Below are 70456 nucleotides of genomic sequence, written 5' to 3'. Positions count from 1 at the left end.
TCACTATTCACATACGCAAAGAGCGGAAAAGCTGCTCTGGGCTGCAAACCCTACACAGTGACACACTGGGATACTCTACACAAAGCTGAGGCCAGAGAGGGATAGAGGAGAACCCAAAAGATGTCAAAACAAAACCCACTGATGCAGTACACAGCAAATGGGTTAGAAATTAAAACATAAATCAGAAGCTGACAATTATTTCTGTTAAAGCAAACAAAACCCAAGAGAGGTGCTTTGCATTAGCTCCAGTTTGTGGGGTCTCATGGTTATGTGAGACACAGAGACTCAGCCTCCTCTTGCAGAACAAGGCCTGAAAACAGGTGCCAGACACAACCATCACACAGCTCAGAGCAGGCTTAGGGAGCTTTGAGCAGGGTCAGCAGAGCACCTCCTTGGATGCCCTGTGAGGAGCAGGAACATGGCAGCATCACCTGGACCACAAAACACAGAATGAGCTGGTCCTCACTTCATGGCACAAGGCACAGCCTGTGTCCTCTTGGGTGCTGTTTGAATTGTGTCCTGATCAGAAAGCACAGCAGCAAACGGCTTGTGAAGAAATGGTTTGGTTTTAACCACAGGAAGGAATCCACTTGCTAAGGGAAGAGCTGTACTTCCCTCCTTCTCACCACTGGTACAAAACACAGGTTTAATGTGCTCTTGCGAGTGCTGGGCAGAAAAAGGAGGGATGTGTTCACACCACAGGAGAGGGGCTGCTGCTTGTTCTCAGGCTGGTGGGGAGGGTGTTGGTGGGAATATGCTATTCTGTCCTGGCTCTTTTCAAAGGTGCAATTCACCAAGTAACCAGCTTAGAGACCTGCTCACAGACAGATAATTACAGCTGTAGGTTTCACACATACTGGTTTGCCAGCTGGGTGTCAGACACCGTGCTGGGAGGTAACAAAAGGTAAAGCTGGGTTTGGCCTTTTTCACATCCTCCCTTTGTTCCCCTTCAGTTCATCTGCAGCTCCAGCTAAACCAAAATCCCAAACAGCAAAAATGATTGTCCAGTGATCTCTGAAGAAGGCATTTCAAACCACCCAGCAGATCCCATGCAGCTGGGGATCTGTCATTGGTATCAGTCTGACCCCTGCCTCTGAGCAGCCCATGTCACTGGAGCTTAGCCTCGTCTCATGAAGCAAGAAGCGCTGCTTCTTATCATCAATGTGATCGAAAGAGGAAGGTATTGAACCTTATTTGTGTCAATAGAAGCACTAAAGAGCAGCCGCTGCATCACACGTGCTGTCATGAGGTTACAAATCACTGCTCAGAGGCAGCTGGGTGGGGGGAATAATTATGTACTGCACAAGTGATGCTCAGCACAGGCCATGGAGCCGCTGCTGAGCCCCTGTAAACACATCATTGATTTTCTGCTTCCTCCAGATGGTGCAATTCAGAAGAATTGGTTTTAAACGATGCCTCGCAGACACAAGGAGCAGCACAGCCAATAACGGGCATATTTCAGGTGAGCGCTGACCTCCTTTCCTCCCCCATCAGGCTAAAGCACCCAAAGCACTGCAAGCACTTTGTATCAATTACCTGCAGGCTGGGAGCACGAGCAGGAGGCACTCTAATTGGGACTACAGCCTCTTACCTACGGCTCAGATGCTTCCAGCAGCAGCGAGAGATGGCCACACAAAACAACGCGGATTAATTGCGATGTTCTGCACAATTCTTCTCCTTCCTTTTAAAAGCAAGCAACGAAGCGCACCCAGGAAAAATTAACTTGAGGGATGAACCCAGCTTGCTTCTGCTTTAGAATGGTCAGAGAGAGTTCAGCAAACAAGGAAGAGCAACCAGGAGCTGATGGCCAGAGCCCTGCAGCATCCGCTGGGCTCTGCAGCAGCCCCCTCACAACCAGAGGGGCCAGAGGGCAGCAGTGGGAAGCGCTGAGCTTTGTTACCAGAATTGAATTCAAAACCAACTGGTGGGAAACCTGGAAAAGCTCTGGGGAGCCCAGGATGGGGGCGCTGGGAATGGAGGGGCTCAACCAGCATGGGAAATTGCACTGAAATAATACTAATTATACCAGCATCCCCATGCTGTGCTGCAGTGCCCACCTCCGTGCAGACTCACTCTCTCACAGCCACCATAATGTGACCCAAGCCCCATCCAGCCTGGCCTTGAACACTGCCAGGGATGGGGCAGCCACAGCTTCTCTGGGCACCCTGTGCCAGCGCCTCAGCACCCTCACAGGGAAGAGCTTCTGCCTAAGAGCTCATCTCAGTCTCTCCTCTGGCAGGTTCAAGCCATTCCCCTTGGCCTGTCCCTGCAGGCCCTTGTCCAAAGCCCCTCTCCAGGTTTCCTGTGTCCTGTAAATCGCCTCCTCCCAGAAGAACTGACCACATAACTCCTGTGCCCAGCTCTCAGTGCATCCAGCTGGACCGGCACAGGAAAGAGGGATGCACTGTAAAGCTGCAGCTCCTCAACCAGAACATCCCCAGGAGCCCTCTGCAGCCTGCAGAGACGGGCACAGGCTCCTGGGGCAGCCTCAGGGAAATGAAGACTTCACTTTCTGGCAGTTTTCCCAGTACTTAAAGACCCATCTGTAAAGTAGGTCATTGCACAGCATGGAATTTCCCAGATATTTGCACCTTCAAGTATAAAGCTGAACACTGGAGGGGAGGGATTGAAACTGTGGGTGAAAAACAGGCTTGGGGCCATCTTAAACCATAACAACTTCCCACCAAACACCCCCAAGCCTCTTCTCTTAATGCCCAGATTTATGATCCTGCTTCCTTCATTTTATAAAATAAAGGAAACTGCTGGAGGGGTTTTTATAACACAACAAAGGCAAAAATACAAGAGGAGGTCAAAGCCTAAAGAAAAAGTTACATAAAATCCACAATCTATTGGTTAACAGTGACAGTCAGCAGCGGGCTGCTGTGCTTTGGGTACAGTCACAAAACTCTCTCCCAGTGGCTCAAACCAAGTTGATGCAGTAGGAAGAACTTGTACCTACACGCACTTTTCTCCCTGGTAGAAGACCTTCCGTTGTGTTGGATTGTTCCTAATCTCTGTCCTGGCTTACTTCACATTTTCTTGTGGGGAGAGGCAACTTGTGGGTCTCTGCATTGCCCCAAACACAGCTGCAGCCTTGCTCCCAACAGGGAGAGGGGGATTCATGGGGCATTCAGATGCAAAGCCGTTACATTTACTTGTTAGCAAGATTTATTGTAATGACTTGGTTTATTCTCCATGCTCTGACTCAGCTCCTGGGCAGCCCTCACAGAACAGGTCCTGTGTGACCAGTTTTGAGTATTTTAAAACTCTTCTTGAAACTGTTAAGGTGGCAAAAACTAAATGGGGGAACTGGGGGGAGAGAAAGTAAAGTTTCCTTATAAACCTCATGCAGAAAGTTGATTTAAGTCAGCTTCATTTCAAGCAGGAATTAGTCTACTCAGGGATTCTCTCATCTCCAGAGCAACACTTCCCTTTACAGTACACACTAGTGAGCACATGCTGGGGGTGTACATATATATATATATTTGTGCTCAAGTCAGTCATGACGTGATTTGCAGCAGCTATAAATTGTCCCCCCTAAATAGAAGGCTTTAAAAGCTCAAGCCCAACTAACTCCTGGTGTAGAGAGCTGGCAGCTCACAGGGTGGTGGGAAACTCCAGCTCACATGGATTATAACAATGTACCTTCACTGCAGCCAGAGCTGTAACCTCACTTGGAACCCTACCATGGTTTGGGAAGAACCTTAAAGATCATCTTGCTTCCTCCATTCCTTCCCATTCCCAGGCCAAGAGAGGCACAGCCTTCATTCCCCCAAGGTACCCAGCCTCCACACTCACCCAGGGGCTGGCAGGGAACACCCCAAGCACAGTGTGCCACAGAACACACCTATCCCCTTCACCACAAGAGCAGAGTCCTACCTGCAATGGCTGCCAGGGACTCCAGGAGAATGAGTGAGCAGAGACACACCAGCACCTTCTGACCCAAGAAGAATCAAGAGCCTGCTGCCCCTTAAGCAATAAACCCACTTAATGCAGAGGCCTAAATAGATGGGTGGGTGGGTACCTGGTGATGCTCTCAGGTGTCTCCATTGCAGCCATCAGTATCACCCTGACCCTGCACAGCTGCCCTGCTCCAAGAGCTCCCTGCAGCCCCAGGCCTGCATCCTGGGGGGCAGCACGGGATCCTCTTCCCTTTGCCCTTGCTGCTGCCTCTGGACAAGCGTGTCAGTGGGTAACCCCTAAACCAACTCCATCTGCCCCTTCTTGGATCAGCTGTCAGAGCTACAACCACACAAACACAGTTGAAAGTGAGATTATCGCTTGATCAACCTGCCGTGCATACACCTTTGCATGGATGGAACATGGCAGGAGCCCCCAAAGGAGGTACCCAGCTGATGCCCACACACTCTCCTCCCTCAGACTGCAAACAATGAAACGAATCCTTTGGGGCTTGAAATGAGATCTTTGGCTTTATTTGTTTTCATTTGTTTTCACAGAATCATGGAATTATGGAATCCCAGACTGATTTGGGTTGGAAGGGACCTTAAAGCTCATTCAGTTCAAACCCCCTGCCATGGGACACCTTCCACTAAAGCAGGTTGCTCCAAGCCCTGTCCAACTGCTCTGCCTGTCCTACCTTCACATACACCAGTTTGGTTTTTCTTCTCCTAATGAAGCAGGTGCTCATAGGAGCCCATCAGGGAAGCCAGGACACACAAGTTTAGCAGGGGAACAGATTTGTCCTTTGTGTTGTTGAAGCAAACTGCTCATCCCCACTGTGGTGCCTATCACCTTGGGCTGTTCGTTACCTCTCCCTGTACCCTGGAGGAGGCCATGGGTGTTCCGCATCATCAGTCAGATCCACATGTCACCCAAGGGACAAGGGTCGCCCTCTGCCTTGGGAGGTTAAAAGCTTTTCCATTAGCAACTTCGTCAGAGGCATTTTGTCAGAAAGACAAAGCACTGTGAGAAAATACAGCTTTGTAATTTACCTCCGCAAATAATTCAGGGCTGATAATGAGAGCGAATCAATCAAGGCAGAGCCATTGGATTGCGAGGTCCTTCCAAGCCACATCAATGGGAAAAGCTGATAAAACCCTAGCACTTTAACAGCCTCTGCATCGCTGCAGGAGCCCGGGGCTGCTGCAGGAGCCCAGTCACCCCGTGGCTGGAGGCTCGCTGGTGCTTAAAGCAAAAGAGAACCAAAGTAAAGTAAGTGAAGAGAGGTGTGAAGGAACCACCATCACCAAACAGAGTTTGTGCTCCAAGACAGAGCCCTGCAGGCACAGGGAGAGCTCAGCTCCAAGCAGAGGGCCCTGGGCAGGACCTGAGCACAGGGGCAATGCAGAGCTGAGAAAGCTGCTGTAGGACTGGAGCTGGAGGTGAGGGGCTGCCCATGGCCACTTGTGCTCCAGTCCCAGCAGCCGGCTGAGCCCTCTGCTCCTGGGCTTGGCCCCAGAACTGAACCTCTGCAGCTTCAGGGATGCTCTTGAGCATCTGCTTCCCAACCAAGGAACTGCCATCCCAGGGAGGAGGAGATGCACACAAGATCCAGCCACACTGCACCTGGGAACATGCCTGAGGAGCAGAACATCCGATTCCTGTACAAAGCAGAGCTAAATCCTGGCATTTGGAGCAATCTGTGGGTTTTGTAACTGTGTCTGGCAGTTAAAATAAACCCCAGTGGATATGTACTGCCTCTTCCCCCAAAGACAGTGTTAGTGACCCAAGATTGCAGTGATGGCCCTTCAAATGTCAGAGACATTTAACATGCCTCCTGCTTATGAGGCAACAGCCAAGGTGGCAGGTTTGCAGTGCTCTGAGCACATCCTGCCTCCCAATGGCAACATCCCTTTTCCCGAGCCTTTCCTCACTGATCTTTGGAGCAAATGTCGTTGTTTTCTCTTTGAAAGGATCGGACAGCGGGCATCCTTTATTTCCTTTGAAAATACAATGGGATTTTGTTTTTCAGAAGGCAAACACTGTCCATTCAGCACGTTTAAAACTCCATTTCTAAAGAGTACAAAAGCTGAGTCTCAGTCCCCAGGCCTGTTTATCCGGACGCTTTGTTTCCCCAGCTAATGCAAACCGGAGCATAATGGCATCAGTGGATTTAGAGTGTTCTGTTCTTAATTGGCCTCTTGTCTCCCAGCTCCCTCCTGCCGGTGCCGATGTGCTGGGCTCCAACCAATCCCTGTTTCCCAGCAGAGGCTGAGGTGAGTGGTTTGTTCACTGAGAATAAGCAGAACACAAAACAAAGCTCCAGTGAAATTCAGCAAAGGGATGTTGGCAGCAGAAACAAGCATGAGCACAATGCTGAGACTCCATCTACTGATGATACGATCTTCTGTAATAGCACAACAGCACTATCACATAGGATAGTGATAGTGACAGGACAAGGGGAATGGTTTTAACCTGCCAGAGGGGAGACTGAGATGAGCTCTTAGGCAGAAGCTGTTTCCTGGGAGGGTGCTGAGGCGCTGGCACAGGGTGCCCAGAGAAGCTGTGGCTGCCCCATCCCTGGCAGTGTTCAAGGCCAGGTTGGACACAGGGGCTTGGAGCAAGCTGCTCCAGTGGAAGGTGTCCTTGCCCGTGGCAGGGGTTGGAGCTGGAGGAGCTTTAAGGTCCCTCCCAGCTGCATCGAGCTCTCACCCTGCCCCACTCTCCCCCCACCAAATCCACTCATCACTTTCTTCACATTTTCCCTTTCCTCTTAAGCAGGATTCCCATAAACCGCTTTCATGACCTGCTGCCTTCCCATGCTTTGGGGCACTGCTCTGCAGCAGGACAGAGCTCGATCTTCCACTGGAACCAAGACTTTTCCTGGGAAAACATCTCTTGTACCAGCCCCACTGCTGGGGCTGCAGCAGGATCTGCCCCTGAGGAAAGGGACCAAAGGACCGTGCAGTGTGAACCATGGCCTGGGCTCTGCCATCCCTGCAGCAGTGTCCCAGCTGGGTCCCACATGTCACAGATTGGAGGACACGAGTTGTGCCCTGGGCTCCTTCCCTGGAGCAAGCGGCTTCCAGTGTAAAGGTAACTACAAACATGCTTTTCCCCAAGGCCTCGTTACCTCTCCCAGCTGATTAATATTAAAGCAGATAAGTGCTCTAAATCTCGCCCCTCTCATGGCAATGTCTGTGCCATCAGCAAGACAAACATGAAACAGAATTCACCAAATGAGAAATAAACACAGCAAAAACCGAGGCGGGCCTGAGAGCCAGAACAAAGTGTTTGAAATGATGGGTTAGAGCACGGCAAAACTATCCTGAACGTCATTAATCCTTGTGTTCTGAGCTGGCAGGAGGGGAATGAGCATCACAGTGTCAAGGGTCCCTATGACAAGTCTCCCAGTTACTGCTGTGCACACACCACACGATATTTGTGCTTTCTGGCCAAACACTGTGAGGATTTTGCTCAGGAATCTTATTCTTTTATTGGGGGGAGAGAACCAAAGTCCCCTCTATCAAGAAATGTCACTTTGCAGACACACATGGACAGCTCCGAGCTCTTCCATAGACACAGCATGGCCGCTTCCCCCGCACGGAGCTGCCTCGGGTTTTGAGCAGTTAAAGGGACGCTGCTCATGCCTGGAGGTCAGTGCAATGGGACACAGCATCCTACAGATGGCCTGAGAGGAGACATCAGGATGCTCAGTTTACTTTCTGCAGCTGTAAATGTTTGCTTCCAGCTCAGCATGAAAACACACATCAGGGAGAAGCAGACACACAGGGCTCTTTCTGAATGAAATCAGACGGGTGAAGGTAACTGCCCACCGGCATTGACCAGGTGCTCGGTACCATGACACCACTCACTGGGGAATGCATCCATCACATCCCCGTGTCCCCATCACCCTGTGACAAGAGCTCCTCAGACCTCCCCTGAGCAGTGACTTCCACTCCTCACAGACTGCTTCTGCCCTGGGGGTGGGGGGAATGCAAATCCTTTCTACCCCAATTCCAATCCACAGTGATGTGAGAATGAAAGTGCTGGTCCTAAATCTGTGCACAGCAGTTCAAACAGATGCAATGCGATCATTTCCTCAGGCCCACAAAGCAGCCACTCAATAAAAATAAACATGCTAATGAATGTGTTTAGTCTTGGCCATTACATTTCATAAATATTGACTGCTCAGCATTCAGTCCAAACTCCCAGGAATCAGTTAACAACAGAAACAGAAAAGATGAAGGGAAGTGTTCTGTTCTGCTGTGACAATACAAAATAGGGTCATTTCCTGAGGACCACGTGGCGGCTCTTCCACCATAGGATGGCACTTGCCATGGCAAACCTGCACAAAGAACAGACACGGAGTGTAACAGGGCTACTTGTCAAGTGTGGTATTACCCAGAGCCAGTGACAGGTGTCAAACACAGCTTGTGCTCATCTGAATTTTAAATGAAAATTTAAGATAAAACTGTCCTGATGCAGAGTGTGCAGCAAGAGGAGGAGAAGCAGGAGATGGGCACACTCTGTCAGGGTCTTCGCTTGCACTCCATCAGTTCACCTCCAGGTTTCTTCTTCTGCTGCTCAGAAGCAACGTGAGATAAATGCTTTCTGAAAGACCTCAAATATATGCAAGGCTTGTGCTGAGGCATGTCCTTACAGCTGAAAATAACCCTGCAGGCAGGGGTTCAGCAACCAGAGATCTGCACAGAGCCAGGACAACCAAAGGAAAGGGGGCTCATGGGAGCAGTGACCCTGCCCCACGGCTGCAGCTGAGCCTCGGCTCTCCAGGACAAAGCCTCTGCCCCACAGGATGATGACATGGACAGTGCCGGGGGTGCTGGCACCTCCTCCGTGCTGACAGGCAAGGGGGACTTCCAGGTTCCCTCACCCAGTTCTGAGTCCCTGGGGATCACAGCAGCAGTTCACAGGGAGATGCTGTTTCCAAGCTTACACTTGTTCCTCAGTGATGTTCATGATCAGCATTCCCTCAAGCAATACAATTCCTGAATCCTTTGTGAAAGGTTTGCAGTCTGTGGTCTTCTTCCCTCACAGCTGTGCATATTAAACTCTCTTCCCTCAATAAAATGGTACCAGTTAAGTGCACACAACAGCCATAGAATTCCAGTGGCAATGACAATCCACGGTTCCAAGGAAACTCTTCACAGCTACATTTTCTCCTGCAGAAGCAGAGAAAATAGGTTTTAGAAGAAATTTATTAGGAGGTAATCAATAGCCATTTGCTCTTGTTCTGAAGCTAATTTAAGAGTTGACCAGATCTTCCCTCACAGATAAACCCTGACAATACTACTGCCCAGGAAAAGCCCTTAGAACCAGCATCTTATTACCCAGACTATCACACTCATGAGGAGAGGATGAAACACAGGGTGCAGAAGTCATCTTCACCAGCACAATGCTGAGCAGCTCTGGAGCGGTTGGGCCTAATGCTGCTGTAGGGCACTGGTTTTCTTGATAATTCCTCAAAAGCTGCACATTATTTCTAATGGACAACCCCCTACATTTATCTGTAGGACCACAAGGAGCAAACATGCAGGGGTATCCCAGACTCCAAACAACTTTTCCTATCTGTAGAGGGATGCTGCACTTCCAGCTGCTTCCAGCTCTTGTCCACATCTCTACAGAAATGCAGAAAGGACAAGATTTGTTACAGCTATGGAAAGCAGCTCCTCTTCCAAGCCTGCTCTGTGGAGAAGGCAGCAACCTGAGTTCATCAGCCTGAATTGGGCATGCCACTGTTTACAGACCAAGGCACTAATTGACACAAGGGAAGACTCGAGGTTTGCCAAGGGAATTCAAGTGTTACTTATTCATCGATTATGCTCACAGTGTGACAACTGCTTTTTCTTTCCTTTTCCTCATAGCACCGCAGACTTTTAGACAAAATGGTGTTGAGGAGAAGGGGAGTGAGAGAGGACTCCATTAAATGAATAAAATACAAAAGGGCAGGTACAAGTCATTGCCCAGTATCTCTTCAGCAAGAAACAACTAAATCAAAGCCTAATCAATATATTCCCTTCAACTAAAGTTCAAACACATAAATCTCAGCCCCAGGAGATCAGGCTTGAAGGAGCTAAATTTACACTGTTAGAGTGCAATGATGCACTTGGAATGCAGAGCAAACATCACCTTCCCATTCCACTCTGCACCTCTGTACCTGCAGCTGAAAACCTTCTCTGATGGACCAGCCATAAAACAGCTTAATTTTTCAGATGTGGAGGCACTGCTCCAGGAGCAAGTATCCCCCAGGCTTTGCTGGAAGACTATGGAGCATCCTGGCCCCTCTCCAAAGGAAGCCAGGCTCTCACCAGCAGACACAGCCCAGGCTGTGCTGGGAGCTGGGATTTACCCATGCATCTGTTCAACTGCTGAGTTATTCCAGAGGGAAGTGCTGTGGGCAATAACGTGGGTGCACCTCATTCAGTAATGGCTTTTCTGAACAGGTAAGAAAAAGATAGTTATAAATGCTGCAGTCTCCATCCAAATGCACTGACTGCTACAAACAAAAGGGCAGGAGAACTTTATCTCCACTATTTTCATGCAGAGTTTGAATAAAGTAAGATAAACATGACAAATATGAGAAACCATAAAATGTCACTGTTGCTCTGTTAGGCATTAAAATCATCCTAGCCACAGAATAGGCTCATCCCTCAGTTACAAAAATAATGATTAAAAAGATCAGTGCCTCTCATGTCCATGAATGTTTTCATGAATAGTAAATTTTCCCCCTCGTTCTATTAAAGATATTTAATATTGCCTGTGTGAATACATGAGCTTTATTGTTGTTATTCACCAAATTTCATATTCATAGAGTATTTTCTCCTGCTTTTCATGTAGCTCATCCCCTACCCTGTTTTCTCTGCCCCCTCATATTGCTGCCTCCCAAGGTTTCCTTACTCCCTTATCTCCTCTGAGCCTCTCCCAAGGGATGGATGGAGAAGTGCACTGCTGTCAGTGTTGAGGAGATACAGCAGGAATAAGTAATATCCTTCTGTATTCCAACCAATTACTCCAGGTGCAAGAAAAGCAGTGCCTTGCTGATCAGGCCATTAGGAAGGATGCAGACCAGGCACTGGAAAGTAAGAAGGAAATGGAAACTTGGAAGCATTGTCCTTCATCCAACATATGTTTGAAAACTTTAAGTACCACCTTTGTACTGCCGTTTAGTGCATTTGGGTAAAACGTGCCCCAGATCACTCCATGGCCAAGCCACAGCAGGAACTCATCTAACAGCTTAGAAGACATGAAACGCATCGCTAGAGCTGCTGCCCTGCAGAGACGGGTGTTTCGGAGGCAGGGGGAGAAACCAGGCAAGACTGTGTGGTTATACCAGACCTGGTGTGCTTGTATTTCCTTTTCCCAGCTCTGCAGACACAGCCAGAATCACTAAGGGATTTCTAATGTAGTTTTGTGGAGATACTGTGAGCTGGTTTGTTCTATCTGCTAGCTCTGCACTGTCATGAGCTGCAAGACGCGCTTCCCTCTCACGGTCACTGCTCACAGTGGCAGAGCTGTCTGCTGCTGTCTGCTTTGTTCTTTCAAAGCCACAACAAAAAGTCATCAAGAATAAGCAAATGAATAAACCACAGAACACGTCTCCTCCTGCAGCTCCTGGGCACGGCTTCCCAAATGAGTGCCTGAAGCAGGGGCTGTTGGCCCTGTGCCAGTGGAGAGAAGAGTGTCCAAAGGGACTGTGGGGCTGCCCAGGCACTGCAGGGGGAGAAGAGACAGGGCACTGCTAATGCCACTGAGAAACCAAACCAACTTCACCTGTATTCACCACCCATGAATAACTGAAACTGGCACAAGGCATGATCTGAACTGTGGACATCCAAATTGATCTGAAAAATTAATCTCTCCATTAGATAATTAAAAAATGATCTGGCAGCATCGACACCCTCAGCAGGCCACGATCATTTGTTATCTGCCAATGCAACTGGGTAAGAATACGGACATGTGGAGATCAGGTGCAGGAGCTGGAGAACATGAGCAGTTCTCCCAGATCTCAAACACCCACCACTGGCCTCAGCTGGGGGTAGTTCTTCATTTTGCAGATTCACCATTGCAGGGGACAAAAAAAGGGAAGCTCAAGGAAAGCATTGATCTCTGATTGATTTCTGTAGCACGCAGCTGGCAATGCAGCACCACTACAACAGTCACAGGGAGAAGTCTATTAATGGGAGCCAACTACTAAATTATTGGCCAGTTAAGTACAGCAAATTTGCTCTAATTGTCTTCATGATGGGAGTTTAATTAAACTGTCTTCCATATAAAAAGTCCAGCAACATTCTTGTTCAGATAGTGTCAGGGAGAGTATCCAGAGCCTGCATGGCTTTCAAAGCTAAATTAAAAGTTACATCCAATGCAAAGCTCTTCAAAAGAGGGAGCTATTGTAGGGGAGACCTTTTCCATTCCCACCTGAAGCCGATTACACTGCTCATGCATCATGCACATGTCTCCAGATCAGGAGACATCTTCTCCCCCTGCAACCACTGCTGCTGGATCCAGTTCCCAGTGTTTTTAGTGGCTGCGGAGCCTGGGCTTTCACAGAAATACCATCCACCACACAAAGCCCGTGTGCCTCGGCAGCAAGAAGGTTACTGCCCTCAGATGGGGAATAGCTGCACTCCCACTACAGCCCAGGTAACACTTCAAAACAGCTTTACTTTCTCCAGGTCCAAAACTGAAAAGCCCATCACTGTGTGTAACCACCACCAGTTACATCCCAGCGTGCTCTAGGCTACAATCTCGGCCATTCCAGTGTAAAATCAGCACCTTGAGAATTTTTTTCTCTTGACTTCTCTTTAAAAGTCACTTTTACAAATGTTAACAGAAGTCTTTAGGAAATGTGATCCTAGCAAACGAGATCAACCACAGTGAGGCACTGGGGTTGCACAGCCCAATAAACTTCTCTGAGCAGTTTTTTACCTTTCTTAAAAACTTCAGGAATCACATTGTGGCACGTTGCGATTCTCCTCCAGTAAATAATCCCTGCAGACAAATCTGATGATCAAAGCAAACCAGAAGGGAGAGCTACAGCAGCAACTATTGCCATTTCTTACATAAAACCAAAGTAGTGGTAAGGCTTCAGAGCAATGGCGCAAGCAGAAACGGTGGCACCTTAACAGAGCACTGGGGGGAGGCTTTTTTTCGGGAGATTTAAAGTATAACCCGGTTCTGCTGCTGCTTTCCCAGGCCGAGGGCTGTAAGACCACTACGGGCACTGTGCGCTCTGCTTCAGGAGGGCATCTGCATCCATCACTGCAACCCAGAAGCCCCTTCTCCAGCCTGTGGTACAAACACCTCCCTGGCTGTTGCAGTGGTGCTCTGGGTGGCAAAGCACCACAGGCAGTGCCAGAGCCAGAGCCAGGCTACAGGCAAGTGCAGGGCTCCCTCCTGCAGCACGGGTGGCACCGGTGCACCATGGTGGGGGCAGAGAAGCTTGAGGAATCGAGCTCCCAGACCAGCACATGGGCTGCAGCTTTAGTTTCCTTCTGTCCTCAGCCCAATTTATATTCTCAAGCTCATGCTCTGGGCAAACACGCTGCGTATGGGCTTTACAGAACAGTCCTGGCTCATCGCACATCTATTTTTGCATTGAGCTGGGCCCAGTGACGAGGACAAAACTATCTATTAGGAAACAAATTACAGTTATTGAGTATCTCTGGGAGAAAAAAAAAAAAAAAAAAAAAAAAAAGGTCGTCTTTTAGCACCACTTTGCCTTTTAATATTTAATGACCCAGATCAAGAACAGGACGCTACTGAACACAAAGCCAATTGGCAGGCAGCCCAGGTTAAGGACTTCTCCGGGATAAAAGAGCACCTTCTCGAACAGTGGTGGGATCTCTGCAGTGAAAACTTCAGGAGGCTTGGTTTTCAGAACTCTGACAGACACATCACATTAATAATATGAAGCATCTCCATGAAAGAGAGCAGAAAAGCACTCTCTGGGAAGAGTGGCTTACTGCACTTGAAGAAAACGGCAACGGCAGCACTAATGCTTCCCTGGATTTCAGGGCAGCATCACTAACAACTAAAGAGAGCACAAGTGTGGAATTAAGAGCCACCATTAAACCTCAGCTGCAAGACAGAAGACCTCTTTAAAAGTATTATAAAGAGTTTATGGACTAAAACTTTAGGGATTAAAGCATTTGGGTCTAAGCATTTAAAGCCTGTAAGTTTTTACTTCATCCCAAATGAGTGCTTGATGACAGTTCCCATGTCAGGAAGAAAGGTGGTTATTCCAACACAAATCCTATGGTACCCAATTCCCACATGGTGTTATAACTCTTTAATACATCCTCTGCACAGGCACATTACTGTAAGTGCCTAATTGCAATCACCTCCTGCAAGCTCAGCACTGGAAAACAAAACCCCATGTGGTCACAGCAGACCTGATCTGACCTGAGCAGATCCATCATCATTATGACTGGAACTTCGGGAATCCTGACTCGTAAAGCAAGAGACTGAGGATCTGTGACCACTTTCTGACTGTCAGCATCCTGCAAGGCCACCCTGCAAGTCTCTCACTCCTAGAACTACAGAACTACCTCCTCATCTGGAAGTGAAACAGCAAGTGATCCCTCCAAAGGCAGGGACCATGAAAGCTAAGTAGTGCAACGCCTGTGGAGTGCCCGAGGCTCGACCCACACAGCTCGCTGCACTTCCTTCCAGAGGCCTTACATCTGATCCAGAGAGCACTGCAGATGGAAATGATCACAGAAACAGCAAGAACCATACAACAGAAGAATGTACTACAGAGAAACCAGGAGCAACACATCTAACAGCCCTGGAATAAGCTGAAAATTCAAATGCTTAATGCAGTTAAAATACTTAAAGTAGATTTCCTTGGTATTGCCTATACAAAGTCCAGCAGGCAGGAATCCCAGGCAGGTCTGCAGTGCCCAGCTTCTCCTGAGATACAACTATTACATAGTTAATCTTAAATGTTATGAAAGGTTTTACTCAGCTCTGCAAGAAAAAACAGGCAGTTACCTGTTTTACCTGTTTTTTCTTGCATTGTTTCCACAGTCATGACGTGTTTCTCATGGGACTGGGATACTGGGATAAAAATGCATAGGGTAAAGATTACTGCTGCTCACATGGGTGAAAGAGAATTGCTGTCACTTGTCAAGTCAGAAGCATTTTCATAGTTTCTCTCAACAGGTATGAGCTCCAGATGTTAACACTTTGCATTCTCCATTCAAGTTAGCAGAAAGGAAGAATTTAGTAAGATTAGCTTAGTAGGATTAGAAAACAAAGGAGAAACCCTGCATAATGAACTCCGAATTGTAAAGTACAAGGTAATTCATTGGACTCAAATAATACTCCAAAGTTACTGTAACCTCCATGCTAATACAAATGCCAGACTGAAGAAACAATGATGACCACCAGACTGACATATGTACAATGAAGTTGTAGGGAAGTTGGGAAGTTTTAGGGAAGGTGGGAAAATTGCATTTTAAGGCTCAGAACAGGCTGCTCTATAATCCAGCTCCACTAGTCTTTCTGGCTGCAGAATACAAGTTGATTTTAAAAGCACAAGGTTTTCAAGTCCTATTCTACACAGAAATTGGAGGCTTCTCCACGACGTGCTGCTTTGAAATGGCAGTAGTGGCATAATTACATTATCGATGTAACTTACACTCTCTAAGGCCCAATCGTGTGAAACAAAGAGCCATTTACATAAATCTTTCACTAAATAGTAGGTTCTATTACCCCAGTATTTAAACAGAAATAGACTCAATTTTCTACACAGCACAGCAAAAGAAATAACATTACAAGTCAAGCAGATGTAATGGCCATGAGAGTCTAACATCGCAAAACCAGCGTTTCAAGCCCGACACAGCCTCCCTGCAAGGTTTCTGCTCCCTGGGGGATGCCAAAGCTAACAGCAGCAGAGAATAAAGAGATCTCAGCCTGGCTGGTCCTTCAGCCCGCAGTAACCCAGTCCCAGAGCCCTCCTCTGCCGCACCAGGGGCACAGGAGTCCCGTCCCTGTCCCAACAGCTTCAGTCCTGCTGTCCCGTGACCGGCGCACACACGGATAATGCCCTGTCCCGCTGGGCAGGCGCACACGGGCACTGGCTCCAGCACCCTCATCCCCCGCTCCTTGCCCTGGGCACAGGACAGGGCACAGGGCTTCCAGTCTGGAGCCGCTCCAGGAGCGGTGGCTGCATCCCACTGCTGACCGCGGCCGAGCCCGACCGCCGCAGCTCCCACCATGCGCCGTTCCCACGCTGCAGCCCGGACAGAAGCCCCGGTGCCGGGAGCGGTCAGGCTGCGCCCCGGAGCCTCAAGGCACCGCTCCCGTGCCCTGTACACCAGGCCCGGGGGTGCTGCGCTGCGCGGCGGAGGCTCGGACGGAGGCTCGGGGCGCAGCGCAGGCAGCGCGCATCTCCGGCGGACGGGCGCTCCGGCCGGCGGGCGAGGACGCGACGCCACCTCGTGGGCGAGCAGCGGTCGGGCCCGTCCGGGCTGAGGCCCCGCACGGCCCCGCGGGGCTGCGCTGCCCCTGCACAAGCGCCGGCCTCAGGCCGCTCCGCTGCGGCGCCACTGGGGCTGGCTCTGGACGCCCCGAGCGCTGGACCCTTGCGGAATGAAACAGCTCTCGGAGTGCGCGTGCTTTAACGGTTAGGCAGTCCCGATGAGGTCCTGCAGGGGGTTTCTCTCCAGATTTGCTAATTTTAAAGGCATTTCTCCTCACACGAAGAGGACTCCAGACAAACCGGTGACGGCGGCAGGCACGAAGCTGACTTTGCTTTTGAGCTATCCACCACTTCAGATGACTGTTTTCTATCCCGGCTGCCAGGCACGAGTGTGCCCTGAAGGTGCCAGAGCCCCTTGCACAGGTACAAGCAAACAGCAGTTTGGAAGTACCCAGACCCCTTGCCACGGGGGTACCCAGGTGGTTACACAGTCCCCACTCCTTTCACTCCTAGTAGAACTGAAGCACTCCATTCTCCACTTGCAAAAAACAATTAAAATGAGATAAAGTATTCCCGTGCTCCCGTTTGGTCTCCTGCAGGTGTATTGATTGTTTTCTACAAACAATAACGAGCAGAATTGATGTATTACTCATTTTTCTGAATCCAGAGAATTAAGACCCCCACATACCTTTCCTAACTGGAAAGTGCACGATCATTTATCAAAAGCAGCAGTTCCTAACCACAGTGATGTTTCTTAGAAGTTATTTGAGGGAAACAGCAAGTCTCTAAAAGCAGCACAGTGTTCAGCAGCACAGAGAAATCACTGCAGGTTACAGATAATGATTTGTATAAAAATGAATTATTCCAAAGCAATGAAGGGCTGGTTTTACACGCAAGATCAAATGCAACCAACATAAATCAAAATGACAGCCTCAAAGATTTGCAAAAATAACAATATTTCAATTCATAAATATTGCCCCTTTGTTTGGGTTTAACTGCAAGGAAATGAAGCAGTGATGCTGCAGCATCAGTGGGACCTTTCCAGAGCCCTCTGCTTGGCCCCTGGTTTGGAAGGGTGGCAGTTGTGAATAAACAGAAACAAATGAATCTGCCCTTACACAGATCACCCCTGTGCTGAAGAACAATGAATACAAACCCTTTCCCATGCAGACGCACTGATTTCAAACACAAACCAGTTTGTCACACCTGCACCATGCATTTGACGTACAGTTCACGGGCTCACTTTGAAGCGACACCTGCATTAAGCCTGGGGAAGGTGCTGTGCCAGAGCATGTGCTCCACAGCCACCACGAGCGGCTGTGTTCACCAGAAACACGTGGCAAATGCGGGATGTTTTCCCGCGTATTTCTGAACTGACACACAAAGATACAAACCCCAGCACCTGACGTGCAGGCTGTCCATCAGGGTACCACTCAGCTCTGACCCATTCCATGTAACAAAAGCAGAGCACGCATCTCTGTGGTGAAGAGGATGTTTCTAGAGGAGCTGGGTGTAATTCTGCTGCAGTGCAGGGATACTTTAAACCAAACCTGGACATGCACCAGGGGAGAGGGGTCCAGAACAGTACAGAGAAGTAAGAAAGCCTACGCTAATGCATTCCACAGTGCAAGTGACTTCCATGCTCCATCCTCAGAGATCATAAATTGCAGCCCACATGCAAAACACTCCAGTGGAGGCAATATGTGGAGATGTCCTGGCACAAACATGCCCTTGAAACATCCCAGCTGCTTTGGTTTGGTGTCACCTTCCCATCCTGTTTTGCAACATAACAACATTCAAAGGTTCAACCTGCAAAGTGGCAACAGCAAGAACAAGAGCAGGAGCCCTGAAGTCAACTTTAACTGTGGCATTTATGAGTAACTAGGGCAATTATTTCTTCAATCGTATCAAGTTCCTGGTTAAAAGCATGCAATGCACTTTGCTGCCACATACAAACGAGGATTATTTTAACCTTTCCGCTCTGTGCCGCTGGCTGTCGGAATTAGCTTCACTGTTCACCTCCAACTGCCCTTCTCAACTCATATGGACTCGTATATACTACAGAATACAAGTTCCATTTGCATTTGTGCCCTGGTTCAGCTCTTTCACAATCAAAAGCACTGACTCCACTCCTCATCTCACCTCTAACAGCTTCTAACGCTCAAGGAAATGAGCCAAAGGTGCTCTGCTTCCTCTGCTGAGTCTCTCCAGAGCTTTCAAACGAGTCTTTCAGCGCACATCCGTGGGTTTGCCATCGTGTGGCAGTCTAAGCCACACGGTCAGCAGAGCTGGCTGCCCGAAGCTGCCAGACACAGCTCGGGATTCCTGCCGCAGGGACACAGGGAAAAGAGTTTGCTTTTCTACCTTTCTTTTCTTTCAGAAAACGGGAACGGGTCTTTGCACAGTCCTGTTCTAAGGCAAAAGAGAAAAAGGGTACCTGTAGATGGCTGACAGAAACAGAAGAGAACCAGAAAGACTCCAGAGTAAGCATCTTTGCCTGCATTTACTGTTCAAAGCTCTGGCACATCAGCTTGTGAGGATATTTGGGGTTCTTCCTTCGGAAGTGAGTTTCACAGGCCTGACAGTTTGGGTTCCAATCACAAGGCAGGATACCACTGCAGGGATCCAATTCTGTTCTGTATTGAGCCGTCAACCACCAGGAGAAAATTAGGCAGCCAATTAAAACAAACCCACATCAGCACATCTTGTAGCGATTTGGGTATCTCATCAGTCATCCCCTCACAGGATGGACACTGAGGACCAGGAGCTGACCCACTGAGATCATGTGCAGGAGCCTGGTGACTCTGGCAAGCCCAGTATTGTCTTGACAGGCTTCCAGCAAACAGGAAAAACTTGTTATTTCTTGGTACAAGCACAATATACCATCTTCCACTCCTGCTCTAACCCATAGAACCAAGCCAGGTTTAGGATCTGACCATTCTTAGGAAAAGGTTACTTATCAGAGGCACTCTCTGCCTCCCAGCACCCAGATGGCATCACTGGGAGCTGCTAACCACAGGTCACCACAGCACTGCCCATGAACTGGAGCTCTGCTCTGCAGCAGTCACCCAGCACTCGGGTGGCAGAGCTGGCTGCTCACCTTGCTCTGGGTTCCTCTGGGCACTGCCTCTGTCAAAGCCAGACCTCTGCTAACAGCAGGCCAAGAACAGGCAGTGGCTGAGGCAAAAATCCTTCCTTGTGTTTCAAGCTGGCTGCATCAAGGCTGAACTGGCTCAAAGTCAACACTGGTTTAAACATCTTGTCCTGCAGAGAACATTCACAAGCCCAGGGATTCATCCCAGGGAAATGCCCTGCTCTATGCAGCTGCTCCCTTCTATCCTTAGTGTTTAAACACACGTGGCCAAAACAAATACAGTGGAGCCCGTGCTGCTTTTCACCTTGGTATTTGCAAACACCAGTCACAGCTAGAGGGCAAAAGCCCAGCACCAGCTTTAATAAGGATTAGAATTCATCCCTATTTGTGTTCTGCTGTTCAAAGGGAAACACCAGCAGAAAGGACAGTGTTGAGGCAGTTTGGAGCTCAGGTCTGAAAGACAGCTGTGCTCAGAAGGAAAATTCAGCAGGATGCTGTTTTGCCTGGAGCAGATGACACACGGAAAAGCTGTGTACCTGCCGTTAACACAGTTCACTGCCACTGCAAAACGTTTCCAATTCAGAGCCCCCTGAACAGTCTAACAACTGCTGCACTACCAGGCCAAAAACCGCACTGCACCGAGCAGCGACACAGGGGTCCGCACCTCGCAAGGGCAGGAAAACAGAAGTCGTTCTTTTACCCAAGCATGAAGCAAAAGCTCTGACCAACGCGAGCCCAAGCTCTGAGCTGCAGGAAGGGCCCGGCACCCGCACGGCCCCAAAGCGGGGCCCGCAAGAGAGCTCGGCAGCGCCCGCCGCCCGCGCCGCTTTGCGCTCCCTGCACTGCAGGACAGGAGCCGGGGCAGAGCCACCGGTGACGCTGCCGTGAGGAGCTCCCGCCGCTGACCGCCTCGGCAGCGGGTGCCGGTACCCGCACTGCCGGCCCCGCTCCTCCGCCACCATCTTGTGCGCGGCCGCGGGGAGCCGCGGAACGGGGCTGCTCCTCGCCCCACGCCGAGCACCGCTGGCTGCAGCGGGACCGAACCCAGCAACGCTTCCACCCATTGGCTCAACGTCGCCCCCCCCCCCCCCCCCCCCCCCAATGCTCAGAGCTTCTTTTCCTGTAAAATAAGAGCGTTTATTGGGTGAATGGAGTCAGGCGTTAAACCGAGTGTGCTGGACGGGCTGGGAGCACCGCTCTGACCGTGCCGCTGTAACCCGGCGCTGGGCACGGACAAGCCTTGCCTTCCCTTGTACACTGCGGGATCCGGGATGGATAAGGGAATAGCTAGGCTGCGAGCATCGCCCCGGTGACGTGTTGGGATGAATGGGAATAGCTGACACAGCCAGGAGGAGTTACAGTGGTTGAGAAACATCGTGATTACCGAAGAACAATAAATACTGATTTTGTAAATGCGTGTTTGCATCTGGGTCATTGTAAACAGTAAAACTACCGGGCAACAATTTCGTCTGCTTGCTTTTCTCGTATCCTGCTAGCACGCTCTTAGGCCCAGCAAACTGAGATCAAACCGGTCAAATTGGAGGGAGGAGATCCACTTGACTATTTGCGAGGTCTCCTCCGCTCAGTGAATACCCCAAGGACCACATGTGTTTGTGTTGCAGATCCTGCTATGATAAATGAAGCCAATCAAGTACCTGCTGTAGATTTATGCACTTTTCTGGAAATTAAACCCTTGGTACTCACTGAACAGCTGCAGGAGGAGACACGTGGAAGTCCAGGAGCTAAACCAGCATAATTCCTAACCACTGAAGTATTGCAGAGAAATCTTATAACCTACCATAGGAAAATAGAAACTTGGCCATAAATTTCCCTGTCTAGGCTTGCAACCTCAGCACGAAGTACATGTGAGCAGGCTCTTAACTCATCAGTCTCAGAGGCAGTACACAAGTTAAGGCTGCATTAACATTACTTGTGAATGTATAACGTAATAAGTCAATGCTCTGGGGAAAAAATACTGTTTTCCCTGTTTGCCTCAGCCTGGTGAAGCCCCTGTGCTCCATGCCACCAGTGGCAGCCTGCAGAGTACCCCACATCGTTGCTTCACCTCACCTAATTAGAGTTTACCTTCTGCAGATTACAACATGGGATTAATATTAGGCAACAGAAGTGCTGCTCATCATCATCCTGATCCTGAAAAGTGCTGAGCATCGTGCAGGGAATTCTGGTTCAGCACTTCCGCATAAGTAGGCTAAAAACTTAATTTTGTATTAATAAAGTATCGTACATTTTTATAGCTCCAGGTTTGAAAAGGGTTTTCAATTCCTTCCCACAAATCAAACCCCAAAGTTAGCACTGTGCCCACTAAAGCAAATGTAAGGAAAGAAAGTCTTTGGGAAATGCTTGTGACAGTGTAGGGCAGGGACAGAGTTAACTACAAAAGCCAGTGTAATTCTAAATCATTCAGCAAGTTAAACCCAGGGGAGGCACCGTACAGTGTTACAGACACACTTCACACCCTCACACATACCCTGCCCAAGCTGCACCTACTCCTGCTGCATTCAGTGATGCTACTGATGGGTCGGGACCTGACCTGGTGAACACCCACCCTGCAGCCCCTGGGGTCTGGGCTGGTTCAGAGGGCGGGCAGACAGGCACATACAGGAGGGGCAGTTGGTAGCAGAGGTACAGGATTCACATCCACAGTGAAATGTGAGCAATGTGCCTTTCCCACCTCCTAAACCCTGTGTTACAGCTGGGCTGCCCGCAGGTGGAACAGCTCAGTCTCCGCAGCAGGTCACAGCAGCAGTGCTGGTCAGGCAGCACAAATGTGGCAGGGCTGCAAGCCGCTTTCCTTGCATGCTGGGCAGCGCAGGGCCCGGTAGGACTCTCTGAACCTATTCGCCAGCATTGAAAACTTGCTTCCATGGCACAGGGAGCAAGGGGCAGAGCCCGACCCCTTACACTGGGAACAACCATGTTCATCATCTTCTTCCTGAAAGAGACAGATCACAAGAAAGATCTGTTACTGGGTATCAGATGCCAAAGTCAGTAACACACTTGAAAGAGAGAACTGCTGTTTTGTGGTCTTGTAAATAGTTGTTGCTCCTGACATGCCACCCTGTCAATAACACTCAGTTCTCAACAGCAAGATCTTCAAGTAAAAGGGGACAATTTGCAGATGCTTCTAGAAGACGAGAAGTTAACGTGACAGGGCTTACAACAATGCATTCAAACTCATGTTTCTCCTTCTGCCAGGCTCTGCACAGCACCTGGCTTCCCGTCATTTAACACATCCCTCCTCCAGGCTCCACATCCTCAGTTTGGAGCTTCATTTTCTGAGCATTTCTCCTTGCCCTCTCCCCCCACATCCTTGACCACCGACAGGCCCAGCTGCTTTCAAGCTGTCCCTTGTGCCTGCACCTCCCTCCAGGGTGCCAGACTGCTTCTTTCAGATCCCAGCTCAAAATCCAATGCTCCCACAGAGCCCAGGGATATAAAATGTCTGCATCAGGAAGAGTACAGCACAGCGCAGGTTCACTCTGTTCAGAGTCCTGCATTGTTCCTGCGCAGCCATTCTGCTTTACCTGGCACTATAGAGCAAGGGTTTAACTAAGACACGGGAATTGGTGCCTGCTATGCTTCATACTGGTGCCTGCTTATGAATTTGATCATCCAAATTAATTCAGTTCTCAAAAGAATAACCTTGCTGTGGTTTAGTCATCTTTAAATGAATGCTCATAACACTAATGTAGAGCAAATCCAAAATTATTCTTGAAAAATCTGTTTTAGGACCTTCAAGTTTTACTTTTTGCTCCCAAACATCAAGGAGAACATAAGCTCTTCCAAGGTTAAAAAGTTTCTCTGGAACAATGCCTTACAGGAGCTGCTGTCCTCCAAAGCGTGCTCCTCAGTGAGGGCGACTGGAGGAAGGCAATCAGTTACCTCACAGAGGTCCCTCTCCATATGTATTCTCTCAAATGCCAGAGGTGATTTTTGGTAGCTCAGATAGGTCCTCAGTAGATGAACCTTGGCTCTTATGTTAAAGCCCTTATTCTGAATATGAGGTTTCCTTCAAAGCTGACAAAGGCCAACGTTGTTCCTCAGTTTCTCAGGGCTGCTGTGGGGTCTTTATGCATGAAGCCACAGGCAAGGCTCAGGGGTGCAGGAGGACCAGAGTGACCTGCACCAGATCTGTGAAACTGGAATGCTTCATGTTTGCCCTGCACGACAACACAATGTTTTGTGGGATCACATTACGGTCAGACTAATTTGGATTCTGACCAGCAAAGACTAACCCATGAGAAACAAGTGGAAGGCACAACCTTATTTTGGCTGATATTAAAATGCTAGCCTCCGGCAGTCTCAGCCACAGAGCAGCTGTGTTTAGCCTGGTCAGGCTGGAGAAAGCCTGGCCTGCTCTTATTCCAGTGGAAGAGGGTGACAAAGGGTGGACCTAAGCCAAGCTACATCAAAGTCAGTGGCCTCCAGGGGAAGAATCAAGTAAGATACTTGAGCATCCGGAAACAGAAGAGTGGCCCCCCCAAAGCACATGCTGCAGTGCAGCATTGGTCAGTTATCTCCCGAGGGGAAACAGGAACAAAGCCATGCTTTTCATCCAAATTTAGTTAAGGGCCAGATTCAGGAATAGATGGGGCTTGGCTAGAAATACTCAACTGTAAAACCCAACAGCCTTAAGAGAAAAACAACACTTGCCATTCTCTTACCTGCACATACTGGTTGCAGGCAACCTTTTTTTCCACATCTTTTCTATGTCCACCACCAAATCTTTCTTTCTTTTCCTGGTATATGAAGGCCCAGTCATTTATTCCCTCAGTCTGGATGATTCTTCTCATGAGCTCTTTCTGGTCCATTGGTGCACGGATGATTTTCAGGTTGTTTGTGTAGATGATGATCTTGCCAAAGTCTAGAACTGGGGAAGGCTGGAGAAGGATCTTATCAGTGTCTCACCTGTACAAATACACTCTACAACCACTGGTTGTAGACCAGGCTTTCAGACCATCTCCTCCACCTGGTCATAGGTTCAGCTGGCACTGTGGCATGACCCCCCTTCCCACCACCCAGAGCAGGGAGTAGGACAGGGCTCAGAGAGATGGGATGCAGATCGGACCAGGACTTCGCTCAGGCCTTAGTAACCTCACTTGAATGTCTCATTCTGGGTGGGGAAGGCTTTCGGGATGTAAGTTCTCCTTCCAACCCATATGCAAGAGAAAATCAAGGCACAATTCTAAGAGCAGTGGTGTTGGCACCAATGGAAAAGCAACCCCTGCACCAGAGACTGACCTACGTTGCTTTGAAGGTTGAGTAGTTGGAGAGTGGGGGAGCCAGAGGGGGCTTTCATGGGTGTTGTCAGAAGTAGAAATTCCCCATGAAAGTGACCTATTCTGCAGCCTTTGACAGGGTTTTTCAGACTTAAAATAAAGCTTTTCTGTGTAATTTATTAATGCTGTAAAAAGGGTCAGATCATAAACCCCCCTCATTATCTAATGCTGAATTGTGCTCCTAACACCAAGCAGCCAGCCTAAACAATCTCTGGGCTCACTTGGGTTTGTATTCTAGTAATTTGTAAGCAAAGTGTGGTATGGGTGAGCACGCCTCTGAACACAGCACTTTGCTACCTGGCCCCTTCCCCTCTGTACTGGGGATCGGGTGGCAGCTCCCACGGCCTATTGCTTTACACATTCTTCCTATTTCCCTCTCTATAAGTATCTGTGTCAAGCAGTGATGCAGGAGACATTCCCATAGAGAAACACCCTACCAGGGTCTCATGGGCTGGTGGACCTCTTGGGAACCAGGCACTGGCTGCACATTGGGAATGGGACTGGCCCTTTAAAGCCTCATTGTTGTTACACAGACTTGGTGTCTCCACAGACCGAATGTATGTTGACACTAAACAACACTGATACTGGGCACTGGGATTACTCAAGGTACTTATGGTTATGGAAATCAGTGAATAGAGATGAGCATTTCCCAGGAATGCAGAACAAATTCATGTGGGGATAAGATCACATTGGTGCTCTGGCTGCTGGCAGGAGTCATGGTGATGTGATGTTTTCAGTTAAAGTGGATGTCCATATATCAGTTAACCGTAGTTCAAATACATAGGTTTCTTATCTGTGTAAGAAAATGAGCATAATCCCTGTGTATCAACCAATTTAGCATAAATTACACATGTACTCCCTTTTTAGTAGGAATAAAGAGACACTTCTGTATCAATGGCATTAACTGTATGTTAACAAAACATTCAGTGAAACTAAACGGGGATTTCCAAAGTAGCCCAAGGGGAATTCTGACCTGCCAGGGGATGCAGATGCCTGGCTCAGTCTTATTGGTACATGCTGTTGACACTAATCTTTTTGCCAGCTGAAGTCATGCACCTTCAATGTCTTAAATGTAACTAATTAAGAGAATATCCACCTTACATTTGCCTGGGTTAAGTGCATCAGGATTACTATGTATAGAATCATAGAATAGTTGGGGTTGGAAAGCACTTTAAGATCATCTCATTCCATAGATACTAATATATATGGAAATATTGGTCTGCAAAATGGAGAGATGCAAATGGACCCACTGAGAAGCTGGAGCCCAGCAGATGCTGTTCACTTGCTCTGGCTGCTGCCGAGCAGGCAGCTGCTGCCGTTTGCAGTGAGCAGAGCACAGCATGTGTGGGGTAAAGAGGTGCAGATCCCTTTAAATCCTGGCCTGACCAAAAGCGCTCTGTTGGAGCGAGGCTCAGTCCGAGGCTGCTGTCCCCAGTGCCGAGCCGGGCTCTCTGCCGCCGGTCCCAGCGGGGCGACAGCACTTACCTGGCAGGAGCTGTCTCCGGTCGGGCGGTCGAGCAGAGGCGAGGAGCTGCCCAGGCCCAGTGCCTGCCCCTCTTTGAATATGCTGACCCTCTGCGCGCTCAGCTTGGCCGGCGGGAGCAGCCTGCGCTCGGGCAGCTCCGCAGCCCAGCGGTCCTCCGGCTCGAAGCAGTGTCGCACAAAGCGCCGGGAGTGCTCCTTGGCCGGGAGCTCCAGCTCCTGCCCGTCCTCAAACACCTGTTTCAACACTCGGCCGCTGTAGGCAGATGATATTTTGAACCTCACTTTGCGGGGCCTCCCCTCGTGCCGAGCACTGAGCTTCTTCTGGGGCTCTTCCATTACCGGGATTTCTCACTGCGGCTCCTGGAGATCAACTCCAAGAGCTCTGGGTCCAAAAGAAACCTGCCCAGCTTCCTGCAGCCACACAATGCATAATTCAAGGTTTCTGGTAGCTCCTCTCATCTTACAACAACACTGACACCACCTTATTAAATATTGATAGATATTCACAAAGAGAAAATATCAGTGGTAGTGAATAGTGAGGCAGGTGGGTGAAGGGTGGACAGAGCAGCGTGCCACAAGAGCAAAGGAGTTAACGTGGGGAGGATCAGATTAAATAGGGAACTCTGCCCATGTTCTGAAACCATGGAAATGGTTCTGCTATGTGCTGCGATAAGAACTACCCCAAATACACCATCCCAGCAGCTTTTCACAGCTTTCTGACAAGGTGAGAAGTTAAAAAGACAAGTTCACAGAAAAAGCAATCCAGCTTCACAAATAGCAAATGTGAATAATTCTTCCATTCTTGCACTGAATCCGGAGAGTACAAAGCTCCATTTCATTTTAATCCAAATGTGCTCCTCTACAGGTTGTGGAGATCTAATTAAGATTTTCTCTCTTTAGCTTTCAGTCCCTATTTGTAACTCCGGTTTCCTTCCAGGCCCTTTTGGCCAATCTGGGTTTGCTTTTCATGTTTAACAGACAGTGCCCTACCGAGAGCTGCCTGTGGCCCCATCCGCAGCTCGTTTGCCATCCCTCGCCTGTGCTCAGGGAGCTCAGTGCAGCGATGCCTCCATCAGGCAGAGCAGAGGTTTGCCGTGGTTCGAAACAGAAGGGACTGGGACGCAGCCGGGGTCAAGGGGCTCTGTTCTGCACCGCACAGCTCTGCATGACAGGAGCTCCAGCCACTGCATTCAGCTTCAATTCGGGACTGCACCCCCTCAGCACTCACACAAACCTGCACCCGAGGTACCTTCCCATAACAGCCCATCCCCATTGATCCCCACCAGTGATCCCAGATTGGAAAGTTCACTCACCAAGCCCAGCCCCAGCTGAGCACTTGGGACTCATCTTTGCATCCAAGGGAAAACACAGAGTGGATTTAGTGCAAAATGCATCAGCAGAGTGACTGCATCTCCTGATACCTGTTTGTATCAAGCACCCAGAACAGAAGTTAAAATCTCTCTTCTTTCACCTTCCATGATATCAGTATGTTTCTACTATTAAATGCTGTTTCATTGAGTGGTACTTAATCTAAGCTTTCTGCCTCCATTGTGCCAAGGCTATCTATCCGCTTGTAATCCACAGCCAGTGCTTCTAAAGCTTAACATTCTCAACAGACTAATCTATTGTGTTTATTAAAATTTGCCCTCCAAATACCGGGGCAGCAGCTCAGAAGGCTGGAGGCTAAGAATAGACAGCACAGACCTTCAACCAACTGAGCAGCCTTCATGTGCCAAGAGCAGTTTCTGTCATGACAGACGCCATTCTTGCAGGTTCCTGGGGCTCACCGTAAGCACACGTAGGAGATGCATGTTCCTCCATGTGAACATGCATGAACACGCCTGGGTAAACATTCCATCACGGAGACGCCCTTTCCATTTCCAAAGTGCTATGAAAAGGTCCATGTCAGTTTCCCATCCTATCTCAAACAGGTGGAGCTCACATTACACAAAACCCTTGATTTGCATGAATCAAACTGGGCTCTCACTGCACTGGGAAGCTCCATCCACCCCTTTCTCTTGTCAATCCCATGTGAATCAGGCCCCAGCATTGCTGCTTTTCCAAAGGCACACAGCAGTCTCCATATGACACAAACGCTGCTGTGCCGGATACCTTAATTGAGGTCATTTTTTTTTTTATTAGGGGAACAATCAAAGAGGAAGTGAAGTTTCAAGCAGCAATGAGGGAACACAAGCATGAGCACCACAGCTGCAAGACGAGCAAAGCAATTTCCCATCCCTTACAGTTACTTACAGGTGCATTCAAAACACAAGTCTGCCCTGGCCCTGTAATCTTCCTCTTGGAACAATCCCACCCGCCACTGTGCTCTCAGCTGGGTTTGCTGCTCACTAAACCCCTCAGGGCTGCAGCAGGAGTGAAACTCACCCTTTCACCCCACAGTCCCATGCAAAGCCCATTCAGGCTTGCTGTAGGGAGACCCCACGCTCAGATATGTATGGCCTTCTTTTTATGTCCCTCTGCAGATAAACCTCACAAAGAAAGGACTTCTGAACAGCTTTTCTGCATTTTCTACCTGTTCTGAACAACCTTCCCACACTAAACACCCCAAGCAGGGACACTCCAGGTGGTGCTGACCCGTCTCCAAGCCATACCCCTCTCACTCCAGCACTGGGGCAGGCAGCAGAGCTGTGAGCACTGGATAGCAGCAGGATGGATAGATGGATGGGTTGCAGGGATGGATAGAAGGATGGATGGGCTGCAGGTTGCTCGTTGCGCCTGTGCAGCCGTGCCAGCACAGCAGCATTCATGCTGCACTCTCATGTCAGTGTGGGCTTGTTTCCCACAGCTAGCACAAGTCTTGCTAAAAATACAACAATAATCATTTTGCATTCAACAGTGAAATCATTAAGTTTCATGATCTGGAGCATCACCGCACTATGCTTCAGACTCTGTTCCACTGTATTGTAATGGCATCTGTCTTTCAAGCACAGAGCCTCTCTTCACCCTCCTCCCCACATCAGGCAATACCAAGCAATTGTTGGAAGCTGCTGGAGGCTTTGCACAGCAAAGAGACAGTCCTTGCCCTGAGGAGTGTAACATTGGTTTAGATGTATTGCAACAAAGCAGGGTATGTACAAAGAAGGACAGAAAAGCCATTGGGAAGTGGACTGTAAGGCTCTGAAGGCATGTTTCCACCTGCAAGTTTTGCTGAAAAATGTTTGGTTGTGTTTTGCTTCCTCCTCAAGCAAGCATTGCAGTCCTCCTCCTCATGAAAGCAGAGGGCAGGCAAGGATCGGGATGGGGAAGAGCTGCAGCAATGTCCAAACCCTCCTGTCATTCCCCACTGTGATGTATTCTGAGCACACACAGCATCTTAAAGCAAGGTCTGTGGGTTACAGCTGGAGAAGAGAAAAAAGGAGCCTGAGCAGCATCAGGGACCATGAGGAAGGGCAAGAGGTCAGGGATGAGAGGGCACATTGGATATGAAGAAAGCAAAGGAGCAAGGTAGAAGCTTAAAAACAAGGACACAAGCATAAAACTTGCTTCGGTGTGGGAGTAGCGAGCAGAAAGGTTCAGATCATCAGGTCAAGAAGGTAATTTTAGCTGGTAACTTAAAGGAGTTAGAGCAGGTGCTGTGTGTGCTGAAGAGGCCAGCAAGTAAAGGCAGGAGCAAAACTGTGCTGCATAGAGTCACAGACAGAGCTGCTTGCTTACAACCTAATGAAAAGGCTTCATCTTGGAGCTACAGTAGGGAAAACTGCTTTTGGATACAGAAAGAAAGAAGGGAAGGAGTTACTAGTTGCAAGACTTAATGGTGGGTAAGGTGTTGGCATTACCCCATTGAACATGGTGGTATGAGGAGTACCGTCTTTCAACTTCTCAGCCGCTTTTTACCTTTGATGTATTCAGAAATGCTGATCACCGCCAGCCCCTGGTGAGCAAACCCTGCCATGGGGTTTCTTAAGCACCTCCATCCAAACTTCTTGTTACAAAGAGGGCTGAAACCTGTTGTCAGTTCACTCCATAGAGGCTCAGGGACTGGGACACAGCGGAAATGAAGCCGTTGGTATTGTGGCAAAAACTAGTAGACATGCATGCAGCAGCAAAGGAAAGCTTGATTTTGTGTGGGTTTAGCTCATGGCTGGATTCTCTGATGTCTGTTAAGATACAAACATCCTCCCTGTTTGAAGCACATTTAACGTCTCCCATGGGGAGCTGTGAGCATCTCATTAGATTTGAAGTAAGACGTGAAGTCGCGGTGCATCATCCCCCTCGACGGAGGGCCCGACGGGGCTCCCTGCCGCCGCGCCAGCCGCCTCCTTCCGCAGGAGGCACAGGATAACCCCGGCTGTTTCCCCCTCCGCTGACCGGCACTCACCGGTTACACGGTGCGGGGCTGCACCCGCGCCTTCCCGTCCCCGGGAGGATCCCAGCTCCCAGGGAGGCAGCGGGGAAAGTCTCGCTGTGCCGCTCGGGGGGAGCGGGGCCGCATTCCTGCGGGCTGAGCTCAACACCCCCGGAGCAGCGCAGGCCCTGATGAAAGCAGCTTACCCAGCACCCACCTCAGCCCCGAGACTCCGACCCGGGCAGGGAAGAGCCCTGAGTAAGCACTAAAGTCTTGAAGTCACAAAGAAATAAAAACCAGGAAAAAGCGCTTCAAAGAGGGGAATTCCCGAGGGCTGAGTTTTACCTGGGGAAGAAAAACTGCTCCTGCCCATCCCAAGCAGAGCAGCCCCAGAGTGGAGCTAGAACACATGTGTCCTGGGCAGGGAGCAGAGCAGCAGCCACAGCACCACTGGACACCCCGTGGGAATGAAGCCATTGACCATTCTTAGAGAATCCCCAGCAGGGATGAGCCTTAAGGGACACTTACCTGGGCCATGGCTCCTGGATGCCTGCAGACATGGAATCTGGTCTGCCCACATGGAGTAGCTACCACAAGGACTTCAGTCCCTCTGTGTCTTTTCGCAACACTGCTCTTCACTGGGCTCACCAACAGCCTGGATCCTGCTCTCCGGCCCCCATTCCACAAGGAGCAGTACTCCGCAAGCAGGAGGTGGTGGGAAGCAAACTCAAACTGTCCCCCCAAAACCACACCATGACCAACCACAGCAGCACACAGGCAAGCCAACTCCCCAGTAAAACAGAAGGACTTCTGCAGTAATTTCTTACATACCCACACTCAGAGTCCCCAAACAGTGGTTTTATACCCGGGTTGGCTGTACTGACTGAGCTGTGGGCTCTGCTCTGGGCTGCAGCACTGCCAAAAGCACCTGGAAACACTGAAGCTTGATGCATCCTTGCAAGCAGTGTATTTGCATCTATGTTTAATGAGATAACTGAAGCCTGATGCTTACCTGTGATCAGACCTGCATGAAGAACAGCTGAGAAGTGCTCAGAGCAGCCTCCAAAGGCCTGTTAGGTGGTGCTCAGGTGTAGTGCTACTTGGGAACCCTTTATCTTCCTGTCCTAAAAGGTGAGAATTCCATACCTCCAGTCAGCCCTCATCAGGCAAACCTCTGTGAAGCACGATTTGGTGCTCTGTGGTTCCTCACTGCACTGTAGGGGAAAAGGGATGAATGGAGCAGAAAGCAGAGCCAGAGCCATGGCAGGATGGTGGAGCAGAGCCTTCAGCAGCCACCGGCCTGGCTTTGATACCAGGGCATTGTCTGCTGGTGCAGAGACCAGGCAGCAGCAGCAGCAGCAGCAGTAGGAGGAGGTGAGGGTGATCTCCCTGGGTGGAGGGAGGATGGTTTCCATCCACTTGCTGCTGCCTGGCCTGGCTCCGCTGCCAGCTGCTTCTAATGACACTTCAACAAACACATAACAATCTGTCTTAAGGAAAATCACTGAATAAATTCCACTTAAAAATACTTCTCTATTTCTGGGTAGGCGCCACTCTGCTCCAGCTACTTCAGAATAGCTGAAGCCTTCGAGTTACCCAGCAGAGAGACTGCACTCGGCTCCCCGTCAGACTAATAAACAGCTCCCTGAACCACTCCTCCTGCAGTGGTGTAGATGGGCTCCCAGTGTTTGGGTTTTGCCCACCAGCTGCTGCGCACCTCAGGAAAGGAAGGAGGCGAAGGACAAAAAGCAGCAGTGGGTGTGTGCGGCTGTGGGTCCCTCCTGTTCACACTGGGTCACTCCTCCCTGGGAGCCGGGGCTGGAGGGAGCAGGGAGGTGTCCACTGGCTGCTGCCCGTTGGACACAGCAGGGGATGGTTTGGGGGATGGGAGGTTTTAGGGAGGCTTTTGCTGTGCTGGCAGCAGGGCCCTGTGCTGGCCCCATTACAACTTAGAACCATAGAGTGGTTTGTGCTGGAAGGGACCTTAAAGCTCCTCCAGCTCCAACCCCTGCCACGGGCAGGGACCCCTTCCACTGGAGCAGCTTGCTCCAAGCCCCTGTGTCCAGCCTGGCCTTGAACACTGCCAGGGATGGGGCAGCCACTGCTTCTCTGAGCACCCTGTGCCAGTGCCTCAGCACCCTCACAGGAAAGAACTTCTGCCTTAGATCTAACCTGAAATTCCCCTGTTTTAGTTTTAACTCATCACCCCTTTCCTAGCACTGCAGTCCCTGGTGAAGAGTCCCTGCCCTACATCCTTGTACCCCCCTTCAGACACTGGAAGCTGCTGAGCCTTCTCCAGGCTGAACAGCCCCAGTGTTCTCAGCCTGTCTCCATATGGGAGGTGCTCCAGCCCCTGATCATCCTCGTGGCCTCCTCTGGGCTTGCTCCAACAGCTCCATGTCCTTCTTATGCTGAAGACACCAGAACTGCACCCAGTGCTGCAAGTGAGGTCTCACGAGAGCAGAATAGAGAGGCAGGAGCTCCCACTTCAAACTGCAGGAAGTGTTCCTGCCCCTGTCTTCAAGCAAACACAGTGATTTCCTCAGTCTGAGGATTAGCCTCACCCCGTGCACCAAGCCCGGTGCCATCCCTTGCCACAACTAGTGAAGTGTGGTCCATGGGGAGCAGGGCAGTGGGTTCCTGACCTGGGGCTGGGGAGTCCCCATTCCCCTCCTGACCCCAGGGGACATGGCTGGGTCCTGCCGTTCATCCCCCTGCAGCTGCAGCACCAGCGCTGTGCCTGGGGGTGGGTAGGAGGACAAGCTGTTAGCTTCTGATCTATGATTTATAGCAGCTTGCAAGAGGCACCCCCTCTGCCTGCCCCCCAGGAGCTATAAACAGCCTGAAAGGTCCCTCTTCCCGGAGGAGGAGGCATGTGGCATCCACTTGTGAGATGCAGAGGCTTTTTATAACCCCAGGAAGCGCTGCTGGGCCATGCCCTCTCCCCGCACACACGCGCCAGTGCTGCAGCATTCATTTAACCACAGCCCAGCCAAAATGTGTGCAATTCAGAGCTGGGAAAAGGCAAAACCTTTTCCCTGGTGCTGTTGTGAGTTGGAGGCTCAGCCCCGAGCTGGTGGCCCCAGCGGAGGAGGAGCTGCACACACTCAGGTGAACACAGAAATCCCCCTGACATTGGCCCAGAGGAACCAAGCAGAGGAAGGTTTGAGCGAGGTGATGGGACAGACGGAGGCTCCTGCAAGGCACTTGCCACAACAGGCTGGAGAACACAGACCTCGTGTTCCTCACCATGGCACATCTTGCCAGGCCTGGGGAGGCAGCAGCAAGAAACGCCACCATCAACCCTCCATGCTCTCAGGGTCACAGGGCTCATCTCCACCATGCTCTGTGCTGTGGACAGCAAGCCTTCCCCTCGAGGAGCACATGGACGTGTCCCTGCAAGGCTGCGCACATGCAGCCTGTCCCTGGGTCACGGACATGCTCATGGACAGCACAGCTCTGTGGGACAATGGGGACAAGGTGCATTTGCTGGTTGGCTTGGGGTCCATTTGAACTCTTTTCTGACTCTGCCTTGGAGGTGGGGGAGGCCACAGCTCCCCTGGGGAGATGCTTATGCACAGCAAGGACAGGCACATCAGAGCAGAACAACTTCTGCTCTCAGTGTCTCCCAGTTTCCAGCTTCATGATAAACCTCTTCAATGAAGAGACACTGGCACTGCATATTTCAGCAGTTCCATCCCTTCGGTACAAGGCGTCTGGCACTGGTGAGTCCAGGAGACCTCCTGCAGCCAAGTGGACGGGATGCAGCTGATCACGCATGGCTGTGCCCAAGCAGGAGCCCTCTGCAGCATCCTCCAGAGCAGGCATCCTGCTGCATCCAGCCGCAGTTAATTACAGCATCGGAAGCAGACAGAGACGTTCTAAATGAAAGGGAAGCACCTGCAGCTTCCCAGCTCCGCCTTTATCTTCTAACCCCAATTACGAGATGCACTGCAAGGGAGAGGAGGTGGCAGATAATAAAGTTCAGTGGGATGGTCTGGCTGTTAAGTTGAGAACCAGGAAAGCCTTATATCCCGATCCCAAATGGAACATTGATATGCTCTCTGGGTGTCCCTGGGCTTTCTCCAGGTAAAGTGGGGGTGATGCTTAGCCCGAGGGGTGTTCCAAGGATGAATTAGCATTTGGAAAGTGCTTTGAAGATTTGAAGTGTTACATAAATGCTAAGTGTTAACATCACCAGCCTTTCTATTGCAGCAGAACCCAGAGACTGCAATCAAGATCAGAGCTCTGCTTTGTTGTACCAAGCAATTTAGAAACTGCTGGCTGGAAAAAGTCCCCGTCCCAGCCCCAGGCAGGCAGGAGAGGGGCTGGAAGCTCTGTCAGGGGGATGGAAGGTGGCATCCTCAGGAGAGGACAGCACAGCACTGCAGCAGCTGGGGGGGGGATGGACCCAGCTCCTCAGAGAGCCCAGAGTAACCACTGCCTACACCAGGCAGTGCTCACCAGATCCCCCTGGAGCCCTTGGATGTCCTCAGCACATGGGATTCCTGGGATCCCCAGCCTGGGCCCTCCTGCAGTGCCCACAAGGTGACTGGAGTTTCCCTTGGGAATTCTCTGGGAACCATGTGTTGCAAATGCAGGCGCTGCTTCTCACAGCAGAGCTACAGCAGCCTGGCCCTACTGTATAGGAAAAAGTGAGCAACTGCTCACAGGACAGATCTGACCAGAGATGAGCATTAAGCAGTGTGCACAAAGCCAGCCATCCAACCTCATTTCCAGCCCCTGCCCACCACAAGGTACTTCATTGTTCTGTTTCCTTTCTAACCAGATGAAAATACAGCGTGAGTGTTAATCACAGGGCACAAATAGGGAAGAATATGTAAAAAGGGAAAACAACCTTCCAACCCTTTGTTTTCTCTATAGTTTATGCCATGCCTTGCATTTAAAAACGCCAGCAGATGACATGATGCTATTTGCAACATCATTCATTAAAAAGTGTGCACTCAGCCAGCCAAGCACAAATCAACAGACTACAAAGAAATACCAAAGTCAAAGGAAACTTGAGATGAAACGCAGTGAGGTCACTGGTTTCTGCATTATCCTGAAGATGTTTGTCAACATTTTACCGTAGCCAAACGGGCACATTCAAAAACTAACTAAATAAATAGAATGAAAGAAACCCCTTTATTCTGACAAAATGGCGATCGAGGGGCAAGAACCTAGAACCATTTTGAACCATTTCCAGTCTGTAATTGTGAATGAGTCCTCCACAGAAAAGGGAAGGGCAGTTTGTGCAGTCTGATGGCATTATCTGTGAGAGGCTTAGGTAGAAACCATTCGCTCAGGTTTACAGCCTTCTCCTCTAACATTTGTAGCACTTGTAGGTTGTAAGCACACCAATGGGATGTAGCAGCGTTTGTAAGGAAATCTGTCTCAGGCCTTTGCACATCTACTGCTCTCCTTTGGCAATCCATCAGGAGCTGCAGGGCAGACTCCAGACAGTGATCCGGCTGAGAAAGTGCATGGGAATCACAGATCCCATGAAACGCCCCTGGCCTGCCTGTGCCATGGCCAGAGCCTCACTGGGGTGAGAAGGAGCCTGTGTCAGGCCCTGCACTGCTGCCACTGGGGTCTCACTGCAGCTCACGGGGAGCGCTGGTGAGTGCTGGACACAGTACCCAGCTGTGGCCGTCTGACCCCAGCACAGAGCCATTACCAGGAGCAGGACAGCCAGATGCTGCTGGAGCCCATGGGGATGGCACTAACATGCCCATGGGGATGACACCTCAGGTTTTCTCCTCTTGTCCCACAGAGCGGCTGCTGCTGAGGCGAGCATCCCTAGGAATGAGTGCTGGAGCAGTTGCTCCGTGTTTGGAGCCCTGGGCACAGAAAGCCAAGGCTGGGTCTGGTCTGGCACTTGCTGCCCATCCCAGCAACTCCCCATGCAACAGGTCCCCTTTGGTCCCTCCACACACAGCAGGCACGGGCTTCCCATTGGCACTGTGGGGCCACGGAGCCACCACAGGCCCAGACTTGCATCTGCCGTGGTGTGTGCTTCGGCCCCAGCCAGCACCGGGGGAGCTGAACAGGTTGAGTGACTTCAGGTTGTGGGAGGAATAATCGTCTTGCGTTGCTTCAGAGAGCTGAGGCAGCCAAACTGGGCGAGGATGGCACCGTGGAGCGCCTCAGCCTCTGCCAGGTACCTCGGAGGGTTTGTGTTTGAAGGGTTTTTATAGCGCTGCTGTCAGAACGGGTGGCAAGTGAGCTGAACTGGGACCAGTCTGGGAAGCGAGGCAGGGGGTGGGTGTGTGAGGGATGCACACAGTGAGCGGCTGCTTCCAGCCTGAGCCCAGCCTGAACGGGTCTGGTCTGATGCTTATCGGGGACTCCTGTCTCCTGAGCTCGTGAATTCTCCACTGCTGTGTCAGTAGTGATCTGCAGACCAGGAAGCATTAAAGACACCTTGAGAGCAGCTCGAGTAAGGCTGATTGTACCTGCTCAGCTCACCCCGCTGAGTCCAGCCAGCAGGACCCATTCTCCTGCCCCCAATGCCAGCCCTGACGCTGCCCCCTCACACGCCATCCATCCCCTCGCACGCACTGAGTCACAAGTGACTCACTTCAAACTTGGATGCGGGCGCAAAGTATACATTTGCAAATTGGCTGGTGAGGCAGTGCTTCGCAATGTAGGTGGGATGTATTACATACTCCAGCAGTCAAGTTGTGCTCTCTCCTCCCTCCTCCCTCTCCCTCCGTGCAGGATAGCTGCCTCAGCCCAGTGCTCTGGTGCGGTTCTTGCAGGCGCAGCAGGGTGCCTCAGCCTGCTCTGGTGGATGTGGTGTGCGGATGGCTCCGGCTCCACACTGCACTGAACATGGATGATTTAGCTCTCCTCGACCTGCTGGAGTGCCCTGTGTGCTTTGAGAAGCTTGACGCCACAGCCAAGGTGCTCCCCTGCCAGCACACGTTCTGCAAGCCCTGTCTGCAGAGGATCCTGAAATCCCAGAAGGAGCTCAGGTGCCCCGAGTGCAGGACCCTGGTCCTCTGCAGCATCGAGCAGCTGCCCTCCAACCTGCTCCTCATTCGCCTCCTGGATGGCGTCAGGTGTGGACAGAACGTGGCCAGGTTTGGCTCCATCCAGAGGACGGGGCTCCTGTCATCCCCTGCCTCCATCAGGAGAGTCCCCAGGGGGCTGCAACTCCATCAGCACCGGCTGGCGACCAATCCCAGGCTCCACATGGAAGGGGTAAGGAGAGTCCACGTTCTTTACTGTGTCTGTGAGCATAGACAGCTTTCTCCCCTGTGCCAAGAGCTATGAAACTTCCCTGTTAGCAGCCCTGCAGAAATGTTTGAAGTGAGGGAGATCAGTTTGTTTGCAAATCTGGTGGCTGTTTCCTTTGATATTTGACTGTTTCAGGTGCAGCACAGCAGTGATTGCATTGGCTCTCAGGCTGACACAAAGCCAGACTGCCCTTCTGACAAAACCTTCACAGAGCTGTTTTCTCTGGGAGTTTTCAGGTGCTTCCTTGACTTCTGGGGGGCATTTGAGGCACCTTGACTTCAGGGCAATATACTGATTTGTGAGTGGTAGCAATTAAATCAGTCATTGCAAAGCTGTAACTGTTAGAGGTGGAGAAAGGTATTTCCCATCACTGCACCTCAGTTTCCCCAGCATTGAAAATGAAAGAGAGTGTCTAATGATGCTTGTGTCCCTGGCACAGTATTTCGGGTTTCACTAGGGAAAGCATTAAACTTGACTTACTAACTGTATCCAGGGAGGTTTTAAAGTTGTCTCTGTCATTTTCTTCAACAGTACAAAAGCTTTTCTTAACTAATGAGGACATGATATTAGAGCTGTTCAAGGAGGCTGGCTCAGACGGAATGTGGGTTAGAGACTGAGATGTGGCTTCACCTCTCCTGCTCTGTATTTCTGTGTTTCGATTTCTCCCACCTGAACTGTTCTTCTATGCAGCATCCCTACAAACCTTTCCATAGCATTCAAAAGCTTGGCTCAAATGGCCGTTTTCAGGATTGCAGAGCTGTAAATGTCAATGCAGACGTAGGGCAGGTTTCCCCACCCGCGCGTAGTGGTTCATGTGTGTGCTTGGCTGTGGAGTGTGGAGAACCCCTGTGTCCCGTGGGTGCAAACCAGTGTACTGTCCCAGGAAATCTCTGTGGCGTTAGTAAGTCATCCCAGGTGGATCACACATCAAAACCAGACACAGAAGCATAGAATGGTTTGGGTTGGGAAGGACCTTAGGAACATCTAGTTCCACCCCCTTCCACAGGCAGGGACACCTTCTACTGGACCAGGTTGCTCAAGCCCTGTCCAGCCCCTCTCTGATTTTCCCACTGGAAAAGCAGCACTGAGACACATCAGGGAGACCCCTTGCCATGAACCGGCTCTGCAGGGAGTGGGGGTTGCTGGTGTGTTCATGTGAGGTCAAACCCTCAGACAGCAACAGTTCTCTCACCCGTTTCACCTTCCCTTTACCAGTTCTCAGGACAGGCAGGAACTTGTTGCTGATGCTGTGTAATGGCAGCATCCACCAGTCTGAGCTCCCAGAAGCATTTTCAGACCAAACTTCTTGGAAGTTCTTCCCTGTGAGGGTGCTGAGGCGCTGGCACAGGGTGCCCAGAGAAGCTGTGGCTGCCCCATCCCTGGCAGTGTTCAAGGCCAGGCTGGACACAGGGGCTTGGAGCAAGCTGCTCCAGTGGAAGGTGTCCCTGCCCGTGGCAGGGGTTGGAACTGGAGGAGCTTTAAGGTCCCTTCAACCCAAGCCACACTGTGGTTCTATGAATTGGCAGAGCTGCTGCGCACTGGGTGAGGGCTGCAGCTGTGAGTGGCTCCTGCAGTACCAAGATAGCCTCTGATTTCTGGTGCTCTGTGGTGAAGCGATACAGAAACGCATTACACTTAAACACTCTCAGCCTTAATTAGTTAATTAATTAGAAAACACCCTGGAATCCTCAGCTGCGAAGTGAAGAATGCGACGTGTTAGTCACTATTTGGTTTGGTGGTTTTAAATCCCTGCAGACGGGAGCAGATGTTACTTGTGGTGCTCCAGTGGGATGCTGCTGCATGCGGACCCACTTCAAAAGTGGTACCTGGTGACAGCAAGAGCCGGGACTCCTTTGGACAGGGCAGTGTGTCCTGCACCATGGAGTGCTGGAGTTGGGGTATTCATCTGAAGTGGTTGGAGTGAGCAGTGGCAGAGCAGGTGCTTTTGTCAGGAATCTCAGTGGGAACAGCTATTGGGAGCCTGCTGCACCACAGCTGATCCCACAAAGCTGTTTTCCTGGCTGCTCTTAAGTGCAGCATTCATTTGCAACTACAGTGCAAGGTGCTCACCAAAGAGACTGCCCCGTCTCACAGCCTGCTAATTACTGTTAATGCTATACACCACTTCATGCTACAAAGCAAGTAAAATCAAGGTGCACCATGCTGCACTGTGGCCAGATATGCCATCCAAAGCAGGATGCAGGACATGTTTTGTTTTTACCAAAGAAGCTGTTCTATAAATAAACTTCCTTTACTCCATGGAGCTGAGAAAATCTCAAGTTTGATCAAAGTTTCTCTGCTCAGCAGAGGTGTTTCCTTGCCAAGCTTTTTGCTCTGCATCCTCATGAGCATCCATGAAGGCCAAAACCTGAAATAAATCCCCTCATCACCAAGCAAGCCAAGATCTCTTACCATTCTGAGAGGGAATCATGAGCCAGCTGCAGCAGAGCTGCTGAATTAGCAGCAACACAATACCTGGGTTTCAGTCAGGAATTTCACAGAGCCAGTCCTCAGAAAACAGGCAATATTACAGTTACAGCCCATCCTAAACTCTTTCTCATTTGCTAGCACTTAAATCACTTCTCAATCCACTTCCTACTTGCTGACCCAAGGTGGGCAGTCTGGGTTTGTGCCCATGGGCCCATCTGTATGTCTCTGTACCCAGAATGTGCCTCTGTAGGGACTGACAGCACTGCATTGAGACTGCTAGCACTGCCCGGTACCTGCTCCTGGGACATCTGCCCAGGCTTTAGGACCTCTAGAATCTATGCAGAGAAGCCAAGGCTTTGGATTTTCAGGATCTCCTCATAATAAACTGTCTGGAATTTAAGAATAAAAGGATTTGCTAGGAGGTGAATGCGTAAATAATCTACGCTGAAGCCTTTGAACTCTTAGGAACCGCCCCTGGCGTGTGCCAGATGTGGTTAGTCTTGTGCTGAAGCATCCTTCTTATCTGGCTTCAGCCCCACTGTCAGCTAAACACAGCTCTGCCACTGGTGAGAGAGCAGAGAGACTCCTGTGTACTGAGCTGTACACGAAACTCCTGTAGTCCCTGAGGAGCAGCAGGCCTGAACTGTACCGTACACACAGCAAAAATCACCCAGGCCACTGAACAGCTATTTGGATGATGATCTTTGTCATGCAACAAATACAGGGCAGTGAGCCAGAGGAGAAAAACTGCGGGTATGACAGCTTGCCTTTGGAAAACACAGACCACACAAATCTAACTGTGACTTTGGCTATTTTCTCTCTGCATGAACTGAGTGCTGTAACATCCCCCTCCAAGCATATCATGGGAGATAGACAGATAACACCTCTATTGAGATAAAAATACACCGCACTCCAACGTCGCCACCTTCACACGGATGTCTATACATAGTGCTTGTGTCTTGGTATTTTCTTCTCCTCCAGAAACATCTCCAGCTCCTTTCTGAATTTGACAGACAGGACTTGGATTACTGGATCTTTTTGAAACCTTATTCAAAGCAACCTTCATGTTTGCTTTGAAGGAGGCACTCACTGTGCAAACCACCCTCCACACCCCCAAAAACACCCAACAGTTCCTGTGCAGTCACAGTAATGACCTCATCACACGTGTCATACCATCTTGGGATGGACACACGTTAAACCGACGTCACCAACCCGGGACTCAGCACAGGAGCATTGGCACAGGATACCATCATGAGCCTTTTTTGTCCCTTGCATGTAGTTTCAGCACTTTTATCTACTGCAGAGAGTGAAGTCACCTCCATACAGATTACCTGGTGATACACACCCCAAAAGCTTGTGTGCAACCACAACAGGTTCACGAGCACAGAAGCAGGAGGCTTTGCAGTAGCTGTGAGCACTGCTGCAGCCATGGGGAAGGGTTGGTGTTACACACAGCAGGTCACACACTTGTTCAATGCCGGGGGGACCTCCAGGCCAGCCCCAGGAGCCAGTTTCCCTGGGTTCACATCATTAGGTACCGAGCTGCAGACACAGGAAGTGTTTTAACTTGTTACCACGGCAGTGAGTCAGGCTCAGATGGCAGTCAGAATAGAACAGCAGGGCTCCTCGGCACGCTCACCTGCTGAGCATTGCGGTCAGCCAGGAGGATGCAGGCTGGGGTCCTTCTCTCCTTGCAGGTTCCCAGCTGACCCCAGGTTTGTGAAGTTGGTCATTGGCCTAAGCTTGTAATTGTCCCCTCTGGAGGGAAGGGAGAGGAGCAGACACGTTCATGGGCAGCACTGCCAGTGCACCAGGGCTGGAGCTAAGAGGTGTCCTGAGGGCTGAAGCTGGACCTTGGTGGGGAGAAGGCTCATTCACTGCTGCCATCTAAACCTTGCCTTGCTCTGCTTTACTGCACCCTGGGAAAACTGCAGCACTTGCACTTAAACACTGCACTTTGTTCTGTTGTTACTGATCCTCAGGAATACAAACTCCATTCAGCCTCAATGTGTGTGAGGCCCTGGGAAAATTAATAAAAATACATGAGCTTTGTTTTTAAGAAAACCTTTTCCCTAGGAGCTTGTAAGTGGACATTTGAGCTGACCCTGATTTGGGGAACCTCCATTTTGCTTTGTTCCCAGGATGGGAGACATGGCTTAGGATGCTGTTTTTGACAGACAGGCTTGTGTCCTTTATCAGTCCAACCTCTTTAAGAGGGTTCCCTTTGGGCCATCAATAACTGATGGGCCTAGAGCTTCTCACTGGCTTTGCAGCATCCAGCCCCAGGTCTGGGCAAGATGAGGATGCCCAAGGCAGGCAGGCAGCACCCTCCCAGTCCTGGCCTGTAGCTGAGGCAGGGCCCAGCGGTGGCCATCATTTGATGCTCATTTACTATGGGGATGGTGTGGATGGGAGGCAGCAGCTCATGGGAGATGCCTGTCACTGACCAGGCACTTCCCTGCCACCATGTGAAAGCTGAGTCCTGGGTTGCTGGGCACAGGCACCCTGTGCAGGCCTTCTGCAGGGAATGGCCACCACCATCCCTTGTCAACTGCTGCCACCAGCCCCATCCCAGCAGGCAGGGCACCAGGATGTGGCCATGCCCATGGGCCAGGCATGACAGCGCTGCCTTTACTGGCAAAGGGAGGGCACCAGCCAGCAGGGAGAGGGCTCGGAGCAGCAGGATCAGGGAACGGGATGCAGGTTTCCTCCCTGCACAGTAAACAGCCACTTCTGAGAACTGCGGTGCTGAGGCAGGGCATCATGACCGGGCACGCCGAGGGCTGACACAGTTTGTTTTCCGTGCGGCTTAAAACCATGACACACAACTTAACCACTGCCCGAGATTGCTGACTGCAGCAGAGACACAAACATCTGATAGCAGCAGCAATGAGTGGAAGAGGCGTAAAGAGGTTTCGTGCAGACACTGCAGCTCCAGCACGCTGGTCCCCGGCAGCACCGGGCTGTGCTCGGCGCCAGCAGCACCGTCTGTGCCAGCCTCCCTCCTGCCTCGCATAACAGCTCACCAGGCCCATCCCTGCTCTGCCCATGCTGGCACCAAGGAGCACGTGTCTGTGAGACAAAGCCACACTCGGGTCCTGCTCCTGCCTTGTGTGTGCCTTGGCCCATCTCCTGCCCACGTAGATATCTCTCGTGGTTTCACACAGGCCAAGTAAAGCCTGATCCAACACTGTCCATCTCAGGCCACAGGGACACTACTGACAGGCAATGGGGCTGGGCACCTGCAGCGCTACCCTGGCCATAGCTGTTGCAGCACCCGCTCTGCCTTGCCATGGCAGAAGCTGCTTTGTGTTCCCTTTGTTTTCCCCATTTTCCAGTTCATCTCTGCAGTGCGAAGCCAGAACCACAACAGGCAAGGATGGCAAGCACCCTATGCCTTGGTGCGGTGGAGTTCCAGAGGGGTGCTGGATAGCTCCAGTCACCACTGCCACCACCCCTGTGCAGAGGTGGCAGCACAGAAACCAGCCCCACAGTCCCAATGACAGGCTCCAATACCCACCTCTGCTGGCCCCTTCCATTGCTTTCCATCTCCCTGGTGTGTAAATCACACCCGCTTACAGCGGCCACTGAAGTCCTTGCCCAGCTAAACCTGTACAGTTTGCCTCTCCAACTCCCCCGGTGCTGGCTCCTGGTGCAGGGCAGCCACCCCTTTAGCCCAGGCAGCACTGGCTTTGGGTCCCGGTGAACCCAAGAGGGAATTAGGTGAGCTCCAGTACTGACATGAGCAGGAAGGCCCTGACACTGTTCTCCCTGCTGCACACAGTCTGCTTGTGCTTGGAAGATGGGAGCAAACCTCCTCAGGGGAGAAATACTGCAGAAACCACCCAACTGACTGAACCTTGCGAATATAATTATATGAAGAGCTTGAAATGACAAGCTCACTTTTGATGGTTTTGTTCTCTGTGACAAGGCTGAAGTTATCTCCTCTGCCGAAAAGCAGAAAAACAGAATTGTAATGGAAATTAATTTACATTCAAATAGCTCATTTCATCCGACTGGATCCTAAAGAGCCCTGAAACTGTGCTACTGGAACACACAAAGAAGACCATGTGGGGCTCATTCATCCCACCAAAGTGTGGGCAGTCAGTGGCAGGATGCTGAAGTTTGCAGGGAGTGAGTAATCAAATTGGGCAGTTGTTATCAACTGAAAAGCCAGCATGTCTTTGGTGTCAGTGTGCAGAAAACAACCAGCTCTCCTTTCATGGTGTGTAAATCACTGCTCCTTGGGAGCGTGGCCTGGGCTCTGCTCTCAGATCTGTCCGGGGTCACTATATGCCACCCTTAAACACCTCTAGTCCTCACTTGTGATCTTAGGCCATGAAGCATGCCCTCACCTATCGCATACCACCTCTTAGAGCAGGCAATGGAGTTCAGAGGCTCAACAGGATCCAATTCAATGTGCTTTCCTGAGGAGCAAATCCTGGCCCTGCACAGCCCTTCCCTGTGCCAGTCCCCTCCAACCAACACCAGCCTAGTTCCAAACAGCTCCAAAGTGAAAAGTAATCAAAACCCACTTGCAAGCTGAACCCACAGTACCTACCAGGAGAAAAACAAACTGGAAGGCATCCAGGACCGGATTCCTCTTCTTCCTGGCACCATCCTAGAAATAAACAGTTGCTCTCAGGGAGGCTGTTTTGTGCTACAGGAGTCGTGTATGTACAGGAATATCGCTGCCTCTGCACAGCACGGGTTTTAGCTCCTGCACAAATAGCGCAGTGCCGGGGGTGGGAGGCGAGGGCAGAGCTCGTGCAGAGCACGGGGTGCACCAGCTCCCACCAGGGCCCTGCACCAGGGGCAGCCGGGGCTCTCCTGCCTCTCACAGCTCCCCTGCAGTGTCCCGGGTGCGTTGTGGAGGGGCAGCCCCTGAACGGCCGCGGCTCCAGGGCTCCACAGATGCCCTGCAACAGAGCTCAGGTCTGGGGCTGCATCCATGTGCATTGGGCGACACCCACGAAACCCAGATCAGGATCAGGCCCTCGGCACCTACTGCAAAGACGTTGAGCCACTGCGGGAGGAGGCCACATGCTTGGGATGGCTCTGCCTTCAGGACACAGCAGAGAGCGGCTCCAGGGCATTCCCTGTGTGGAGTTATGAAAATGAGGGCTGGGAAACCACCGAGTGCAGGTTCAAACCCGTCCAAGGCCATTCCCGCTCCCGTGCCAGCTGCCTCCTCAGCCCCACGGGTCTGTCTGCACCGCTGGAGTCAGCAGGGTGCTACTGAGGGTGGGGAGCCCAGTCCAGCATTGGGTTGGGCAGCAAGGCATGAACGGGGATGCCTGGAACAGGCAGCACTCCTGCAGCTTGCTCCTGCTGCCCTCCTTTTGGCATGCAGTAAATCAGAAGGAAGCACTCCTGGACATCAACAGCTATTCCAAAGATTAATTTGCCACTCGTCCCATGTGATCATCAAGGTAGTCATGGACATGAGAGAAGTCAGAGCATCTGGGAAGCAGGAGGATCCCATCTGATGTCATCAGCTGTACCTGGCTGAAGCTGTTTGAGATGAGCCTTGCTCAGAAATGGGTGATGGACTGAATGAACCCCAGGTGCAGGGACACTGACGGCCTCATGCTCAGCCCAGGGTGTCGCAGGCAGCAGCTCGGTCTGGGCACACAGGCAGTGTCACCATGGGGCTGTGCTGCTCCTCGGGGTGGTGTCAAATGGAGGCCCCTGGGATGAGCGCGAGGGGCTCACAGCCTCCATCAGAGATAGTTCCACTCCTCTGCACCCACCGGCTTTGCTTTCCTCCTTCCTTGACAGCTCCTCATGTCTGTCCCAGGTGCCCCCTCCCCAGTCAGCCTCACACACGTCTTTCTCTTCTCTTTTCTTTCAAATACCAGCGCTATGAGTGTGTGGTCTTACATTAATCTGCTGCCAATAATGAGGAAGTTATAACTAGCTCATTTAGGATAATTATAGTGTGCGTTTCTCCCAGCTATGAGGGATGCTTTGAATCGCTTCCTCACACACATGTACGTATTTTTAATTTGCTTTGTTTTGTACAGAGGGAGACTCAGATGTCTTGGATGGCTGCCCCTGCACAGCTGATGCCAGACACCAAAAATAGCAAAGCATCAAATCCTGCTCCCTTATGGGCCTCAAAGCACTAGGAATGGGGGCAAGGCATTGAGGGGCATCTGCCACAGCCAGCATTACTACTGCAGCTGCAGTACTGCATGGCAAGACTGGGAAAAAAAAGCCTTCTCCATTCACCCTGATGTTCCATCTCTGTATTGCTGCCTCTCTGCTACTGGGCAGCAAATACCCTACGTTGATTTTCAACAAGTTGAAAATCTGGTTGAGTTTTTCACAGAGTTTCCCGTAGCGTTTTCCCAATGGAACATAATGACAGGCACTGGCCCCGCAGCTCAGGAGCAAGCCAGGATCTGCAATATTTGGCTCAACACTTTGCTGCCACAACACCCCACTACACCAAATGCTGCTTTTGGATTAACAAAAAACAACTGGCGATGCTAACGGGAGGAAACTCCATCAAAACAAACCCGGTCCCTCCTCACCCCGCGTGCGGGAGAGCCGCTCCCTCTGCCTGCAGGGAGCTACCTCCAGGCACACCTTGTCCTTATCGCAGGGCTTAATTAGCACCACAGTTTCTGCCATTGCAATTAACCCACTTTACATAAAGCCAAGCAGATGCCTTGCAGAGGATCCTGCCCATCCATGAGTGGACAGAAACCAGCCCAGCCTGAGAAAGAATTCAGGCTCAAGCTGTGCCCGCGGCTGCCCGCGCTTTAGCACCAGTGATAAGGCACGAGCTCAGGTGCCCATGAGGTGCCTGCTCAGCCCAGGCGTTGCTGCTGGTACTCTGATGCTTTCCTGTGCCTTTCCCGCACGCTGTGCACACGTTACGCAGTGGTGACCCTGATGCATGTCTTTTGGAAGGCTCCATCTGGAAGGTGCATTTTGTGCAGGGCCTGTGAAGCAGGAAAGCGCCCAGTGCAGTGCAAACCACACAGGTTGCTCCATGTGGGCAGATAAAGGCTTGGCTTACATCGTAAATAAAGCTGGGAATTTAATGGGATATTTTGGGCTCAGTATCTGAACATAGAAACAAAATCAATAAAAAAAGGCAACAGACCTTGGAAAAAACTTACTTGGGCCACGAAAAATCACCTGAATTGCATGGTTAGTAGGGTTATGAAGATCTTTAAAATGTCCAAACGAATTTTAGGTGGTTCCAAACCAAAGTGCTTTGCATTGCTGTGGCTTTTAAAAATTCTCCCTCTCTTGGTTTAAATTATCCTGAGTTTTGCTGTTAACAGAGTATTAAAATATCAGAGACCCAAGTACAGGGAGATGCTGAACCCATCCCTGCAGTACTGGAGCTCTGGTATGGAGGGAGCGGTGGAGGTCAAGGCCCACCAACAGTACATGACGGACCACACCAGTGTTAGTTACCTGAAGAGTGTTCAAACTTACCAGCAAGCCCCAAAAGATCCACATTCTGCAGGTTTTTTGGATGCTAAAGAAGCGTGTAACATTAATATGAACTGTTCTTCACTGAGATCCAAAGTTTTGCACAAATTTCAGTGAGCGAATCCAAGTGCTCTATAAAGTGGGGGATGAACTGATATCAATGGTCACTGCAAGCTCCAGGAAACAGCAATGGGAAAGAAAACCAGGCTCAGAGGGAAACCTGAAAACAGAAGTGGCTGAGATTTGAAAGGGCATGGAAGAGGGAGGAAAGGGTTAGAAAAGAGGTGAAGGAGTGAAGACTGTGACCAAGGTCAGAGGAAGACACACAGGGATGAGTTCTGGCCAGTCCTAATGTCACAAACTCCCCTATCCTACCTGGGTTTCCACTCTCTATTCCAGTCTGCCCTCCTGTCTCATCTGTTTTCTTGCTGAAGAAAGACTATTCCAGACTCTCAGCACCCCCGTGGCTTGCTCACCTTTCCCAGCCAGTAACAGGAATGCATTTCATTTCAGAGTTTCTCTTATTTTTAATACATTTCCATAACTCGTTCTTGGTGCCTTTTATGTTCTGCCTGATTCTGCTGTGCAGCCGTTCTCTCACCATCCCATCTGTTTGTGCTTCTTCTTCACAAGCCCTGTGTTTGCTGTTTGCACGAGTCCGGTTTGTTTTCTGGTGGCTCCTGAGGCAATCAAAGCTCTCCTGTGCTCCTTGTCCTTGTTTAACACCAGGGACTCTGTCACTGTCTTTCCAAAGGAGAACCAGTGCTCCTGTAATCCCCTGTTCCCACAGTCTGTTTTTCCTCTGGGAAGGTACATACGTACAGGCAAGCACCGGCAGTGGGAGTTCAGAGACTCACAGGATGGGTTGTGGTGGAAGGAACCTTAAAGCTTATCCAGCTCCATTCCTTTTTTTTCCAGCAATGTACTTTCAGTGTCATGAAGCCAAATGTTTGCTATGAGCAGAAACAGGCAAAGGGAGTTAATTAGAACTAAGCATTAAACTAATTGCTTCCTGTTTCAAAAGCTTTGAAGTAAACACAGTACATCCAATTTATACAATTTTTTCTCTTCTTGGTTCCTTCTCTGTACCAAGCATCAGTGTTTGGCAGTGTTGGGAAATATTTCCTTCCCAAAACCTAAATTTCCATGGAAAATTCAGTCTTCTCCACACGTCAGGAAAACAAAGGCCACGTTTCTCTCTTCCCTCTTCCTGACCTCCCAGAAGTGGCTGATGGGGGGTGAACTCTGCAGGAATCCTGCCTCAGCCCTGGCCACTGACACAGGTGGATTTGGGCAGAAAAAGGCAGGAAAAGCCAGAGTGTGTCACTGGTACAACGGCACCATTCCCACGGGGCTGGCGGGCTGTTGGTGGTGATGGCTGGGAAAACAGCAGGGTCCTACTCATAAGCCCCCAGCACTTGGCAGCACATACAAAACTCCATGTTTTGCCCACGGGAAGACTGGTTTGAGGCTTTAACTGTTTCTTAATATTCTAAAACAAGTTCAGCCTGCTTTTCATCTTGATACAAATTTAGCATAAGTATTTTGCAGCTTGTCTTCATTAGAAAAAGACATCAAGAAAGGATGTGGGTAGTTAATCCCAAGAAATGCATGCTTAAGACTCAGACCTCTACATTTTCCCCAGTAATTAGGGATGTTTTTGGGAAGTCCTGTCTGTATTCAGCATCGGATGAGCTCAAGGGCTGTTTCCCGCCCCGCAGGTCCCGCGAGCCAAGGCGCTGTACACGTACCGAGGCCACAACCCTGGAGAGCTGCGGTTCAACAAGGGGGACATCATCGTGCTGCTCCGGCAGCTGGACGAGAACTGGTACCTGGGGGAGGTGAACGGCATCAGCGGCGTGTTCCCAGCCAGCTCCGTGCAGGTGATCAAACACCTGCCCCTGCCCGTGCCCCTCAGCAGAGCGCTCGGCAGCTTCGACACCAGGGGCAGGGACAGGACTGAAAACAAGGAGAGCCTGACCCTGCACAAGGTAACAGCAGCACCCAGGGCTGGGGCCTTGCGTAAGCTGTCGGGTGTCCTACCCACCCCGCCTCCATAGGAGCTCCCTGTTGGATATCAGGAAGGTTCACAGGCTCCCTCAGACCCTACTGCAGCAGTTAACCCCCCAGGGGCACAGGACCAGGGACGCAGGTTCCCACCACAAGCAATGGCTGCCCCCCTTTCCCACACTGCTGTCAGTGATGTGGAGCAGCTGATGGTGGCATTCCCCTGACAGGACTAAAACACTCCAAGCACTCCTCTAAAACACACCTACTGACATAGGTGAAACTGCCTCTGTGTCTGGGAATACATCGTTTACGCAGCACATGTACCCAGCCTCCTGTGACACACATTTACAGAGCGATACCTGAGCTTGCACTGTGTTCCCTTTTGTTCCCCAAAGGCTACAGAGCTGTTTACTCTGTTAAAGGACACGCTCTGAGTAACTGCACCTCCCAAAGCCAGCTGTCCCTGCAGTGCCAGATGAGGCAAGGCACAGCAGGACAGAAAGCGCTGCCCAAAGGCATCAGCGTTCTCGCAGAGAAGTGACCTCTTTCTCCATCACACTGCTGCCATGTGCTCCTCGCTCTCATGGATGGGAAGAGGAGGCAGGAGAGGAAGGCTATGGGCTGGGTGTCCCAGGGTGTCAGGGCTGGATGTGGAGTGGCTATAGCAGGAGCTGGGAGCCAGCTGTGGTTGCTGACTAAGGGGAGGAAAGAAGTCAAAAGCATCAGTTAGGAGCAGTGTCACACTCACCAGCAGCTCTGTGAAATGTGGGTGCTCAGCCTCCTGGTGAGGAGCACAGATCCGAGGCAGGCAGCAGCACTCCCTGCCATGAGGATTCATTGACTGGCAGGAGGCACCTTCCTCAGTTTTCTGCCACCTGCACTGGTTTGGGTTTCACTCCATTTGCCTTTGTTGCTCAGCTCACTCCTGGCTTTCGCATTTGGAGGTGTCGAGGTCCCTGCTCCCACAGCAAAGTTCACACATGGGGAGTTAACACACATTGAAAGCACACAGATGCTTCTGCAGAGAAGCAGGAGCATCCTCTGGTCCCCCAGCTCTGTGACAGCCATCGGCTATTACCATCTGAAATGACACAGGCTGGGGCAGTTACCAGTTCCACAGTATCCTCAAGGCAGTGCCAGTGCCAGATCCTCCTCTATTCAGAAGCACAAATGAAAGCAAAGAGTCCCTTACCTTACTGCAGCAGTAATACACAATCTCCACGAGTTCAGATTGAGACACTGTGCACGTGTCCTGCACAGGGGTGAGTGGTTTGGAGCCTTCTCTGAGCCCTCAGCCTTGGAGTCAAGAAAACTGGAGCAGAAAACTGCCCATTAGTTCAAAAGGGAGAAAACCATAAATTCTCTTCCCCTCCCCAGGCAAGATCCTTCACAAGATGAAATGAAAACATCTTAAAACTCAACAAGATTTAACTCTTCTGGGGCGCTCAGAAATGTCTTTCCAAAGAGATGTATCTGTCAGTCAATACAAACCAGCTGCTTTCCTCTGGAATATTCCAGATACTTGCACCCCAGCACTGCCAGGTTATTTCAGCTGCTGAAACAGAGTCCTGAGCTGCTCAGCATGGCAGCAATTGCCCCAGTGCTTACACTGGGGTTTTCTCTCAGTTTATAGCTAAAATGCCATTTCATAGAATCATAGAATAGTTAGGGCTGGAAGGGACCTTAAGATCATCTAGTTCCAGCCCCTCTGCCATGAACAGGGATGCCTCACACTAGACACATTTGCATCATTAGTTCTGTGTGTGACAATTACAGAGGCATTTCCACGCGATGGAAAACCTCCAGCGAGTCAAAGGCTTTTCATGTCCTCAGACCCGTGTCCATGGTCCCGATCCAGCCACGCTCACACCTTTAAATTAAAACCAAGCTTGAGCGTTGTGCTGAGTAAGGCCAGAGGAGCTGGCAGGTCAGGGCGCATCTGCACAGGCTCCAAGCAAACCGCTCTGGTGGAAGGTATCCCTGCCCATGACAGGGGTTCGAACTGGGTGAGCTTTAAGGTCCCTTCTAACCCAAACCACCCTGTGATGCTGTGAAAGCCGCACTGGGCAGAGGATGTGGCTCACTGTTTGATGCTGCTGCTCTCTGGAAAGGCAGAACAAGCCCCTCACTGCTGTGCTGGTGTCAGGCTCTGCTGGTCCCAATGCCCCAGCACCAGCTCAGCGCAGCACAGGCGGCATTCCTGGCACTAATTGTATTCCTGCCGTTTGGCGTGAGATACAGGGTGTAAGTGGCACCAACAAGAATTCCTAGAAATAAAATTAATACTTGTAATGATCATAATTACAGCAAGCCCTTCTCGGTGCTGTTTTATAAAAGAACATGAGTAAAAGATCTTATTTGAAGCTTTAATATATTTTGTAAAATGTCTTTTCATTTACTGAAATAATTTTAGCTTCAGTAATTACTCATTTAAGCCTGGTGTTAACAGAAGTAAGTTTGTTAGGGTAAAGGCACCAAGGAATTAGAAATTAATTATGGAGAAGGCAAGGGCAGGTCTGTTTGGGGATATGCAAGGCTTGTCTTGGCTTTGACACTTGGGTGTCATCTGGCTTGACATTTGGCTGGACATTTATTGCATCTCCTGGTGATTAGAGACGGCAGAAAAGTTTCCTGTTCAGGCTAAAGTTTAACTGCATATAGAGCTGACAGCATCACCATCTCACATGTGTACACATGCACACACTCAGGTTTAAAGCTTGCTTTAAGGAGTGAGGAGAAGGGAAATGCAACAACAAGCCCTGCTTTAAAACACAACCACTTGAAACCTCCTGCACCTTCGCTGCTGAGAGCCAGCGCTGCTGGTCCTGGGCGCGTTGCCCCACACGAGTGGGTGAGAATCTCCGTGTTTTGCAATTCGTTGGTGTCAGCAGTAAATCAGGATTAATTCCTCTGGCAGCCATCATGGTACAAACACTGTCACCACATGCCCTCTTCTATTAATACTGCCTCATCAGCAGTTTCCAACAAGTGCTGTTTGAACACTGCCCATATGCAAACTCTTCCCTCATTAAGCCCAATCCTCAACAAGCCAGGCTTTTTCAACAGCAGTAGGATCAAGCCACCAATATTCAGGCCTACAGAGATGTCATTGGGTGGATCTAATGCTGCTGGGAAAGCCATTGGCGCTCATCGGCTGCTGGGCTCCACATCCTGCTGCCAGGCACAGGGAAGATGTGCCCAAACGTCCCTTCTAATTTCGAGTTCCATGTATGGTAGCACTGCTGGAGAGTAGCCAACTCTCCTTGCACCCCAGCAAGCCAAAGGCTGTCTGCAGTGTGCCAGGAGAGCACCCGGCCTCGTAACGTGGTGTCTAAGCAACAACTTTGTCAAACAGTTTTAATTTGCTGTCAGCTTTCCAGCAGTGATTTTGCATCTGGGCTTTGTTACTGAAGACAATGAGGGAAAAGGCTAAGGCACGTGTTGGTAAAGAGCACCTGTAACATCATCTGAAATCTGCTGCCACATAGGAAAAGGGAGGAAAATGGGAAAACTGAGAATCTGAGCTGTGCCAGGTGTGACTTCTGAAACATGCCATCATCTCTCCCTTTGTCTCTTCCAGCCAAACACCACTGCAAGGCAGCTCCTGCAGACCAGCAAAAGCCACTGGTCCCCCCAGTTTAAGTGCACGTCCCTGCGAACGGTGTCTCCCAAAGCCAAGGGTGCAGATTCTCCAGTGTTCCCCAAGGCGCCCGACTCCCGGCGGAAGAGCCTGCGGCAGTTCTCCATCACCACTGCCCTCAACACCCTCAACCGCATGGTCCACTCACCCGAGCGGCAGGCACTGGAGATCAGCTCCCCCGTGCTCATCAGCTCCAGCAACCCCACTGTGGCCACTCAGAGCAGCGAGAAAGCGGAGCTTCCCTACAGCACCCCCATCCAGGTAAGGAATCAGCAGCAGGAGTCCAAAGTGCAAATCCTGGGTAGAAACATGATGCTCAGCTGATGACTGGAAAAGCTAAAGCACAAATGCTCAGACAAAGCACCATGCTGCCAGTGCCAGTAAGAGCTGTCATCCACATCAGGCTGCTGGGATATTTTCCTCTCCTTTTGAGTTGGAAAGGTCTGTGAGAGCTGAGGGGAATTCACCAAAAGAGAAATGAAGTTATCAGAGTAACTGAATGTGGATAAAGCGCATCCTCCATTCCGATTTCTGCGCTCCTGAAGTGAGCCCCAGGGGCAAGGGGGAGAGAGCAGAGAGTTTCTCTTGTCAAATACAATAGCTCTCAATTCAGAAAGTGCTGCCAGCCTGCTGGGGAGCAGCCGGGAGCTGTGCCCTGAGCCAGGCCTCTGCCTGCAGCTGCACAGCACCTGAGGAATAGCTTCTGCCAGGGGAGGACAATTACCAGAGCCCTTCCCAGGCTCCAGTTTGAACCTGGGACCGTGCTCAGAGAAGCCAGGTTTGAGTCAGAGATAATAAATGTAAACTGACCTTTACCTTAGCAAGCAAGAGTCTCAATTCCTTCTTCACACTCTGACTAAAGTTCTCAATAGGGAATCTTCATACATCATCTGAAATGGGAGGGAAAAAGGGTTTGTTTAGATTTATATGACATCTTTCATATTCAAGGTTGCTCTAACATTTTGTAAAGCAATAAGCCAGCCCCTGGCAGTTCAGTGTCTGTGCAATAAAACCCAGCAGGCGTTTTGTACTTAGCAATAGCCTGCAAAGAGCCTTGGATGTTAGATCCTGTTTTATGTGAGAGGAAATGAAGCCATACAATAGAACCATAATTCAATTGAAATGGTATCATGTCTCACAAACCCAATATAATTTTACCAGAAATGTCTCAGTGTGAACTATTGTCAACAGCAGAAGCAATAGAGGGAACGCGTTAACACTTTGCCTTCGAAGGGCTGGAATCTCCTTTCATCTGAACAAGTTTTGCTCCTGGAGGGTCGCAGCAGGATCCGTGTTGTTCACAGGGCCACGCAGGGTGCAGCTTCCCCTTCTTCCACCTCTGGGTTTGGGTTGTGATGACTGACTACAGAGTTGAGCTGATGCCTTCCCAAGCCCCGCTGAGCACTACCAGGCTGGACTGCATTGGCCACATCCTGCTGAGGTCACTCATCCCTTTTCCTAGTATAAATCAGATGGAAAAGCTGCAGGGATGAATCTGTTGATAAGGCAGCTGCGTGATCAGAACAAAGATGCAGGATTGATGAGTAGTGGGAGAGACAGGAACTGATGCTGATCCCAAGGGCTGGTTTACCCGGCTCAGCAGCTTCAGAGGAAGTTCAGCTTCAGTAGCAAGTGCTGGGATTCTGGAAAAACAGCAGCACATCTCCAGAAGTGTGGTTGTTCCATGCAGTTAACTGTACATACACCACATCACCTGGAGGGAAAAGGTCTGTGTTTCCTGTAGTTTAAAATACTCCAGGTAAGACAGAAGACTGGAAGTAAAGAACAGTTGTGTGCCTGCTGCCAGCCCTGAAAATTCAGCCCAGAGTACAAGTATCAAGCTGTTATTAGAAACAGTAAAGAAGAGAGTGGGTTGAAATGCATCCTTCATTGATGTGTTTCCATGTGATTCCCTGGTAATTTAAAAACAAATCCATACATTTTGAGTGGATGTTCATTGCTTTCCTTGGGGTGGGAGTCAAAAGAGAGGGAATTTTCCAGTACCTTGTAGTTATTACGAGACTTGCCCTAAACTATGAGACTACAGATGTTTGAGGGAGACCAAGGAAAACTTTTGTATCCCCCAAAGCACAGTGAAGTGTCCTTTAGTGTAACCCTTCGCTGCTCATAGAAGGGGGCTGATAAACCTGGCACCTGCATCCAGTGCATTTGGCTTTTCTAGGTAATAAATAAGCTGACCTTGCAGGACGCAGCTGTCAGGAGCACCAAGAGCACTGACAGCCCTGTGGTGGAATGCAGATCTCCCTCCCCATGAGGCATCTCACAAACCTCCCGACAGGGAACTGTTGGTGTCAGCAGAGTACAGAGGAGCCGAGCTGGAAATCCCCTTGGTGACAACCTAGACACGGAGATGGAGCAAGACAGAGAGTTTAGGAGAGGCAGGAAATAAACTCCTTTTAAGGGACTGCAAGGTACTCACAAGAGATAGGCACAAGTGAATGCTGAATTCAGTCACACATACCTGGAAAATCATTCAGTCTTTTTCCTCTCTGTTGGAAATCCAAACCCAGCTTTGATGCAGGCTCTGGACAGATCGCTGCTTCCATGTAGAGGGGTAATAGAGAGATGGAAAACATAAAGCTTTCCACACAGAAGTGAACATTTCTCCACAGTTCCATCAGGAAAAACAGCAATAGGTCGTTATTTTGCTCCAGTGCAAGGAAAAAACCCTCCAAATCCCCAAATTTCAAAGGTTTTGATTATGAAGATTATTAAAACAGAACTGTCATTTCCAATCAGCTTCATTTATGTGAGAACCTGCTCTGCCCCTGCCTGGGCTAGAAAACAAGGGCCACAGAGCTGGTTTGAAGCTGAGCTGCTGCTCCAGGTCTGGAGACAGACTTACAGCTGCTGGGGTTTAATTAACGTAATTCACTGGAGAGCAGCAGAGTGGGTGAGTCACTTACGCTCTGCCCCAGTCCTTGCTAAGCCAGCGCTCCAGCTCTGTGTTACAGACGTGACCACTAGAAATGAGATTGGAAATGAATGAGAGATTAAAGCCCTAACAGCCTCCTCATGAAAGGTGCTGTGGTCTTTGCTGGGGAGCAGGCCTGCCAGCCACATCCCAGCCCAGCGACTTTCCTGGCCATTCTGCCTTGCTGGGAACTTAGCTTTCACATCCCAGCAGCAGCCACAGTGCAACAGAGGCTGATGCCTCCCAGCATTCCAACGGGGTTGGGTGGCTGGCTCACAGCAGCTCACCCTGGGGTCCTTTTTATGCTTTACAAGAGACAGATCAGCCCTGGAGAGGCTCCAAAGCAGAGTAAGGCGATACAGACCCACAGGGCATTACAGTCACGGCTCCAGCTTCCCGCGGGGAGGGACCACCTCTGGATGTGTCTTTGTTCCCACTAACCCTCCGCCTCACTGCTGGGCATCCAGTGGCCAGCCAGGACAGGTCAAAAAGTTCAGCTTGATCTGTTTTCCCTTGCCAATTGAAAGGCAGCTGGGCTTTGATGGGAATGGGAAGGGTCACTGCCTTCACAGGGAAGCTCCCAGTTTTCATTGAAAGACCTTGCACCCTGACTGCTACGTGTGTTTGCAACCAGCAAGGGAAATACTTCGTTTCAAGCACCACCATCACACAGCTCCCAGCAGGATCCAGCCAGCGTCTCCCTTTGCTGAAACACATATAACCCCCCACACTGTGAGTCTCCTGGCCAAGGGGGAAGATACCAGCACATGGTCCAGATGTGGCCCCAACAGGGGGAAAGCACAGAGGAGACACTTAAACCTCCATGGGTCGAGGTGATCACCTTTGACAGCAAAAACAGAGCTGAGGTTCCTCCCCAGAGCATGAACCCCTACAGGAGGGTAGAGAGAGCATCACTGTGACCGGTACCTCCCTGCGGATGCAGGGTGATGGTGGGAAAGGGTCACCCCAAACCAAACAAACCCAAGCAAGGAGCCTCTGTCTGTGCTCTCACGCTGCTGCTCTTCCTGGCACAGCCAAAGCTCGTGTACACATGGGGCTATGGAGCAACTCGGGGCGCCACAGACGTAGTAAAGAGCTTTAATAACAGTTATTAAAGATCACTGGGCAAGGACTGTATTATTTGGGGTTTAGACAATGCCAGTACTCCCAGCTAGAGCTACATAAATAACAAGTGAAACAGCAGCGATTATAGCAGTCCTCACCTGGCAGACAGGACACTCTTCTCCTAGTCAGCAAAGTCTGGGCTTGAAAGGCTGTTTTCCCAAACTCCCTTTCCTTCCTGGAACAGGCACCAGGATTTTGTTGAATGCTCCAAACTCTTCTTTCTCCTCAAACAGCTTTGGTAGTTGATGGCTTTTCTGAAGGGTGGATAAAGCCCCTCAAACGCCTTTAGCTGCTCTCCCAATGGCTAAAGTCAGTTCATATTCAGATTAACATTTTGTTTTCTTTGCTTTCCTTCTCCCTGTAGGTCAGCGCATCCTACTACCCTACACCAGGATCGCTGGGGCACTCAGCAGCCATCGTCACTCTTCCACACCTGCAGCACCACATATCAACTTACATGTATGTACAGAAACCCATACACCTTGGGGGGGTGTCATGTAATTTTCTGTCCCTTCACCTCAAGCTTATCCAGCCCCAGGCTCTTGGGAACTGGGAAGTAAAGGCAGCTCAGGGCACAGCTCCTGTGCACTTGGATCCAATGCAGATCCATATAGAAATGTGCTTGACTGGTCTAGGCAGGGGCTCCCAGAGACTTAGTATCAAGGTTGAATTGTTCTATTCCCAGCCAGTGAACTGTCCTTGCACCTCATTACCTCACCTCAGTATTTATAGATATATATAGTCCTGCCTATTAGTCAAGAGTATATTTTAGATCTTTTAAATATAAAGAAACCAGTTACTGCTGAAGTGCCTCCAGATATTTCTTTTGAAGCCGGTCACTGGTGTTTTGAATGATCCAATCTTTTAAAACTTTCCCAGAGTTGAAATCTGCAGCTGATGTATTGCAGTGATTTGTTTTCTCCTAGATAAGATTCATCAGCCTGGCACTGTAGTGAGCTGCCTAATGACAACAGCACAGCAACACGCTGCCTACATGGCAATTAGCACCTCCGCAGTATCGAGCCCGACCTCTGGAAGCACAAGTACATGAGTGATAGCTGCAATCTGTGCTACGCTCATGATGTTTGCTATGTCCATGCATTAGCACAGGGCACCCAAGACTATCACACACCCCTGGTCCTGAGCTCAGGCAAACTCCTCCTTCAAATAATTTGCAGAGTGAGGATCCTGTTGGAGTGTCCAACCAGCAGCACAGCTCCTTCTCCAGCCCTGCAACAGAAAACCAAGAATCTGCACCTCCTGCCCCCCAAGATGACTCCTGTATGAAGTGATAAACCTGCACAATCAGAACTCCCTTAGCTGAACCTCACCTGCCCTCTGCAAGTGAAATCAGCTTCCAGAGACAGGTGGTTCAAGGCAAACTTTCACATGGGTGTTCTGAACACCACCCAGAGACAAACCTTTCAAAAGTTATGGGGCAGCCCTTGCCTATCCAGACCCTAGCCCATGGTTTCTATTTTCTAGATGATATCTGGTAATGGCTGTATTGGTCTGTAACTCATTAACGTTTGGGAGCAGATCACATTCCCTTTGAAAACAAAAAACAACCCTACAGTGCAATGGAATGTATTGCACTGGAGACAACTTAAAGTTCCTTAAAGAACAATATTGGGAGAGTTCTGAAAAGTACGTTATTTTCTTGTGCTCGTGGTTTGCTGTAGAGTGCAAAGCTTCATCCCCTGCTCTAGCCCCAGAATCACAACAGAGAGCTCCAGAGAGGATCTCAAATGAATTTCCATCCCAGTGTCCTTGCTAGCCCAGAGAGGAGCCATGTGTCTCCTCCTTGCCCACTTTGTCTTCAAAGCCCTGGTGGCAGCAGCTGAAGCCCCAGCATTAGTCTATTCTGCTCCCAGAAGGAGGAGGAGGAAAAGGAGGAAGATGGGGTTAACACACAGGTTGCTGCATGAGCAGTGCTCCTCCTGCACCTCACACCTCTAGACGATGCTCAAGGCAAGCAGAGGCAAGGCCTCTGGCTCATCACCTGCTTCAAAGGCAGAATGTATTCTCGATGCTGTCACTGGACACAGCATCCATCCTACCTGCACTCTTTCATGCTGCTTTGCCTTAGGATAGGTACACATGAGCCCTTGATCAGTATTTGCACTGTGTGAGGTGGAGAGCAGCAGCTCTCCCCTCCCTAACACTTGTTGCCCATGGCTGGCTTGGCTGACCCTTGGGACACAAAGCGCTGACAGGCTCTGCTTTGTTCTCCATTCCTGTTGGCTCTTCTCATATTCACATTCCCTTTGGCCTGAAGTCCGAGGCAATTTCTTCCTTGTGAGTTCTCTCCACAACGACAGCAGCACCCAGGCAGCTGATGGGGTCTGGCTGCAGAGGCTTCCATAGCACAGCTAAACCCAAAGCCTTGGGATGTGCTTCAGCATTCTCCTCCCTCACCCTATCTCCTCAGGTGTGTGGCTCTCCATTCCTATGCGGCTCATGGGCCGGACGAGCTGGAGCTGCAGAAGGGAGAAGGGGTCCGTGTCTTTGGGAAGGACCATGATGGATGGCTGCGGGGCATGTCCCTGGTCACCGGGAGAGCAGGTGTCTTCCCCAGCAACTACGTCGCTCCCCTCTTCAGGTCTGGCTTTTCGTACATGATACATGTGGAGGGGAGTGGGTGACATGCAGGATTTGGGGTTTTGTTGTTCCCCCACAGAAACCCCTGCAGGGGATTCCTACAGCACTAATAGGAGCCAGGACTCCTCTCTGGGCAGGATGACTCCCGGCAGCTCTCATCCCTTTAGTTTCTCCGTGTCCCAACTCAGCTGCACCAGGTGGGAATCGCATCTCCCTCCAGCAGCCAGGGCCATGGCAGGGAGAGGGGGTCCAGCAGCGTTTCCTTAGGGGTCACACAGTTGGGATGGGTGAACAGCACAACATCAGCCTTCATCCACTTGTCTGTAACCTGGGATGTCAAGAGAGGCAGCAGCAGCCTCTCCCATCACTGTGCAGTTCAGTCCAGAAGCTCTAGCAGAGGTGACACACCAGCACTGATGAGTTAGTGTGGGAGCCAGGATGGACAGCAGCGTGTCTGTGCTCAGACTCGCCTTTATTCCTTCTGGTTCATTCCAGTCTTTCTTTTTTCCTGCCAGGAGGGAAACCACATGTTGAAGGCTCTTTTAGAGTCAAAATACTGTGTTCAGAACTGGCATTTAAGGACTGGACGCCACTGATCTCACCAAACAAGCATGCATTATGAACAGCAATAATTAAAATACACTGTTCAGGAGAAGGGGAAAAACTTGCCTGTTCCCCCAGTTCACCTGAGACATGCTCAGGCCAGCCAGAGAAGCAAGGAACAGTCCGTTCAGAGCAGAGGTCCCAGTGCTGCTCTAAACCCAGCTCTGCCCCCTGCACCCTCCCCATGCTCAGGAACATCAGGGATCAATCTCCACCTCCCCAGCTCATTTTTTCACCATCAAGCTTCCAATAACACCACAGCCCCACCTCACCCAGAACAGCACCAACAAATAATGGAGAGCAGAGCCTCATCACCCTAAATAGCCTCATAAAGTATCCCGACCACAGCACCGGGTTTGGAGCTGCTATTCTACCCTTCTTAGGAAATGTCTTCATAATAGATTGATGCCTTAGTTATTTGATGAATCACTGCTTAGTTATCAAACCATAAATCATTCTTCCACCCCCAAAAAGGTGAAAAATCATCAGAGGAATGTTTGCTCCTTCCCTGAGGAGCTCACAGGAGGATTTCACTGCGGCCCACTCACTTTCTCAAAGAATCCGGAGCAGTGTTTGGCCTTGTGCTGATGGGGAGGGCTGCAGGGTTTGGGCGGTTTAGTGGCTTCAGGTGAAAACATGAAGGTGATTTCCCTAGGGAAAGCAGAAGGAATTGCTGCCCCTGCACCAAGGCTGCCTCTGACAGCACTGCTGATGCTGCTGCCCAGTGCATAGAGAGATGGAAATGGAGTAGGGGTAAGGGCAGGGGGTTTGGGCAAAGCACAATGGGAGGGCTGGTGTCTGGAGGCCCCTTTGGAATACCATGGGGTTTGTGTAATGAATCCAAACCCTGCAAGGGAATGATTTGTTGTAAGTTAGGCACAGAAAGATGAAAGCCCTCATTCTACTGGAACCAGAAACCTGGTCGGCAGTGTTCCCCAGCAGAGCCCCAGCCGGGGGCAATGCAGGCACATCAGAACCCCGGCATCCCTGCTGGGCAAACCCCCAAGCGCCGCTCTTGCTCATTGCCTGCTCCTTCTCGCACAGGAAACCGAACCTCTCCGACTCGAAGATGCCTTCGCTCTACGCCACGTGGACGCTGTCGACCTCCTCCCTGTCCTCGCAGGGCAGCGCCCCCGAGCACGGCCCCCGCCAGAGCCGGCCGCTGAAGCCGGCGCTGCTGCCCGTGCCCGTGCCCTCCCCCGGCCGGAGCGCGGCTGCCCCGGGACCGGCACCGCTGCGGCGCGGCCGCGGCAGCGCCAGGAAGAGTAAGCGGCGGGAGGGGGGGTCTGGAGGAAGGAGCCCGTGTCCGGTCCTTACCTGCTCCTCGCAGCGCTGCCCACAGCGGGTCCTCAGCTCGGGAGCAGAGCAGGAAAGTCCAAGCACATCGTGCTGGGGCTCTGCAGCCTGTGTTCAGGGTTAACGCACCTCAGTGTGTGCACAGAGAGCGTCTGCAGGCCAGAAGGCAAAGCAAGCTCTCAGAAACCAGACAGCCCCTATCCAGGAGAAATTGTGGCATAAGTCGTTGTGCCAGTACAGACGAATTGAGGGATCTGGGTTGCTGGCCTTGCCAGAGCCCAGCGGTGGCTGCATCCCTAGGAGAGTCTGTGGATGCAGATAGTGCTGCCGCACATGGTGTTACTGCATGCTCTGGGCACGTGGTGATCCCTGGGAGCTACAACCCCACAGCATCTCCATGGAGGGGGCTGTCGGTGCAGGGCTATAACCACTGCTCACTTCTGCCTCCGTGCTTTGTCTGTGCCATGCTCGGTCCTACTGACTCCATTGCAACTGGTTCTTGCTCCGCAGATGGATCCCTGCAGAGGCCGGGGCAGGCAGGGACTCCCGTCCACGTTGCCGGCTCCCTCCGGCGTCCTCTCACTACGGTGCTGCGGCCTCAGCAGATTCAGCTCTACCCGCACCTCAGCCCAGCACCGCACAGCATCCCCACTGAGGCAGGAGCAAGGACAAACTTCTCCCATGATGCGACCCCGGTGCTCGTGGTCAGAGGAGGGGAGAGCAGAACCCCCTCTGTGTGCAGCTCCCTGGTCCTGGATGCCAAAGACCCCCCGGCAAAGAGCGAGGCAGCCCCAAAGCCCCCCGCTTCGGCCCCACCATCCATCCTGGTGAAGCCCGAATCCTCCCGCAACAGCGCTGAGAAGGTAGGGCCAATGAGCACTTCAGCTTTGGGGCCCCCAGCCTGGCAGATGCTCAGTGCCAGCCCAGATCCTGCCAGGGCTGCACATTCCCAACATGTTTTCTACTGATAGAAACCACTGGGATTGGTACCTGAGTTAAGAAATGGGGTATTTGTGTTGCTGACGCTGCTGGTCAGGTTAAACCCTTTAGAAAGGCAAGATGCTGCAGAGCCTCTGCATGTAAACTCACATTCAGTCATGATTAAATCTTGAGGCTATTCTGAGGTCTTAAATCAGGCAGGAATCCCACCAAGGTCCCTGACAGTTTGGGAGTGAATGAGCAAATGCCAAAGACCTGGGTGCTAGACCTCACATCAAGCTGGTCTCTATAGAGCTCCCCTCATCTTCCCCACATTGCTTTGGCTGAGCCATTTGAAAGGGAAAGCTCTATCCCCTCTGGCAGCCAGAGGGCAATTTCATAAAGGTAAAAGTCATTCTGCAACCTGCCCTCGCGGCAGCTTTCCCTTCCTGCAGCACCCAAAGGGCAAACTGCTCCTCAAGGCCCTGAAAGCCCAACCAAGCCCCCAGGAGAGCATCACCAGATGGAGACAGCCCCAGGGAAGGAGCCCCCCTGCTCCCCAGGGTGGATCACAGCGAGGGGGGTGCGTGGCTGCTTTTCCCACCATGACTCGTGTCCCCTCTCATTGCAGCAAGTGAAGACGGTGAGGTTCCAGAACCACAGCCCACCGCCACCCAAGCGGCACAGCCTGCAGCCGTCCCCGAGCCTGTCCCGCGCCAGGACGGAGCTGCTGCCCGAGCCGGTGGTGCTGGAGGCCGGGCTGGCAGGCCCCGAGCTGGCTGTGCTCTACTCACCCAGGCCCAGCACCAGCCCTCTGCCACAGCGCCGGGCGCTGCACCCCAAGGCGCTGTCGCTGGACCTCTCGGGACAGCTCACATTCCCCATCAGGAAGAGCTACAGCGTGTCCACCAACTGAGGGTGACCCTGCTCTGCCTCCCTCACGTTCCTGAGCGAGGGGCGAGCAGCCGGGACCCGCAGCATCCTGCTGCCGCCGCAGGTATCCCTGTGTCCCCAGCACCTCCCACCACCAGCACCCTCAGCACCCGCCGGTGTGGGACTGCAGAGAACTGGGGTTGCTCCCGAGGGAGTAGGATGGGAAAGGACAACGTCTGTCCCCACATGGGAGAGCCCTGTCCTGGCCCTGCCAAGGCTGGTTTGTGGCATCCACAAGACTGATGTTCTCTGGCACCCTGTGAGGCTACCAACAGCAGCAGAGGAGAAGAGGGAGGGGGAAGAGCACGTGTGGGAATCGGGAATAGTTAAGCTTGTTTTGATCTCCTCCCTGCTGCAGGGAAGCCCACAGAGATCAAAACACTGGTTCATTACCCTCCTGCTTCTGCTGGGTAAAGAAACCATAAATCACAATCAGTCAGCTCCTGGCTAATGGCTTGTGGTGCCTTTGGAGGGGGAGTCACGCAGATTATTATTTTTCTGTTGGATGGTTGCTTTTCTGTTTGATTTTAGTCCAGGACTTCCAACCAGAATACAGTTCCAAAGGTGATTTGCAGAGGAAAGGGACAATGAAAGGGACATGCCCTTACACAGGCAAGACTCTGCAGACAGGGATGTTGAATCTTGCTTCTCCTCATTGCCTGGTCTCCTCTAATTACCCATCAGCTACCTCCCAGCAGTCCACAAGCTCCCTCCAACTCCTTCCCATTTCTCTATCGCTTTTGTAAATATCCTAAGGGGAATTCATGGGTTCAAGGCTACATTAAGATGCATGAAACACCGTGTGACAGAGCAGAACCCGGCACTGGCCACGCCACAGCCCAGCCTCTGCCACCGCAGCACCAGTTCCAGTGTTCAGCTGGCCCCAGTTCAAGCCTCCCCATATGAGCCCCAGGGATACAGGGCCTGACTGGGGTCACCCCCAGCAAACCCCACACAGCAGCTCCTGGGGGTCAGACATGGCTTCGTTGCCTGTTTCCAGACCAACAATTCCCACCCTTGCTGCGACCACCAACGGCTCCATCCCCAAACCTGCGGTTGTGCTTCATCCCAACCTGATGAAAACCACATCTGCGGTGGACAGCACACAATTAACTCCACTGGTCAACAGGAATGCTCCAAGCCACTGGCACAGCCCTGGAACTGTCTTCTGTTTTCTTCTGGCACTGAGAAAAGGGAACACACAAAACCATTTCCTGGTCTACAGCCCTTTTTCTGCCTGTGGAGCAGGACGCTGGTATCTGCTGGCAGGGATTTTCAGTGGTACAGAAGCCACCAGAGGCACAGATGAGCTCTTACCTTGTGCTCCTGACAAACTGAGAATGTGCAGCTTGCCTAGGTACAAAAGGTGGTGCCAGCTGCAAACCAGTGAACACAGCTCTCAGCAAAGCCACCTCAGGGACAGCTGAGCATCTCGGAGAAGACACCAGTTCTTTGCTGAAGACACTTCTCATCTCTTTAAAACTAACCCAGAGGACCTCATCAGCTGCCTCTGTAACCAAGATCATCCACTTCCCCCAAGCACATTCAGAAATAAAGAGTATGTCCAGGCCCAGCTCAGGGGGTAATTTCGGGTGATGGTTTGAAGCGGGCAGAGTGGCTGCCTGCCCACACCTGCTCCAGATGTGATCACTGCCTGTGTGCTAACAAGAGGATAAACACATCCATGGCCCTCGAGAGCCAGAAATGAGGTGAGCAGCCAGGGACTGGCACCTACCAGAAAGCTCCTCATGTTGATATCTGTTAACCCTGCCCTGCAGGACCCTACTGCCTGTCCCATCAGGAGCTCAGGAGAAGATTCCTCAAGACCAGGGAGCAACCAGGGAATGTGAGCTCTGGGGAGAGCTCAGTGCAGTCTGCACACAGGGAGTGGCTGAACACAAGGGGCAGGAAGGAACCGATGCTCCATCACTCACCTGGGTCAGAGGGATGTGACTGAAAGAAGTCACCTTAGGAAGGTACCCACCAGTGCGGCAGGGTTTCCCATGGGAAGCAGGCATGCAGGGCCAGGCAGGGAGGAAGGATTTGAAGTTCAGCTTGGGGCTGCACCAGGAGTCTCAGAGAGCAGCAGAGGTGGCTGCAGCTCCTTTTCTCACACCTTGGTCCTGCCAAAGCCCAAATACAAGGAGAAACAGCAGCTTCTCCAGCTCCATTTACCAGACTCAGTAAGCATCAGGGGACACCAGGAGCACCAGAAAAAGTTAAAGGTGCTCAGCATGCCTTAAGGCTTAAGCCTTAGAGTCCTTCTGCACATCCCTCTGGGTTCCAACAGCCAGATTCTGCTCACGATGGGTCAGAACATTGCTTTCATGGAACAAAGCCACTCTCTATCCTCTCATAGCAAGATCAACAGCAATAATGCTTCACAGTGCCCATGCAGAACCTCTCAGTCCACCACACGATACTGGAGTCTTAAGGCAAATGCACCACAAAGCATCACAAATCTCTCCTGCACTTGACCCCTGACCCACTGCTATGACAAGGGACAGTGCTGGGCTGATGGGGACAGGGAAAGCTCCAGCAGTCGTGCACATACACAGTCATAGGCAATGGCAGGGAAAGGGAGCACTGAGAGTGAAACCAGTGCTTTGGTAAAAGAGCAGGCAGCTATTTTGGGACAGATGTCTCAGTTCCTTGCACAGGATATTTCAGTGCTTTGATGCTATGGTGATAAGTGCCCTAAATATATTCAAAATATGTAGGGAGAGAGAACTGAAAACAGGGCATATTTTAAAGCAACAGCTCTAATAAGCATCTGGTTCCCATAGTCATACCTGCCCACGGGTTTCATACTGCAGCCCCCTGAGCAAAACTGCCAAGTCCTCCTCACCTCCTCCCCTGGCAACACTTAGGAGGAAGCATCTGGACCCTGTTACTTCACGAGGAGCATCCCAAGGAAGAGAGAACTCAGACCTTCTGCTTCCAAAAGCCCAGGCTAAAGCAGGATCTCTTGGAACTACCCCGGAGCTTCGGCATGGAGCAAGGCAGCTGCCGTTGTCCTCATGGAGAAACCAACATCAGCTGGGTCTGTCAGGTGCAGTTCTCCAAGTGCACCAGACTAAATCCCTCTGCTCTGGAACAGTCAGCTCCAAGTACCTTGACTCTGCAAGCAGCATCAGCCAACCAGCTCCCTGAAGCATGAGCAAATGTTGCATGCTTGGTTCAGCTCTGGGCTGCATCTTCCCTGGGAATCTGCTCCAAACCCCTCATCCTGTTTTCATTTTTGTTAGCTGGGCAGCAGTGGAAAGGGAGGCATCACATGTTGGCAGGAGGGTGGCAGCTTACATGGAGGCGGGCGAGCGCTTCAAGGGTTTCTGTTCTTTTTATATACACATCTATTTAACTTCCCTCCTGCCTTCCCACCCTCCAGACTCTCTTCAGCCCATTTCCCCAGTGAAGAGAAGTTAGACATTGGCATGGGGACCCTGTTTATCATTCCCAGTTGGCCAGGAGGGCTCACAGGAAAGGCCGCCCCATTCCCCTTGGGATGTCTCCCCTCCACACTCTCAGTGGTGGGAAGAGGCTGTTCCAAGCCCTGGCCCTGTGGATCCACCAAGTCTGCAGACTCACGTTGTCCACAGACCATCACCTAGAGTGCAGAGTACAAAGAAACAGCATTAGGAAAGGCAAAACACAACATGAGTGCACTGTGTATGAGACACATCGTCCAGCTGGAGGCACAGGCCAGTGGGGCTCTCCCACCTGGAGCAGCAGGCTCGCCGGCAGCACATGGGAGGAAAACACTGGGAAAGCTCTGGAAAAGCACGTAAAGCAGCACCCGGAACAGAGGGACCAGTAATGAACCTCTACAAGCTCTTGAATGGGGCTTATTTTCAATCTGCTCATTTCTTATGATCAGTAATGGATTGGAGCCTGTACCAGACTATCCATCAGCTCAGCTCCAATTGCCTGCCCAGCCTGGCAGAACCCTTGGAGTGCTTCAGTAACGAAGTACCCCTGCATGTGAGCGGCTGCCGTGCTTCCCATGAATGATGAGCAGAGATAGGAAGGGAACATTGACAGATCCCTCCACATCCCCCCTGCCAGAGCTAGAAGCCGCTCACCCCAGACAGAGAAGGATGAAGAGGAGCTCCCAGCCCAGCCCCTTCAGGATCACAGGGCCCATGGGGATGATGCTCTGTGTTAGAGAAACACCCTTAGGGCTGTTGTGCATCCACACCATGTTCTTAGTTACCAGATGTGTTCATGAACACTTATGTTTTATTTCCTGGCTTCATCCTGGTTAATTTTCCATAAGCCAAAGCAAAACAAGAACTGCTGAAGCACCTAGCACCTCCTCCAGATCCAGCACACCCAAGAAATGAGCTTGAAGAAAAAAATCTGGGAGAATAAAGCATAAAACAACCCCAAGCCTGAAGAGCTGGGCCCACCTCCACCAGCTCTAGGAAAGGGGAATGCAGACAGTGCTGGAGCAGCTCAGGAACGTGGAAGCTCAGGTGTACGCTGATCATTGTTTCAGGAGATTTTCTCACTGCCGAACAGTTACTGCAGGTCATTTGTGCAGCTCCGTGTTTTAAGTGCAATAACAGCTCTGACCACGTTTTTCAGGGGTTTTGCCTTAAGTCTCAGTATCTCCCCCATTTAAAAAGTCACACTTCAAAATACCCATCATCAGCATCAGAACCCAAGCCTGCGCAGGCAAAGCGATGGGGACATACCCATGCAAACCCATGGCTTTGTACATGCTCCAAAGGTGATGCTGGGGAGGGATCAGAGGGTTCTGTGGCCTGCGCAGCTCCGTGCAGTAGTAGGGCTGGTGAGGACTGTCCATGTAATAAAAGCAGAGGAAAGGGCCCATTATACCAAAGTCCCAACTGAAATAAGCCCTGAAGGCAGCAGGGATCAGCAGGCGGTGCTCACCCTGAGACCCTGCAGAGCAGAGCAGGGAATTCTGTTGTCTTCTTTCGGCACTGAGCCCAGAAATCGTTATCAGAAACGTTACAGCCCTGTCACTACAATGAGAAAACAGAAATGACTATTTTCACATGTATATGCTTAGGAACAGTAGGACATATAATCATCTCTTATTTGGTGATGGGTAGGAGGAATCAATAAGATACATACATTTAGTCGCTGGTTCAGAGACACTTGTACAAACTCTGTGATGCTTAACATTTTTTCCATGATGTGAAGTTCATTTTTTAAACGAGGCTTTTTCAATTTCACATGTTCCTGGGGAGAAGAGAGAGTTCATGAACAAAGGATTCCATTTGTTTTGTATTAATCTTCAAGATATTTATTTTGTATTTCTGCACCTGAAAAAACAACCAGTTAAAACCATTTTAAGCTTTCAGGTTTCTTCCTGTCAGTTTCGAGCATCGCTGCTCAGAGCTGGAGCCTGTAGATGAATTAAATGGAGCAAAGGGATCGCAGCCCCTCCTGCAGCAGCAGCGCAGACACTCAGGATGCAGGGGGACCTGGCCCTGGCATTGCTCCTGCTGCAGCCTCCCGCCCCCTGGAAGCTCTGTGTTACCATTAAAACCTTTTGCATGAAAAACCAGGCTCATTTCGTCTCTTTCCTGTTTTGGGTGGCTCCTTCACCAGCCAGCAGCAAACAGTGAGGAAGAGGAGGGTTACCTGGGGCTGGGACAAGGGCTCGGTTCCTGATTCCTATTTCTGACACACCAAACCCCTCATGAACACAGACACACACAAGAACTGGCACTGGGCCCATGCTAGGGGTTGTTCTTCCAGTTTGTAAAGGATTTGCTTGGAGTACACAGAAGCAAACCTTTAGCAAAGGAACAATCCCTGCTGCCATGGGGAAGGGATGGGATCAGCGCCCCCCTGTAGCCTGCTCCCTACAACTCTGCTCTCCCCATGGCTGTGCTGAGAAGGCCCCAGGAGCTGCCCACAAGCTCCCCTGACCCAGGCAGAGGCAACCTCTGCCATTCCTCCTGCCCGCTGATATCCAGCAGCCTGACAGATCCATCAGGGGCTGGGCTGGCAGAGGTTTTCCCCTAGCCACCCCAGCAGTGCTCAGCCTCGATCCTTCCCCTGCTGACCCCAGCACCCAGGGATCTCCCATGAGCACTGAATCACTTTTTTTTCTCTTGACAAGCAAACCTGTGTCGAGAACCATTGAGTATTTGCTTAGTGGGACTGGAGAGAAGCAGCAGGAAAGGGAAGCTCCGGTTGTGTCTGTATAACCACAGATAAAACCTGCCTTTTCACAGGGATAGCAAAGGGAAGGCAGGGAAGGGCACACACCACAGCTCTGAGTATGGCAGTCTTGGGGTCTGGGATGTTCCTTCCTCCCACACCACCACGTATTATTAGAGGAAGTTGAACTGTTGAGCCATATGGAGCATTGAGAGCTGTGAAGCTGCTGAAGAGCAATGGTACAGAACAAAGGATGCTGTTTGGCACCAGGCACCTTCCTGACTCTGCAGACACAAGCCCTGGAGCTGGGTATGATGATTCATAATCCAAAAAAAGGGGAAAGCAGCCTGTGATAGTCCCGAGATTACCAAAACCCATCACAATGCAAGATTTATGACAAGAACACTTCACCTTTCTACTTAAAATAGATTCATGCACAGTTTTATGAAAGAGTAAGAAAGGAAAAGTCAATCTGTAACAGCATGTGCTACAGGCTCTCCTGTTTTAAGAGCTGGGAAGCAGGGAAGCTTTCCTACTTAACTCTTGCTTAAGAGTTCTTCAGCATCAAATTACTTCTGAACTGCTGGTCTGTGT

At 50.8% G+C, this 70456-nt stretch overlaps 2 protein-coding genes across 2 annotated transcripts; one reads left to right on the top strand and one right to left on the bottom strand.

Annotated features, from left to right (window-relative positions):
* Positions 1-20601: 20601 nt before the first annotated feature.
* On the bottom strand, positions 20602-26577 carry GRXCR2 (glutaredoxin and cysteine rich domain containing 2). The gene is made up of 3 exons (XM_031047451.2): positions 26129-26577; positions 24128-24367; positions 20602-22395 (listed from the first exon to the last, which is right to left on the bottom strand). The coding sequence occupies exons 1-3, from the start codon at positions 26561-26563 to the stop codon at positions 22216-22218; spliced, it is 855 nt and encodes a 284-aa protein (XP_030903311.2). The 5' UTR covers positions 26564-26577; the 3' UTR covers positions 20602-22215.
* A 10074-nt stretch (positions 26578-36651) lies between these two features.
* On the top strand, positions 36652-69258 carry SH3RF2 (SH3 domain containing ring finger 2). The gene is made up of 9 exons (XM_034066588.1): positions 36652-36693; positions 37254-37739; positions 49382-49651; positions 53251-53571; positions 57735-57829; positions 59802-59972; positions 61619-61839; positions 62381-62733; positions 63420-69258. The coding sequence occupies exons 2-9, from the start codon at positions 37368-37370 to the stop codon at positions 63702-63704; spliced, it is 2088 nt and encodes a 695-aa protein (XP_033922479.1). The 5' UTR covers positions 36652-36693; positions 37254-37367; the 3' UTR covers positions 63705-69258.
* Positions 69259-70456: the final 1198 nt, after the last annotated feature.

The sequence above is a fragment of the Melopsittacus undulatus genome, chromosome 10, assembly GCF_012275295.1.
Source record: "Melopsittacus undulatus isolate bMelUnd1 chromosome 10, bMelUnd1.mat.Z, whole genome shotgun sequence".
Lineage (NCBI taxonomy): Eukaryota > Metazoa > Chordata > Aves > Psittaciformes > Psittaculidae > Melopsittacus > Melopsittacus undulatus.
Note: the sequence above shows the minus strand (reverse complement) of the source record. Positions and strands in the feature narration are given on the sequence as shown.

What these genes read in the sequence shown, in the direction of transcription:
- SH3RF2 (XM_034066588.1), top strand. Translation starts at nt 37,368, where the DNA reads ATGGATGATTTAGCTCTCCTCGACCTGCTGGAGTGCCCTGTGTGCTTT. An exon ending in CCTACAGCACCCCCATCCAG is followed by an intron (nt 53,572 to 57,734) that starts GTAAGGAATCAG and finishes TTCTCCCTGTAG; the next exon opens with GTCAGCGCATCCTACTACCC. An exon ending in TACGTCGCTCCCCTCTTCAG is followed by an intron (nt 59,973 to 61,618) that starts GTCTGGCTTTTC and finishes CTTCTCGCACAG; the next exon opens with GAAACCGAACCTCTCCGACT.
- GRXCR2 (XM_031047451.2), bottom strand. Translation starts at nt 26,563, where the DNA reads ATGGAAGAGCCCCAGAAGAAGCTCAGTGCTCGGCACGAGGGGAGGCCC. An exon ending in GCTCCAACAGAGCGCTTTTG is followed by an intron (nt 24,368 to 26,128) that starts GTCAGGCCAGGA and finishes TTGTACAGGTGA; the next exon opens with GACACTGATAAGATCCTTCT. An exon ending in CCTGCAACCAGTATGTGCAG is followed by an intron (nt 22,396 to 24,127) that starts GTAAGAGAATGG and finishes TGTCTCTTTCAG; the next exon opens with GAAGAAGATGATGAACATGG.